General features: G+C 40.1%; 5 protein-coding genes and 2 pseudogenes across 6 annotated transcripts; 1 reads left to right on the top strand and 6 right to left on the bottom strand.

The window, feature by feature from the left end:
- Nucleotides 1–1,998: 1,998 nt before the first annotated feature.
- On the bottom strand, nucleotides 1,999–2,946 carry LOC100355917 (olfactory receptor 10G9). The gene has a single exon (XM_002708351.4). The coding sequence runs from the start codon at nucleotides 2,944–2,946 to the stop codon at nucleotides 1,999–2,001; it is 948 nt and encodes a 315-aa protein (XP_002708397.2).
- Nucleotides 2,947–14,975: 12,029 nt separating this feature from the next.
- On the top strand, nucleotides 14,976–15,938 carry LOC127482931 (olfactory receptor 10S1-like). The gene has a single exon (XM_089306165.1). The coding sequence runs from the start codon at nucleotides 14,976–14,978 to the stop codon at nucleotides 15,936–15,938; it is 963 nt and encodes a 320-aa protein (XP_089162291.1).
- A 7,608-nt stretch (nucleotides 15,939–23,546) lies between these two features.
- Nucleotides 23,547–26,146, bottom strand: LOC100340459 (olfactory receptor 8B3-like). Of its 2 annotated transcripts, XM_089304119.1 has the most exons (2): nucleotides 26,139–26,146; nucleotides 23,547–24,480 (listed from the first exon to the last, which is right to left on the bottom strand). In XM_089304119.1, the coding sequence occupies exons 1-2, from the start codon at nucleotides 26,144–26,146 to the stop codon at nucleotides 23,547–23,549; spliced, it is 942 nt and encodes a 313-aa protein (XP_089160245.1). The 2 variants fall into 2 exon arrangements, with proteins under 2 accessions (XP_089160245.1, XP_069918947.1); XM_070062846.2 differs by lacking the exon at nucleotides 26,139–26,146 and having other exon boundaries at nucleotides 23,547–24,494.
- Nucleotides 26,147–42,744: 16,598 nt separating this feature from the next.
- Nucleotides 42,745–43,686, bottom strand: LOC138846138 (olfactory receptor 8B3-like; annotated as a pseudogene).
- A 3,105-nt stretch (nucleotides 43,687–46,791) lies between these two features.
- On the bottom strand, nucleotides 46,792–54,434 carry LOC100356683 (olfactory receptor 8B3-like). The gene is made up of 3 exons (XM_002708352.5): nucleotides 53,519–54,434; nucleotides 50,965–51,011; nucleotides 46,792–46,869 (listed from the first exon to the last, which is right to left on the bottom strand). The coding sequence occupies exons 1-3, from the start codon at nucleotides 54,432–54,434 to the stop codon at nucleotides 46,792–46,794; spliced, it is 1,041 nt and encodes a 346-aa protein (XP_002708398.5).
- A 6,390-nt stretch (nucleotides 54,435–60,824) lies between these two features.
- LOC100356942 (olfactory receptor 8B3-like) lies at nucleotides 60,825–61,775 on the bottom strand. Its single transcript, XM_070047776.2, has one exon. The coding sequence runs from the start codon at nucleotides 61,773–61,775 to the stop codon at nucleotides 60,825–60,827; it is 951 nt and encodes a 316-aa protein (XP_069903877.1).
- Nucleotides 61,776–68,392: 6,617 nt separating this feature from the next.
- On the bottom strand, nucleotides 68,393–71,063 carry LOC127483482 (olfactory receptor 8B3-like; annotated as a pseudogene).
- Nucleotides 71,064–72,089: the final 1,026 nt, after the last annotated feature.

Here is a 72,089-nt window from a genome sequence, read left to right as displayed (position 1 = left end):
AGTATTATTGTCAATATACAGAAAAAGAAATGTGGTACATATATACAATAAATTTTTTTCAGGGTTAAAAAAAGAATTAAACTCTGTCATTTGTGACAACCTGGATGAACCTGGAGGACATTATATTTAGTGAAATACATCAGTCACAGAAAGACAAATACTGTAATATGGAACTAAAAAGGAAAAGTTGAGCTGAACTCTTAGTAAGAAAATTGAACATTGGTTACCAGGAAATGAGGGTTGAGAGGAAAGAGGACATATGGGTCAGAAGATGCAAACTTGCAGTTATAAGGTGAATATGATCTGGAGAATTAATGTACAGGATGGCAATTGTGGTTCATAATAATATACGTGTAGTGGACATTTGCTAAGAGCATAGATCCAAGTGAGAACACACAATCAACAAAGGTAATCTGTGAGGCAATTAAGGCAATTGATTTAATTAGCTTTATTACCAAAATCATTTCAAATGTTTATTTTAAAACAACATATTCTAATATATATATACACATTCATTTCTCAAACATATGTCAAAAGTTGGAAAAATCAGTACAATTACTATGTTAGTGGTGAGGAAATTATTGAAATAACCTGTCAACATGTGACTCTCAAAATCAGACTCCCTGGAAGGTGGTAACAGATTTGAATTTTAAAACTGTTAATTAGAATTTGTTATAAATTAACCCTTCTCAGTGCACTTTTACTTCTAATAACTCATTTAATCCCAATAACAGTATTTTGAGAAAGACTTTCACAGGTGGGAAATTCACATACAGAACATAAAATTGCTTCTAAACTGATTTGAACTTGTGTTTGTTTTATGTGAAGTCCAAGCACTTCTATTCCATTACTTGGAGGTGCCCACAAGATGTACAGCACCTGGGTTACAGAACTATGCATTAGGATTTTTAGAGTGCTTTGTTTGTGCCAGACTGTCTGTTCTATACAATAAATACACTGAAATCCCATGATAACAAGTTGTCTATCTACATGAATTGTCTTCAAAAGTTCTTGGAAAATGTGTACTGTAAAAAAACTAGATATAGCTTTCAACTTTGTGCAGCTAATTCAACTCATATTCTAACTTCATTTTCAAGAGACTGTTTGAAGAACACTCATTTTCTTTTCTACCTTCTAAATGAAAAGTACCATTGGTCCTGGTCTATAATGTTGTTTGTTCCTGCTCTGGACAGGTTGTAGCTTGGTATAGGTGAATTCCATGACTCCAAGATGATGGCAGAAGGAACTATCTGGACAGCATGGCCAGCCACTACCATCTATAGAAAGCAGAACCACCATAAGCCTGCTCTGAACTATAAATGGACTTCTTTCTTGTTAGGTAGAATAGAAAACCCCAGATCAGAATATATTATCTACTGATAACGTTGTCTGGGACCCAATCTCATTTACCAACATAAAAACCTGCAGGGTTCTCGTAAGGTGGTTGTTGTTTCCAGTAACAAAAGGATCAAAACACTGCAAGAGTTTGGCAAAGAAGCCCTGTGAAGAGAGACAAAAGTCTACTCAGAAAATTAGGGGGTAGCTATTATAAAGGAGGAATTTCCACCCTGGTGTGCTTACACACAAGGAAACTGTACAACTGATAGAACAGTTAAAAGTATTCACGCCTGTATGCCAGAAAGAAATGATCTCTAATATTTATTAATACCCCTAAAGCATTTTTCCATGACTGTAGGTTCCCAATATTGTATGCAAAACTAATCAACAAAAAAAGCATATTCCCTATGTAATTATATAAACAAGTGAACCCTCTGTATCAAAATCAAATCCCAATGTTTTTATTATTAAAAAAGTAACAAGAATTCTATTGCAGGAAAATAGAAAAATAAAATATGATATGTTCAACATAAATAAAAAATTCATGAGGAAATTGTTGAAAGACACATTACTGAATGGTCAATTTTGAATAATTTCAAACATGGAGAACATGGATAACTAATTATGTCACTTTTTTAATGAGCATGTGTGTTTCTCTGTTTATTCACTCGGAACAAGTGATATTTTGTCTTTTAGCTTCAGGAGAGCTTTCTTCACCTCCTTGTTCCTCAGGGTGTACACAACTGGGTTGAGCAGTGGGGTCAGCACAGTGTAGAAAACAGCCACAACCCCATCCATGACATCCTTGGAGCCTGGCCTCAGGTAAATGAAAACACAAGGAACAAAGAAACACAGGACCACGATGCAGTGGGAGGCACAGGTCTGAAAGGCTCGGTGCCTCCCCTCTGAGGTGCGGATCTTCAGGATGGAGCAGACGATGGACACGTAGGACAGCACTATCAGGAGAAAGCAGCCCGAGGCCACCACCCCAATGGTGACAAAGATGACCACCTCATTGGCTGAAGTGTCTGCACAGGCCAGCTTGAGGATGGGTGGTGCATCACAGAAGTAATGCTGGATCTTGTTGGACCCACAGTAGGGCAAGCGGAATGTCAAGGTGGTCTGGACAGCAGAGTGCAGGGAGCCACTGAGCCAGGTGCCAGCGGCCAGCAGGGCGCACGTCCTGCCACTCATCATGCTGGTGTACCTGAGCGGGTAACTGATGGCCAGGTAGCGGTCATAGGACATGACTGTGTAGAGGAAACACTCGGTGCTCCCCAGGAAGTGGAAAGAATAGAGCTGCGCCACACAGCTGTGGAAGGAGAGGGCCCCGCCGTCTGGGGACACCAAGGCCATCAGCATTTTGGGCACCGTGACAGTGGAGAACCACACGTCGATGAAGGACAGGTTGGTGAGGAAGCAGTACATGGGGGTGTGGAGGCGAGAGTCCACGCTGATCACCAGCAGGATGAGGAGGTTCCCCAGCACGGTGAGGACGTAGACCACCAGGAAGACGCCAAAGAGTGTGGAGCCCAGGGCTGGTGTGTGGGGAAGGCCCGTGAGGAAGAACGTTGTCACAAGGCTCACGTTCGTCACTGCTGCTTCCATTGGCCTCTCTCCTAGAGATGAGGTATAAAGACAGTTAGCACTTAACTGAGACAGAGATTTCTTTCTCTATGTGGCAACTGTGATAACTTTGGTCGATAATTATAGGGTTATACTTAATTTTGCTTGTTAATTTTGCTTGGCAAAATTGATGAAATAACTTCAGCATCTTATTGTGTGTCTCTTTCACAAGCACATTCATACACACGCAAATATGCTAAGATGCAGGGTTTTCCAAATGTGCATTAAAAATGTTTATTATGAAAAAAATCTAGCTTGGATTACAAAACATTTATGTTCTAGGATAAAATTGTTTTTATTCCATATACCGTGAGGATTTTACAGTGCTGTGATACACATACGCTGACATACACAAACCTCTGGAGATGCATACAAATGTATGCAGAAAAAGCATAGGAGAAACCTGTACTTTTAGCTTTTTATTGCTGTATTTTAAATTACTGAAAATTTAGTGTCATTAAGCGTTCAAATTTATTGTTCTCACTTTTCTGTGGACAAGGTAGCTGGGCCCTCTGCTCATGGTGTCATCATGTTTTAATGACAGTGGCAACTGAGGCAACAGTTTCTTCTTACACTCTGAATCCTCATCCATGGTAACAAGATTGTTGGCAGAATTCATTACATTGGGAATGAAGACACTGCTATCTGCCTAGTTGTGGACAGATTGTATCACTCTCAGCCCTGAGAAGTCACCCCAAGACCCAGAAAGCCCTAGTCCCTAAGGTTCTCCTAACACAGCCCTGTCCTTCAGACACAGCAGAGTGTTTCCACTTTTAAGACAAAGTGTCACATAGCATAAAACCTCAAGGGAGTGATGACCTCATGTTCAGTGGTCAAACCTACACTCAGGCAGAGCTGACTGTACAAGGAGAGTACACTAAGCAGTGGTGACATTGGAGGCTATTTGAGATTCTACTCAGCACATTCTACTTCCTCTTCAGGGTTCATAGGGAACCTTAAACAGCCAAGAACTTAGCAGCTGTTGATAGTAATGATTACTTGAAAATTCCACAGTTCCCAAAAATCATTCTCCTTGTTTGCTGCCTGGCATTGTTAACATCACTACTGACTGGGTAGTTAAAAGTATGAGATAAGGTAACACAAATCAAGTACTCAGTATAGTACCTGGCTTGTGATAACTGCTCAGTATGTGATGGTGAATCACACAACACTGTGTCTTGCAGTTCTGACCTCAGAAAGACGGAATTCATAAATTCTGTTAGTGTTTCCAGAGGCTTCTTCTCAACTTCAAAGCTAGGTTTGTGAAACCTTCATCTCTGCCATGGTTACTGGTGCTTGCTTTGAAAAGGGCATCTCTTTGCTCTCTCAGAACCAGTGAGCATGTCAGTTGAACTCCATGGTGGTATTCCCCATATCCTCTCATATGGTCTTGTGAACAACCGGTCTCAGACAGTGCAAGTCCCCTGATTCTCCTCCATTTGACCATGTATTATGAAGTTCTAAGGATATAAACTTTATATGTTCTCTCCCAATCACAGTCTTTCAGGTAGAGACCACTTAACTGTTTGAGCCTTCTATCCTAGACATGTAAAATCTGCCCAATATTGACTTCATTAGGGGTCATATTTTGCTCACATCCTCCTCTCTGCCCCACATATTTGTAAATCTGGAAACATTCATATACAAGAGGACAGTTCGGCCAAGTCTATGTTTCTTGTTTATAATCTAGCGCCTGAAAATAAAATAATCCAATGTTAGAGGACTTCTGTCAATGTCAAGAAAAATCAGTATTGTGTATAATTTAAATTGAGGCAGAAATGAATTTTTGGCTTATTTTCCAGAATTCAGGATTGTTTTTAATTTTCCCATGGGAAAAGGTTATGTAACAGGTTCTCCACTAAGAAAGAAACCAGGAACTGCTTGCTCTGAGTGTAAACTGGATAGACTATATCTTATCTCTAGGGAATGTGGCTTACTTTGCATTAAAATATTTTTTCCAAATACGAAAATAAGTAACAGAAACAGAATGACTATAATTACCAAGATGGATATCTAGAACTCCAAAACTGGAACAATATAATTTTGAAATTTCTACTACATGATAAGCAATTCCAAATCACCAGGATAACTTCATGTACATTTCTCATAAAATATGAAAAATTTCATAAGGAAAAGTCCAAGGGAGCCTGAAACAGGAATCTCAATCATCCTAGTCAAGGTTTGACATGTTTATCTGCTATTGCAAGTTTATTAATGTTGTAGCCACTGGGTTACTCTGCCTGTATATATCCATTCTATCTATCTATCTATCTATCTATCTATCTATCTATCTATAATACTCATCTGTCTATCATTCATCTCTCATCTATCTATTCATCCACCTCTCTGAGAGATTACATAACAGATATTAGGATGAGATCCAAGTAACATTTCTCTGCAAGGAAGTTTAAGATAAAGGAAGGAAGGAAAACATTGAACTATAAGCTATATCTTCCTTTCTTATAACTTACCTTACAGTATATACTGAATTTCAACAGTAAAACTTGTCTGACATTTCTACACAATATTTTTCATTCTATCTGCTATGTGCAGGTATTAGTTCCCAAGATGTCACTTGAGGAACAGATACACTCTGTTGAGGAAGAGTAATTCATTTCTATTCAAGAACCAACCCCGGTGAAGTACAGGCAATAAAAACTAAGATGACTGGATGAGTAGGAGCTTAACTTGACTTGATGTCTCCAGGGAAGAGGCTGCTCTTGAGTTTTCAGGTTCCCTGGATGAGCACAAAGAGACCAATGAAAGGTTTCCCCTGAATGTGGCATGTTTGTCCATGCATTTCTTAACTGAACACTCCTGGGGTAGCTGATGTCTTTTGAGGACTATTATTTATACCTAAGGGGAAAACAACTCCCAAATATTGTTGTTGTTGTCTAGAATTTTAGAGTGGCTTTTTCCCAAAGAAATACCTACAGGTATTTCACAACTGTATAAATAATAATTAAATTTTATTGCTCTTATAATTTTATTTTTATATAGATAAATGAATTTATTTTAAAAATAATCAAATTAAACATTTACTAAAAATTTTCCAAAGTATTTACTTTTCTTTGCTTCTAATCTCAGCCAATATTTAATTATTCAGGAGATGAGCATTTGTATGAAATTGAGTTCTGTACTGCTTTCTTCATGTCCACTTGATGATTTTATTGTGTATCAGTCCTTCTTCCATTAGAAAGGTCATGAAAGCGAAACTGAGGTAAGCTGAAACAATTAGTTAAAAGCTGGCTTTACTCTGAGTGTGCAGTTCCCTGCCCATGGATATATGCTAGTGCTTGCAGGGCAAGTTCTTTTTTTTTTTTTCCCTCCGTGTCCATTGGTTTTTATTTTTATTTTTTTTAACTTTTATTTAGTAAATATAAATTTCCAAAGTACAGCTTATGGATTACAATGGCTTTTCCCCCCCATAACTTCCCTCCCACTTGCACCCCTCCCATCTCCCACTCCCTCTCCCATTCCATTCACATCAAGATTCATTTTCAATTCTCTTTATATACAGAAGATTGGTTTAGTATATATTAAGTAAAGATTTCATCAGTTTGCACCCACACAGAAACACACAGTGTAAAATACTGTTTCAGTACTAGTCATAGCATTACTTCACATTGGACAACACATTAAGGACAGAGATCCCACATGAGGAGTAAGTACACAGTGACTCTTGTTGTTGACTTAACAATTTGACACTCTTGTTTATGGCATCAGTAATCTCCCTAGGCTCTAGTCATGAGTTGCCAAGGCTATGGAAGCCTTTTGAGTTCGCTGACTTTGATCTTATTCCAACAGGGTCATAGTCAAAGTGGTCATAGTCAAAGAGATAGAGATAGAAAGAGAGAGAGAGAGAGAGAGGTCTTCCATCCACCGCTTCTCTCCCCAAATAGCAGCAATGGGTGGCGCTAAGTTTGTCCAAAGGTGCTAAGTTTGTCCAAAGGCCATTACTGTACCTTCAGAGAAAGGTACCTCCTTCTTTGATGGCCCTGTTCTTTCCACTGGGATCTCACTCGCAGAGATCTTTCATTTAGATGGTTTTGTTTTTGTTTTTGTTTTTCTGTGTGTGTGTGTGTGTGTGTGTGTTTGCCAGAGTGTATATTTAACAGGGATCACTTTTCAGTTAAATTTAAACACCTAAGAATCATAATTTTATTTTTAAATGGGTTTTATTTCTTTTCAATTTATTTGACAAGTGGTATGGTGGGAGAAGAGATTTCTGCATCTGTTGCTTGATTCTCAACTGTCAGAAAAGTGCCAGCCCAAAGTTGATGTTGGAATTCCATCTAGGTCACCCATGTGTGTGCCAGGGGTTCAGCCATCATCTGCTGTCTCACCAAGATCTCATTAGCAGGAAGCTGGATTGAAAACAGGAGCTGGAATTCAAACACATACCCTTTAATGGGATGCAGGTGTTCCAAATGGTGGCTTAACCTGCTGGGCCACTTTACCCACTCTTCTCACATAATTTTAATTGCCTTTATTAGTCAGCACTCATATTTCATAAGTGTGTCTTATTTTGTGAATCAGCTTTTCAAGAATTTATGCATTTTCTTTCCTTTGAGTTAACATTCATTTCCTTTTTGATATATGTAAGTCAAGACTACTAATGCATTGTTTTATCATAATGTAAAATATGATTTGAAATTTGTCTTTGTTTAAATATTTTTGTTTCTACGGAGTTTTAAAGTCTTGGGAAATTGTATACATGCCAGCTTTCCATATGAGCACCAGTTCATGTCCCAGTTGCTCCTATTCTGATCCAGCTCTCTGTTTATGGCCTGGGAAAGCATTGAAAGATGGCTCAAGTGCTTGGGCCCCTATACACCCATGGGAGACCCAGAAGAAGCTCCTGGATCCTGGTTTTGAATTGGCCGAGCTCCAGCCATTGCAGCCATTTGGGTAGTGAACCAACGGACAGAAGACCTTTCTCTCTGTCTCTCCCGCTCTCTGTCTATAATTTACCTCTCAAAATTTTTTGAAAAAAAGAATATGGATCAAGAGAGCACATCCAAATAGCCTTGAAAGAATGTGGTTTTTTAAAAGATTTATTTATTTACTTGAAGGTCAGAGTTACAGAGATGCAGAAGCAGAGTAAGGGAGAGAGAGAGAGGTCTTCCATCCATTGGTTCACTCCCCAGATGGCCACAATGGCCAGAGCTGTGATGACCCAAAGCCAGGAGCCAGGAGCTTCTTTCAGGTTTGCCACATGGGTTCATGGGCCCAAGGACTTGGGCCATCTTCCACTGCTTTCCCAGGCCACAGCAGAGAGCTGGATTGGAAGAGGAGAAGCCGGGACTTGAACCAGCAAGAATGCTTTAACTCATTATTAGTCAGTGAGATGCAAAATAATGTAACAAGCTGCCAATTCATACTCAAGAAAAATACTATTAAAAGCCATTTATTGCTGATATGAATGAATGAAGTGTTACCTTATATTGTTGGGTACATATATGAAGAGTTATAGCAGTTTTTTTTTTTTTGAGAAAGATAATGAAAATAAAGGAAACAGCATAGAGGAATTGAAACTCCTTACTAGTAAAGGGGGCTGTTAAGAGGTAGGGTTAATGAATGCTGTTCAGCCTGCTAACTCCTGTCCTCATGGAAATATTATTGCCATTGAATTTTATTATGTGGCATTTCTTTGTTACTTACACTGTAAAGTTGTGTTCTTTATGAACATAGCTATTTTTTTTTTATTTTTTATTTTTTTGACAGGCAGAGTGGACAGTGAGAGAGAGAGACAGAGAGAAAGGTCTTCCTTTGCCGTTGGTTCACCCTCCAATGGCCGCCGCGGCCGGCGCGCTGCGGCCGGCGCACCGCGCTGATCCGATGGCAGGAGCCAGGAGCCAGGTGCTTTTCCTGGTCTCCCATGGGGTGCAGGGCCCAAGCACCTGGGCCATCCTCCACTGCACTCCCTGGCCACAGCAGAGGGCTGGCCTGGAAGAGGGGCAACCGGGACAGAATCCGGCGCCCCGACCAGGACTAGAACCCGGTGTGCCGGCGCCGCTAGGCGGAGGATTAGCCTACTGAGCCGCGGCGCCGGCCATGAACATAGCTATTTTGAGGAGAAGGTGAAGGGAATAAGGCAGTGCTCTTGTTAAAAGAACTTTGATGTTTGTCTGTTGTAGAGTTCGGATGATGGTGGAATATTTTAGAAACCCCTTTTAACCCATGCACTATTCAGTAAACATAAAAGCCACATTTCTCCTAATGTTATTTGAAATTTGAAAATAAATATATTGTCTAAAAACAAAAAAAAAAGAGTTATAGCAGTTTTTTGAGAAAGTAATATGAAAATAATTAATGAGGCTTATAATACAGATACTGAGATCCAGTTACTCTCTTCTAAACATCTATTCTATTAAAATAAAAAGGCCAATACATAGAAATATTTATTCAAGTGTTTGATTTGATGCATGGCTTATATTAGCAAAGCAGTAGAAAACCAAGTGAAAATCCCTAACAATGAATCTGAATGAATACCCTCTTATATGAGTTTTTATTGTCCCTTACTTCAGATTCAAAGTATTGTTGAAACACTTTGTTGGCCTAGCTCTCACAGTCATGTTCCGTAAAAAAAAAAAAAAAAAAAAAAACTATCTGAAAGTCAAAGTTCCAGAGATGGAGAGAGACACAGTCCATCCTCTGGTTCACTCCCCAGATGGCCACAATAGCCAGGGTTGGGCCAGGCTGAAGCAAGGAAACAGAAGTTTCATCTGGGTCTTCCACATGAGTGCAGGGGGCCAAACACTTGATCCATCTTCTACTGCTCTCCCAGGCAACCAGCAGGGAACGGATCAGAAGTAGAGCAACCAGGACATGAACTGGTAACCCACATGGAATGCCAGAGTCACAGGCAACTTTACCTGCTATACCACAATGCTGGCTTCTAAATAAATATTTTTTAAAAACTAGGCCATTACTGTTTGAATATTTTTCTCTCCTGCCTTAAGATAGTGCTTTTTTCAAGAAGTTTAACTACCCCTTACCATGTCTCCATCAAATAGAAAATGAAGTAGAGAAGAAAGGGAGGTCTAAGATGAAGAAGAGAAGAGAAGAGAAGAGAAGAGAAGAGAAGAGAAGAGAAGAGAAGAGAAGAGAAGAGAAGAGGAGAAGAATGAAAGAAAATGACTTTTAAACTCCCTAGTAGAAATGAAAGGTGTGGCTTACCCTCCTAAGCAAAGGATCTACTTTGGAACTGGAAACCAAGGCCCTAGTCTGTAAATCACATACTCCTCTAACTCCTACTCTATGTATGTATGTGTTCCCATCAGGGATGGCTCAGAATAAAGAGCTTCTTGTGACGTGATTAGAAGTTAGTCTTAAGTCACTTTCATCTTCTTTCTTTATACTTGGAATTCTCTGTAAGTAAAACCCCAAATGTTTAAATTCAGTATCATGAAAAACTGGAAATCATGCTCTGCAATGGGAAAACATACTAATAGCAACAAAACACTTGATGTTTATTTTATATGATTTCTTAAATGGATCAGGGTTCATTCAAAAAACCAAGAACAACATAGTGTTTCACAATATACTTATTTTTATATAGATTTATTTACTTATTTGAAAGGCAGAGTTACAAAGAGAGAGAAGGAGATAGAGATAGAGATAGAGAGAGAGAGAGAGAGAGAGAGAGAGAAAGGGAGAGAAAGAGAGAGGTCTTCCATCCACTGGTTCTCTCCCCAAATAGCAGCAATGGGTGGCGCTAAGTTTGTCCAAAGCCAGCAGCCAGAAGATTCTTCTGAGTCTCCCACGTGGGTGCAGGGGCCCATGGACTTGGATCATCTTCCACTGCTTTCCCAGGCACATTATCAGGGAACGGGATTGGAAGTGGAGCAGCCAAGACTCAAAATGACACCCATATGGGACACCAGCACCATAGGACGTGGCTTTATCTGCTATGTCACATGCCAGTCCCACAATAGATTTCTTAAAAATTGCACACACAGCCGGCGCCGTGGCTCAATAGGCTAATCCTCCACCTTGCGGCGCCGGCACACCGGGTTCTAGTCCCGGTCGGGGCGCCGGATTCTGTCCCGGTTGCCCCTCTTCCAGGCCAGCTCTCTGCTATGGCCAGGGAGTGCAGTGGAGGATGGCCCAGGTGCTTGGGCCCTGCACCCCATGGGAGACCAGGAAAAGCACCTGGCTCCTGGCTCCTGCCAGGATCAGCGCGGTGCGCCGGCTGCAGCGGCGGCCATTGGAGGGTGAACCAACGGCAAAAGGAAGACCTTTCTCTCTCTGTCTCTCTCTCTCACTGTCCACTCTGCCTGTCCAAAAAAAAAAAAAAAAAAAAAAAAAAAAAAAAAAAATTGCACACACACTAAATAAGCATTTTTTAAATAAATAGGAATTTTTAAGTTGCATAACAGAATGGCTCAAAGTAAGTATTTGAAGCATATTAATATTAGAAAAAGGGGCTTTTTACATTTTTATTTTATTTTTTTAAAGATTTATTTTATTTATTTGAAAGACAGAGAGAGGTAGAGACAGAGAAAGAGGTCTTTCATCTGATGGTTCACTCCCCAGATGGCTGCAATGGCCAGAGCTGCGCCGATCCAAAGCCAGGAACCAGGAGCTTCCTCCAAGTTTCCCACGTAGGTTCAGGGGCCCGAGGACTTGGGTCATCTTCCACTGCTTTCCCAGGCCATAGCAGAGAGCTGGATTGGAAGAGGAGCAGCCAGGACTAGAACCAGCGCCCATATGGGATGCCTGAGCTTCAGGCCACTTTAACCCACTGGTTCTCTGGTATAAATTCCACTTGGTCCAGGTAGATGGTCTTTTAAAGTGTTGTTGGATTCAGTTAGCTAGTATCTGAGGATTTTTACATCAATGTTCATCAGAGATATAGGTCTATATTTCTCTTTTCTTGTTGTGTCTTTTTCTGGTTTTGGAATTTAGGTAATGCTGCCATCATAAAAAGAATTTGGAAGGATTTTCTCACTTCCAATTGCTTTGAATAGATTGAAGGGGTTTGAAATTAGTTCTTTAAAAGTTTGGTGGAATTCAGCAGTGAAGCCATATGGTCCTGATATTTTATTTGTTGGAAAGATCTTTATTACTGACTTAATCTCTGTCTTGGTTATTAGTCTATTTAGATTTTCTGTGTCTTCATGACTCAATTTTGGTAGGATGTATGTGTGCAGAAATACATTCTTTTCTTCTAGATTTTCCAACTTGTTGGCATAAAGCTACTTGTTGTAATTCTTGATGATTCTTTTTATTTTTGTGGTATCCTATTGTAACATCTCCTTTCTTTTTCATCTCTGATTTTATTCAATTGGGTCTTTTTAATTTTTTTTTGGTTAGTTGGGCCAGTGGTGTTCAATTTTGTTTATTTTTTTAAAGTCTTAATTTCACTGTTCTTTGTATGTTTTTTTATTGTTTCAGTTTTTTTAATTTTTCTAATTTGTATTATTACTTTCTTCTGCTAATTTTAGGCTTGATTTCTTCTTTTTTTCTAGGTTGTTGAGATACACTGTTGGATAATTTATTTGCTATATTTCCAATTTCTTGATGTTGATAATAATTGCTATAAACTTTCCTCTTACCAATGATTTTGCTGTACCCCTTAAGTTTTAATATGTTGTGTCATCTTCATTTTTTTAAATTTTCCCTCTTCTATGATGCATTCTTCATTCAGAAGTGTGTTATTCAGCCTCCTTGTGTTTGTATATTTTCTAGAGTTTTTAATTTAATTAATTTCCAACATCATTCACTTGTCAGAAAATACACATTATATGATTTCAATTTTGGGGGGATTTGTTAAAATTTGCTTTATGGCCCAGAAAATGGTATATCTTAGAGAGTGTTCCAGGCACTGATGAAAATAATGTGTATTCAACTGTGAAATGAAATGTACTGTAGATAACAATTAGATGAATTTGGTTGATGGCATAGCTGGAGATTTCCCAGAAATCTGAAAATAGATATACCACATGACCTAGTCACCCCTCTCCTGGGAATTTACCCAAACAATTTAAAATCAACATATGAAAGAATTATTTGTGCTCCCTTGTTTATTGCTTCTCAACACAATAGCTAAGATATAGAATCAACCCAGATGTCCATCAGCTGATGACTGGATATGTAAACACAATGGAATAGTATTCAATCATAAAAATGAATGAAATCATCTTTTGCAACAAAATGGACACAACTGGAGACCTTTATGCATAGTTATATTAGCCAGACCCAAAAAGACAAATATCATGTTTTCTCTGATATATGGTAGTTAATATAGAATACAAAAAAGTGCAAGAATGAAACTGACATCTTACAATTTCATTATTATTTTTAGCACTTGCCTATATTCCTGTAGAAAAGTGCTCTTTCTACTTTTTACTTGTTGAACATTGTGGTTAATAGTACACCAAGCCTGCTATTATAAAGCAAATTGAAATTATCTTACTGCAAAAACTAAGATTCAAAAAAGGAAGGAGGGGGGATCGCAAAAGGGAGGGAGGAAGTATGGGAAGTATTATTATATTCTTAGAATTTTATCTTTGAACTACATGAATTCTGTGTTCTTTATATTAATAAAAATTTTGAAAGCAGATTAAAAAAAGAAAATACACAGTTTGAAAAAATATGCATGGATTGTGTGATTTTTTGCCTCAAAATAAACTGATCCTTTATGTCTATTTTCAAAAAAAAAATATCCACAAGACAAAATCTCAAAATTATAGCATTCATAGGCAAGATACAATAATAAGATACAAAATCATAAAATTTATGGGAAAATTACGAGATACATAATATACCACAGATTGAAATTGTGTTTCCCCCGAAACTTTTGTCATACCCTGTATGAAGAAATACTGGCATCATGCATTCACTAATATGGTGCCTTGAACAGTGTACAACATTGATTTTCTGATAATGTTACTAAAAAGCACATCTTTTTGGTCTACTCAAGAAAGAAAGTCATGCACACCCAAATTTAGAAATATTATACAAAATTATTGACTAGTGTGTAATAAAAGGAGTTATGAGCAATTAGGAAAGAATAAAGGAGAGTCATGGATGGGAGATGAAGGAGACTTAATGAATAAATGCAATGCAAGTTCCTCACTATGTCCTGGAAGCTTAAAAAGAAAGATGCTGAGAAAATAGTGAAATTGAAATATTGTCAGTAGCCCTGTAAGAGATGGGATATAAAATGGCTTGTGAAAGTCTAAATATAAAGCATGCAGAAGCAAGATCCAACAGAAAGAAAGGAGTTGAAAGAAAAGTTTCATGTAATTCAATATCTAATTAGGTTTAGGAGATAAAGGATATGAAAACCCAGGGAGAACTCGCATTTCAATGTGGCCCAAGAGAAAAAGCTCAATGAGAAAGGTACCTATAAACAATTCCCAAAAGTTTGAACAAAGCTTTACAGGAAGAGCATAAATACACTAAACAAATTGTCCTGTTAATTGTTCAGTCTATTCTTCAGGGCTTCACTGTCAGACACTTGAGGGTTGTGGGGAATTGAAATTCCAAAGAACTCCCTCTGGGTGAGGGAAGTGGGGGTGGGGGAGCTGTTTTGTTCCTGGCTGATGTAACAGCACCAAAACATTAACCAAGATGCTCCAAGTTGGACTGCAACTCCCTGATGACACACAGCAATGATAATGTGCCTGTGACATCTGCACATGACAGACTTAATGAGGAGGACAGAGACATCACAAAGTTGGAATATAGGCAATAAATATAAACGCAAAGCAAGCAGGGATTACCATGCATGTATACATTCCATTATTTACAAAGTGCATTTCTGCTAATAATTCTTAATGTGCCTCAGAGAAACTGTGGATCTCATTTTGTAAATTTCATCATCAAGAAACAGGCAGCAAGAAAACATGAAAACTGACCAAAACTGTGAATCACTTGAGGGGCAAGACCAAGATGGTATGGCCCAATGGATAATCTTATTTCAGGAAAAGGAAGCAGCTGTTTATTCTCTCTGCTGAAGTCAGTTTAGCTGCAAAGGGGATTAGTAATCAATAATTGGCATGGAGACAGAGTATTCCAACCAGACCATGGTCAGCTACTTTTACCTCGAAGGTCTGATGTACACTGCTGACCATCCCAGCCTCTTTTTTCTCCTCTTCCTCCTCATCTATACCATCACAGTAACTGGAAATCTCCTTATTCTCATCATTGTGGGCTCTGACACTTACCTGCAGTCTCCCATGTACCACTTCCTGGGGCACCTCTCCTTCCTGGATGCGTGTTTGTCTACAGTGACAGTGCCCAAGGTCATGGCAGGCTTGCTGACTCTGGATGGAAAGGTGATCTCCTTTGAGAGCTGTGCCATGCAGCTGTACTGCTTCCACTTCCTGGCCAGCACTGAGTGCTTCCTGTATACAGTCATGGCCTATGACCGTTACCTGGCTATTTGCCAGCCCCTGCACTACCCAGTGGCCATGAACAGGCAGGTGTGTGCCAGGCTGGCTGGCATCACTTGGGCCATAGGGGCCACACACTCTGCAATCCATACCTCTCTGACCTTCCACCTGCTCTACTGTGGTCCTCACCACATTACTTACTTCTTCTGTGATATCCCCCCGGTGTTGAAGCTGGCCTGTGCAGACACCACCACCAATGAGCTTGTCATGCTTGCCAACATTGGCATTGTGGCTGCCGGCTGCCTGATCTTCATTGTCATATCGTACGTCTTCATCGTGGCCGCTGTGCTGCGCATCCGCACAGCAGAGGGCCGGCAGCGGGCCTTCTCCACCTGCACTGCCCACCTCACAGTGGTGCTGCTCTACTACGTGCCCCCTGTCTGTATCTACCTGCAGCCAAGCTCTGGTGGGGCAGGAGCTGGGGCTCCTGCTGTCTTCTACACAATCATCACTCCAATGCTCAACCCTTTCATTTACACGCTAAGGAACAAAGAGGTGAAGCAGGCCCTGGGAAGGCTGTTGTGCCAAGTCCCTGGAGATCGCCCAGCAGGTGGCCAACCCCCATAACCTGAGCTGTAAGTCTCTTACTTTGCCAGCAAAGAAGGCAAGAATCAATTGTATCTTTAACTGAGTAGAGAAACGAGTTCAAGTATAAGTCAGAATGACTGAGTTTCATCTCAGCCACTAAATCGTACCTCTATTTGGTCAAATGACCTGTGTTAATGTCTCTGTTACAAACTCTTCATCCACAAATGAGAGAACTGGATGAGGTGATGTCTAGAATATCCAAAATATAACTACTTTGCCTGAGGTATGGAAAAAGTTATTGATATGCTATTTGTTTTATACTTGATTTTTTAAAAATTTATGTAATAATTTTATTAAATATATAATATACACTAAAGATCACTGAAAAGAAAAATGCCAGATATATACAATAAAATAAGTCTTCAACCTGCTAAAGAGAAGAAACCACATCTTTTACAAAACTATGATAGATTTACAAGGGGGAAAAGTGACTGACTTAAGGTTACTTAGAAAGTATCATTATCTTTATTTTCACCCTCAAAGTCATACGTAACTAAGGCTGTTCTGAGTGGTAGATATACATGGATTTCAAATCAGTTGGCCCTAGGACTGGTCCAACCTTGAGTCCACAAAATACAATTTTGTGCAAACATTATCTTACTTGGTCTTCAATAAGATTAAAAATAGCTAATTTTAGAATTTTCTGAGGGCTAAGGGGGAAAGTTATGTTAAATATCTAATATAAAATAGGTGTTCCAGTTTCTTACCAATCAAGCTATAGAAATCTAAGAGATCTTATCATATAAGCCCAGATTCAAGCTGTCTCTGAATCAATAGCAAAGTTTTGGTCTCTTGATTAAACAAGCATTTAAATAGAGTGATCATAAAAAATATAAAGTAATTTCCACACTACAAGATAACAGATAAGTCAAATTTCTATTAAATAAGTTAGCCAAGTAAGTGGGAGGAATTGTACTATGTTCAGAAAAATGAATGAATGGCCCTAAACTACTCTATAATCATTATAGAATCTAGAATGTCTTACTAAAGAATTTAGATTATGAGTAAATTTCATTTCTACTTCTTTATTTCTCCTCTTTTTCATCATATATAGAATTCTTTCATCCTCATAATCATTTTTAAATACTAAATCAGAGAATAAATCAGAGAAGGGAAGAGGCAGTCGGTAAAATGACCAGTTGATAACATAAAAGATAATAAATAACACCCTAAATGTAGGAGAAGAAAACAATGCCAATTTGGGTGATTATACTAGAGAAATGAGATTTTTGGAGAAGTAGGTTGGACAGAGCTGTTCAAAGTGTGAACAACCCAAAGACTGTTAGAATGAGAGGAGTAACGCTAGTCATTTTTGATGTACACATATGTAAAACATTGTGCTAGGTGTTTTATCTATACAGAGAACTATATTTCAAGAGAATGCTTTTATTTTTATTTATGTTACACAAGTAGGATAACCAACACCAAGGGGATTTGTGTAAAGTAAGTTTTACAAAGCTGAGCAGAGAACAGTGGAAGCCAGGATTTCTACTCAAATCTGTATGGTTTCAAAGGCTACATATTTCAGTTGAACAATCATACCTTGGAGATAATCAAACTCTATGCTCACAGTTTACCCAGTTATATCAGAGGTATCAAAATCATTTAAGGTCCACAAAGAAGGGAAATGTTCTTTAAGGTAAGATTTAGTTGATCCTTGAATGGTGTCTTGTCCTCTTTAAATGAAGACTTTAAACATAGCATTGCTGGAAATGAAAAACACAGAGAAAAAAAATGACAACACAATGAAGATGCAGCATTCATCCATAATTCAGTTCTAGTGCTTCCACGGTATCAATATAACTGCAGGAAGGCCAGAACTGACTCGGGCAACTCATCATTCCTATCAGAATAGACTTAAAACACAGGTGAAAATACAGAGAGTCAAATACACAATGACAGATGACACTAAAACCAGCTCCAGTCCTGTCCTGCACCATTCCTCAATCTTGTCAAATGCCTGCCTTTCAGATATTAGTGGATACATTATGGAAGGTTTGACTATGCAATTCCAGTCTTATACTCTTCTCAACTTTAGCCATAACATTACTAAATCTGTCTATCCAGTAATTACTCTTTACTCTCTTGATTTTTGCTTCTCCACATCTGTAGTATGGATTCTCCAGCACAATGGCCTATATTATACACTTCCACAATGGCATTAACTGATACCCTGACTGACACTGTTATTAAAAGTTTTATCTGTATAACTGGAATATAAGAGTTTATGCAAAGACCCTTTATATCTATAAAGTATTGCAACCAAAATAACTCAGTAAAAAGAATGTACTACTTCAGTCTATAAAGTCTGTGAATAATGTGAAACTCTGTAAGATGTATAATTGTGCCATCCCTTCATTGGCAGTAACGGAATTTAATAAAATAGCATTAAAATATCCTGTAGTGTAGAGTTTTTGTTTTATGGTAACTTTACACTTATCTCCCATTTTAATTATTATTAAAATTCTGGCATGTAAAATACAGTGACTATCTGAAAACACTGAAGTCAGGAGGGCACAGACTGAAGAGGACCTACGGTGAACACCAATTTTCCCAGGAATGTTGCAGAAATACTTGAGCTTTGGATCTGGTGCCCCACTTGGGACCGTTCAGAACCTCGCCGTAAGCATTGCCTCCATCTGCTGTTCCTGAGTTTTGTCCCAGTATAACAAACATGCATTAACAGATAAAGGGCCTTCCTGAGTTCCATGAGCCACTCTGGCAAATGATGGTACATGAGGAGGAAATGTTGGAAACTGATTCACAGCCATTCAGTCAGTTAACCACCTGGACTGCACTTGTGTCTGAGGTTGGGTCAGTCTTGCAGAATTGACCCTTCAATGTTTGAGATCTCCAGGTACACAGTGTCAGAATGGACTTAAACTGTAAGATACCCAGCTGATGTTAGAGAATTGTTTATTGGAAAAATAGCACAGACACCTCACAGAAACATTCTGTGTTGAGTGTGAGTACAAGGAAAAACAGTTGGAGTGGACTATGTTAGAATGGTGAGCACTCTGGACTCTGAATCTGGAGAAAAACATTGGTTTTCCAATACACAATATTGATGATAAAATATATTCATATACTCAGGGAGACTCTCAAGAACAAGAGATTTTATTTGGAAATACCAGAAGTGTTGCAATCTGGGATGGGCATGTTATCAAATGCATAGGAACATCTGAGGAAATCTGGACAACAGCACCCTCTAACAACAGACTTCTCTGTACATGCAAACTGTGTTGAACAAAGATGATTGAGGAATGGAACTCAGTACAGGAGTTGACATGTATTCATTGATGGAGATGTTTATTGATAGGCAACTGTCCTCATGCCAGGGGCTCATCTGAAATACTGGGTGCCAGAGGAATTTCCTCTGATAAATTCTGGAGGAGGGAAACCTGCAGATATTTCAGGAATACACCCATAACAGCCTCTTCTTTTTCACTTAAAAGTTTATTTTTTATCTTGTTTATTTAAAAGACAAGGAGAGAGAGAGAGAGAGAGAGAATCTCCCATCCACTGGTTCAGGTTCAGTCCACAAGAGCTGAACCAGTTACCAGAAACTATCCTGGTCTCTCACACAGTTGGCAGAAACTCAAGTACTTGGGCCATCATCTGCTGTCTCCCAGTTGCATTAGCAGGAAGCTGAGTTGAAGGAACTCACTCCTTTGCAATCTCATTGAGATGCATGCATCTCAAGCAGTGACTTAAGCCACTGTGCAACAACACTTACCCAAGAGCCACTTTCCTAGGTGCACTCCCCACTCCATTTGGTTAGGGTTCAAACAAATGATTCTTTTTATTTTGAGTAATTTCCACTATAATCATCAGAAAAATGCAGAAAAGAGATATAATGGGCTGGCACCGTGGCTCACTAGGCTAATCCTCAGCCTTGCGGCGCCAGCACACCGGGTTCTAGTCCCAGTCGGGGCGTCGGATTCTGTCCCAGTTGCCCCTCTTCCAGGCCAGCTCTCTGCTGTGGCCCGGGAGTGCAGTGGAGGATGGCCCAAGTGCTTGGGCCCTGCACCCCATGGGAGACCAGGAGAAGCACCTGGCTCCTGTCATCGGATCAGCGCAGTGCGCCGGCCGCAGCGCGCTGGCCATGGTGGCCATTGGAGGGTGAACCAACGGCAAAGGAAGACCTTTCTCTCTGTGTCTCTCTCTCTCACTGTCTCTCTCTCTCTCACTGTCTACTCTGCCTGGCAAAAAAAAAAAAAAAAAGAGAGAGAGAGAGAGAGAGAGATAATGAAATATGACTCCACTACTTAAGATGACTATGGAAAAAAACATATTGACAAGGATATGGGGATATGGAGAAAGAGAATCCAACTACATTATTGATACAATTATAAATTAGTACATTCATTATGAATAACAGTATGGAGTTTGCTCAAAAAAATTAAAAATATAGTTACCATTTGAAAAATCACTCCCATTTCTGGGTATATACCTGAAAGAATTGAAACAATATTACAAAGAGATATCTGCATGCTCATGTTCATTACAGCACTAATCACAAAAAAAAAAAAAAAAACATAGAAGTAACTTAAATGTCTTTTGGTGGATGCATGTATTCTTTTAAAAATGTGGTACAGATTATGGCATTGTAGTACAGCAGGTTAGGCCATTCCCTGCAATACTACATTCCATTGAGTTCCAGCTGCTCTGCTTCTGATCCAGCTCCCTGTTAACATGCCTGAGAAAGTAGTAGAAGATGGCTCAATCTTTGGGCCCCTGTACCTACAGGGGAGACCTGGATGGAGTTTCAGACTCCTAGCTTCGGCCTGGTCTAGCTCCAGCCGTTGCAGCTATTTGAGGGCTGAACTAGTGCATGGAAGATTTCTCTCTCATTCTGACTTTCCTTCCCTCCCTGTAACTCTACCCTCAAATAAATAAATAAATCTTTTTAAAAAATCCATAATTAGTGATATAGGATAAAGATAACATTGAATTTCACTGAAACAGAAAAGGCTGCCAAGCATATACAACTTGATTGCCACTTGCAATTTCTATCTTATACTTGGTGAAAGTATGCTTTGGTTTTTCATTTTTATAATTTTCTTCATTTGAAGGCAGAGAGCCCGTGAAAGACATGCACAAACACAGATGTCAAGGGATGTCTTAACCATTGATTCACACGCCAAGTATCCACAAAGTTCAGGGCTGAAACAGGCAGAAGGCAAGAATTAGGAGTTGAATCCAGGTATCCCACAGGGTAGCAGAGACCCACCTACTTGAACCATCACGCGCTGCCTCCTTAGATATACATTATCAGGAAGCTGTAATGGAAAACAGAGCCAGCACTCAAACCTAGGCACTAAGATATGGGTTAAGGGCATCCCTAATGTCAGCTAAACCACGGCATAAAATGTCTACCCTAAAAGCACTCTTCTTGAACTATCTACACATTGCCATATTACAGAGAATTCAACAATTCACCTGTATTCTGCTATATTCTTTTTCATGTGTAAGCCTATTATCTGTCAGGATCCAGCTTCATTGATTTATGGATATATTGATTCTTAGTACTTCTTTATCATTATTTTGAAATAGATATATCGGGGCCTGTGTTGCAGTGTAGCAGGTAAAGCCATGGCCTGTGGTGCAGGCATCCCATATGGGTGCCAGTTGAAATTTCAGCTGCTCTACTTCCAACCCAACTTCCTGCTAATGCACCTCAGAAAGCAGTGTAGGATGGTCCATGTGCTTGGGCTCCTGCACCCATGTGGGAGACCTGGAAGAAGCTCCTGGATTCTGGCTTTGGCCTGCCCAAGGCCTGGCCATTATAGCCATTTGGGGAATGAACCAGAGAATGAAAGATCTCTCTGTATCTCCTGTATCTCTGTAATTCTGCCTTTCAAATAAATAAAACATTTTTTAAAAGAAGCATATATATATATATACACACACATACACACACACACAAACATACATTTGTGATAATTTAATCAGTGAAGTACTTTTACTTAAAGGTCTTCAAATTCAAACCCACCAGTCTTATTTCAATATATTTCTATAAATGTGATAGCTTTTTACTTCAGTGCTGTGTTAAAAATACAAGCAAAGATACAGTTATAAGAATGGCATAATTAAATTTTATATAGAATATATGATAAAAATTAAATAATTTTAACAGCAGTTAACCCAATCCATATATGTGTCTCTGCACAATTCTTATAAAAGACAAAAACATGAACAGCTATGATTAAGTAAGCACATGCAATGACAGCTACAGCAAAACCATCCACAGGAAGACAATGATGGGGAAGCATCACTGGTTAAAGGTGCACATTGATGTAACAGACACTATGTGAAAAGAAGAGTGCATCTAAAAATGACTGGATGTGATTTTTAAATCACTATATAGAACTTTCCAAACATGTATTCTTTCATTAATTTACATAATATCTTTGAAATGAGAAAAGAAAAGAAAATCTCTTGTGCAGGGTAGGGCAATTTGATTTTGTTTAATGGTTTTATTTATTATTTCATGGATTTCACTAGACCTCATCCATGGAACCCTTACCATATGCCCAGGGTTGTTTAAAAATGAACATAGACAGGACTTCAAAACAAATCCCTGTGTAACTCTTTTACGACATATATATACATATCTGCTCACTCATCATGCCCTCTCCTGAACACCTGCACCCAGCTACAGCTAGCTGTAAACAGCTAGCCCTCTGAGAGCACAGACATTTCTGTCTCAGATCTTTTATTGTTAAAAAGAGCTTCATACAGTATAGATTCTGAGTTAGGTTTTGCTGATTAAATATATTACATTGGTCAACACGGTGGCATAGCCGGTTAAACTTCCATTTGCAATGTGGCAATACCACATCAGAACATTTGTTCAAATCCCAGCTGCTCCACTTTTGTCCAACTATCTGCTAAAGCAGTGCATGACGCCCAAGTAATTGGATCCCTGCCTCCCACCTGGGAGACCCAGATGAAGTTCCAGGTTACTGGCTTTGACCTGACCCAGCCCCAGACTTTGTGTCCATAATGGGATGAACAAGTAAATGAAAGGTCCTTCTATCATCCCCTCTCTCTATCACTCTGCCTTTCAGATAAGTAAATAAATACAAGGGGTCTTTCCAAAAGGCACACTACACTATTTTTTTCTATATAAACTTCAGAGACAAAAGGAAGAATAGAAATAATAAATAGAATAATTACTGAAGATTGAAAATCTTTTTGATGAAAGGAAAAATATTACCCATGATTTTTAAACATTAGTTATAAAATTCTTTCCAACAAAGATATTTGATGTCCCAGTAACCACATTCCTACCCTGAAGTCCCACCAGTTAGTCAGCTTTTTATCCTTACAACATTAGTTTAAGTGCTACAATGAAGCTGGAGTACAATAGAATAAACTATTCTCCATATACTCTCTAAAAGGATGAAGCCTGATACTCCAATTCTTACATTGTTTTGACTTGTGAGAGGATTTATGTACCAGATTGATTTTCCCTATTATAAATCATTTGAATTTCTATTGTCAGTCTTAACTATTACTTCCCTAGATTTATGTATTGTGCACCCATAGCGGGATCAGCATCCATAACCAATCCAATTCTATTTAGGAGAGGACACTTTTCTTCAAAGTCTTACTCAGTGCAACATGGACATCTTTGTTCCTCAAACTGTAGATGAAAGGATTCATCATTGGCCCCACAATGGTATAAAAAATAGTAGATATTTTATCTTGAGGCAGAGACTCAGCATGAGAAGGCTTAAGGTACATAAAAGCTGCAGATCCAAAGAAAAGACAAACAGCAATTATGTGGGAGCTGCAGGTACTGAAGGCTTTGGATCTGCCATGGGCAGAATGGATGCGGAGGATGTTGGAGAGGATCCTGGTATAAGAAACAAAAGGAGTGAAACTGGGCACTGTTACATTGATGCCCACCACAATGAAAACCACCAGCTCATTGATGTAGGTCCTTGTGCAGGAGAGCTGGAGGAGTGGAGATACATCACACACAAAATGATTGATGATGTTGCTGTCACAGAAGGTGAGTCTCAGCATGCACATAGTGTGGGCCATGGCACCTGCAAACCCCATTGAATATGTCCATACTGTTAACATGAGGCAGACCTGAAGGGACATGTTGATCTTGTACAGCAGGGGCTTACAGATGGCCACATATCGGTCATAGGCCATCAATGTCAAGATACACCACTCATCAATAATGAAGAAGGCAAAGAAAAAGAGCTGAGCCATGCACTCAGCATAGGAGATGATGTTCTGTTTCACAAAACTCACCAGCATTCTGGGACTTATGACACAGGAGTAGCAGAGATCAATGAAGGACAGATTGAAGAGGAAGTAGTACATGGGGGTGCGCAGGTGAGGGTTCAGACCAATCAGAGCAATCAAGCCCAGGTTCCCCACCACAGTGACTACATAGATTGTCAGGAAGAGGAAGAAGAGAGGCAGCTGCAGTTCTGGCTGTTGTGTCAAGCCCTGCAGGATAAACTGGGTCACTGTGGAATCATTTTCTGAGGTCATTCTTCTCTCAAATATATCTGTGAATGGAAGAAAAATAGAAACAGTAACAGATGAGACTCCAGCTTTCTTCACTCAACCCCTCTCTCATTAGACAAGACTAAGAACAGGAGAATAAACTCAAGCCCGCCCTGCTGTGCACTTTCATCTCCTCCATTTTACAAAACTGAGAGAATGTTAAAGCTGATGGTCAAGAAGACTTAGAACATTTCTGGAAGAAGGAGATTCAGGAGCTGTCTGGCAGCTCTTGACTCTACAGCATCTCCAGTCCACGACTCCCACCTCAGGGTCAATGGTGGTCTCAGATGAAAGGTGCTGAGGCATTTCAAGAACTCCTGGGCATCTATAGATGAGGTATAGAAGGAAACTAGCAGGGCAGATGCAATCAACACTCACCCTTCTGCATCAAGAATCAGAGGAAGATCTTGTAAACTCTTCCCCCTGTTCTCACTGATGTGCAGGTGGCTTCGATGAATTTCAGGGGTGAACAGCCCAGAAAAGAGATTCTCTCTTGTTTCATGCAAATTTGGGACTAAGGATGCCAGAGCAGTCTTCAATCTCCCAGGATGTAGAGAGCCATGAGTCACAAATCATGGTTTCTCACAGTGCTCTTCTCAAGGTGTCTTAGCCAACACAGGTGGGGTTAAATAGCATTTGCCAGTGCCAGTAGAGCCACTTGCCAATATTATTCAGAGAATCCTTTTAGCAAAGCACAGTTTCCTAGACTGCCTTTACTGTCAAGTTCATTTTAATGGCACTGACTTTTTTTTTTTTTTTTTGACAGGCAGAGTGGACAGTGAGAGAGACAGACAGAGAGAAAGGTCTTCCTTTGCCGTTGGTTCACCCTCCAATGTCCGCCGCCACTGGTGCGCTGCGGCCTGCGCACTGCGCTGATCCAAGGCCAGGAGCCAGGTGCTTATCCTGGTCTCCCATGGGGTGCAGGGCCCAAGCACTTGGGCCATCCTCCACTGCACTCCCAGGCCATAGCAGAGAGCTGGCCTGAAAGAAGAGCAACCGGGACAGAATCTGGTGCCCCGACCGGGACTAGAACCCGGTGTACCGGCACCGCAAGGTGGAGGATTAGCCTAGTGAGCCGCGGCGCCAGCCAGGCATTAACTTTTTAGAACAATTCCAGTGTGCATATATTTTGGTGTTCTACTAAATGAGTCATATCCCCAAAACGAAAGGCAGGATGACCACTCATGCAACCACATCAAAATTCATATATGAAATACTATACATTTATTTGTTTTTCTTCTCACAACACATTAAGCCCCCACAATCATTTGACTTCAAGCTCTTAAAGAATCGGGTTACTATTCATTTTCTACAATGTCATTTCTGCAGCAACTTAGAGAAATACTTGGCACATATATCAGGTAGTTGATTTAAAAAATTAATGATTGAATGATAATCTCTTCTCCATCTGTCTTGTTACCTATACTTGATCTTTAAATAAAATCTTGTCCATTCGAAAATGGTTTATGTAGTTTTCATGTTATATTTGTAGACCTGAATGTGGCACAAGATAAAACATGAGTAGGGCATGTATACTCAGAGGTCATCAAAGAGAACTTCAGAGAAAGGCTCACATTTCCCTCCTGCCTGAAAACATGGAGAACTTGCATAGGCTCTCCAGGAGGTCTCTCCCCAAAGGACTACAAGAGCATAAACTCAGATCAAAGGTAGGTTTGAATCAGTACAGAAAGCTCTCAAGAGCAAACCTTAAAGATCTGCTCAATATAGAAGATCATCAGAAGCCACTCATTATTTTTATTTATTTATTGGCACAGAATTGAAAGGGTGAAAGTGCAAATGTAGGAAGCTTTGTATGGTGGCAACCTAAAGGAATGAGCTTCAGGAAGCAAATATACCTATAATTCATCAGCCTACCAATGATTTTCAACAAAATTCTCTGAGTTACACTTTTACTGTGAATGTTTCTTAGAAACCAACATGTGGAAAAGGTGTTACAAAGGAAGAATCACCAGAACTTCTCATAATTGAGGATAAAAATAGAAAGAAACTTATAGATGTTAATCTATATATTTATGAAAAGTCTTCTATATGCTGATTCACTCCCCAAATGGCCTCAACAGCTGGTGCTGGGCCAGATTGAAGCCAGAATCAAGGAGCTTCTTCTGGGTCTCCCACATGGGTGTAGGGGCCCAAGAACTTGAACCATCTTCTACTGCTTTCCTAAGTGCACTAGCAGAGAGGTAGATCGGAAGTGGAGCTGCTAGCACTCAAACTGCCACCTATACCTGCTATGCCACAGCACTGGCCCCAGTTTCTTTTTATGTAACTCAAGCCCCATATGATCTAATTTAAGATTGATATTACACTACACAATGAAGATACATAAAAAAAAGTGTTCTACATAAATGGATGTTTGATTTGCAGGATTATATCAGACTAAGCTAACCTGTTTAAATACCCAGAAATCATGGCCAATTGGCCAATGTCTAAAATGATTTATGTAGTTTTCATGTAGTTTTTTTTTTTTTTGACAGGCAGAGTGGACAGTGAGAGAGAGAGAGACAGAGAGAAAGGTCCTCCTTCTGCCACTGGTTCACCCTCCAATGGCCGCCCCGGCTGGCATGCTGCGGCAGGCACACTGTGCTTATCTGAAGCCAGGAGCCAGGTGCTTCTTCTGGTCTCCCATGCAGGTGCAGGGCTCAAGCACTTGGGCCATCCTCCACTGCACTGCCAGGCCATAGCAGAGAGCTGGCCTGGAAGAGGGGCAACTGGGGCAGAATCCGGTGCCCCTACCGGGACTAGAACCCAGTGTGCCAGCGCCGCAAGGTGGAGGATTAGCCTATTGAGCCATGGCACCAGCTTTATATAGTTTCAATGTCTAAAATATAATAACCTAGATTCTATACTGTAAAGGAGAATTTTTCAAGTAAAATTAAATTGTCAGATGCTCACAGATAGTTATTGCTAATTAAATGAAAACCACAACTTATTATCACTGATTCAGTCAAATACAAAATATTTTCATCACCACAGAATCCTCCATGTTGCCCTTTCAAACCCAAGGTTTTATTCCTGCATCCAGTCCCCCATTACTTCCGGGCAACCACTAATGTTTCCTCTAATTGTGTAACTTTATTATTGAAAATGGTTATACACAACCACATCTTATGGCCAGTGAAATGCCGGGGTTCAAATCCCAACTCCACTTCAAATCTGGATTCTTATTAATGCACACCCTGGGAAACAGCTGCTGGTGATTCAAATAATTTGTTTTGTGGTTTCCACATGGAAAACTAGGCTTGAATTCTCAGGCTTCAGCCTGGCCTAGTCACAGTTGTGAGCATTTGAAGAAAGGATCAGAGGATGGGAGACCTTTTTCTGTGTCTCCTCTCTGTTTCTCTCTCTCTCCCCCCCTCCCCCCCACCTATCTCACTGATTTTCCAATGGATAAGCAAAAAAAGTGTAAGTATAAATATGTACAATGAAAAGTTATTGCACAGTAAATGTCAAGAAAATGAAAATAAAACCAGAGAATATGAGAAAATATTTCCAAGCAATATATTTGATAAAGACCTCTTGCCCCTAATAAACAGAAAACTCCTAAACTCAATGGAAAAATTTTTAAAACAATAATCTATTTCAAAAACATTTAAAGGAACTGAATAGACATTCCATAAAAAAGATGTAGATGGTATATAAGAAGGTACTCAATGCCCCTCTGCAATTGTGATTTATTATGAAGAGAGCACATTTGTCCTTTGTCACAGAACTTGGCAAGGATACATGTCTCTCTATGCCAATGAGACTACAGGAAGCGTTAGGCTCCTGAATACCCAAAGGATGGGGACTTGTTGCCAAGGAAACCTACCATGTGATTGGAATTATCAGGCCTATCCACAGTCACAATCCTTGATCTCCAAGTAGGAAGGAGAGGCCAAAGATTGATGGATCACCAGTGGCCCACAACTTAATCAGGCATGTCTATTCAATGATGCCTCCAATAAAATCCAAAAGGATGGAGTTCAGAGAGCTTCTTGATTGGTGAAAAAGAATGCATGCATTTGCCATGTGGTATACCCCAATTCCACAGGCACTATACCTGCACTGGGGACTCTTTGGAACCTCCCTCTAAGCATTGTTTCCATGTGTTGTTCCTGAGGTGTACTCTTGTATAATAAAAATGTCACAGTAAAAAAAAAAAAAAGGTCTGTTCAAAGTCTTGTGAGCAATTCTGCAAATGTTAAATATGAGCAGAGGATATGCAAAAGTGAATTGCAGCAAGTCAGTTAGCAGTACAGTTAACAGCTTGTACTTGCAACGGTGTCTGTGATTGGATCAGTCTTGTGGGACCGACCCCTCAACCTATGAGATCTGTCACTATCTAAAGGTAGATAGTTTCAGAATGGAGGAAAACTGTAGGGTCCCCAGCTGATATTAGAAAATTGGTTGGTGGGGAAATATCTCACACAACACATGAAAATATTTTGTGCTGAGTGTAAGTGTAGGAGAAAACATCTAGCGAGAGTAGTGACATCAGAGGAAATCAAAACAAGAGGATAACCTTTAGATACAAAAGAACACAGAAACTGCTTTGGCCAATTCCCATTGGTCAAAGCAGCCCAGGTCAGGAATTGGCATTTGTTCTTTGTGGAGACAGCTCTTCTAGGCAACTCTTTGGTGACAGGAGCTTTTCTAAATATTGCTAACCAGAGAAATTTCTTGTGATAACCCTCACAAGCTATTAACTAGAGGAGTGAATTATTCAGTATTCCAGGAATGTACCCACAAAACTCTAATTTTTATATGAAAGTTTATTTTTGCATCTATTTAAAAAGGCACAACACAGAGAAAGATAGAGATGATAAAGCTTGATTGATATAGATGAAGGTGATAGAAATAGAAATAGAGATGGAGATAGGAATAGAAATAGAGATAAGGATATATATATATAGAGAGAGAGAGAGAAAGGGGGGGGAGGGAGAGAGATGAGAGAAAGAGAGACCTCTGGTTATCTAGTTCACTGCCCAAATATGTGCAACAGTCAGAGATTGGCCAGGCTGAATGCAGTAGCCAGAAACTCCATTGCATTTCCCACCAGGGTGGCAAGGACCCAAGTACCTGAGCCATTGCTTCCTGCCTCCCAGGTTGTACCTTAAGGAAGCTGGTTCAGAAGAAGAGGAGCCAGGACTCCAGCCAAGCAACTCTGTTGTTGGATACCAGCATCCCAATGAGAAACCATACTATGCCCAATGCTGGCCCCAGGTTTTGTGATTTCTTTCATTTTTATTTCTTTTCATTTCTTATTTGGAAGCCAAAGTTTTAACTTACTATTGATAACAAAATAAGGTGGGAGAATCTTTTGGAGGTGATGGATATGTTTATGGTCTTGAATGTAATCATGATAACATGAGTGTTTGTTTATTTTTCAATTCATCAAAATATGTACATGAAATATGCCAAGATCGTTGAATGTCAATTATACCAAAATAATGCACTTTATTTTTTTTTATTTGACAGGTAGAGTTATAGACAGAGAGAGAGAGAGAGAAAGGTCTTCCGTCCATTGGTTCACTCCCCAAATGGCTGCCACGGCCAGTGCTGCACCAATCCGAAGCCAGGAGCCAAGTGCTTCTCCTGGTCTCCCATGTAGGTACAAGCGCCCAAGCACTTGGGCCATCCTCCACTGCCTTCCTGGGCCACAGCAGAGAGCTGCACTGGAAAAGGAACAACCAGGACTAGAACCCAGAGCCCATATGGGATGTAGGCGCCACAGGAGGAGGATTAACCAAGTGAGCCAGGCGCCGGCCCCCGAAATAATGCACATTTAAAAATGAGAAATCCTTCAATGTGCAATTGAAAATCAACACATTTTAAGGGAAAAAAATCAGTGAGCTTCAAGATAGGTTCAAAGAAACTGCTTAATTCCAATTCAAAAGGAAAATGAGAAACTGTAGCAAATCGAATAAATTTGGCGCAACTTCAACAGTGTTAATAGAGGCATAAGAGGCATAACTAGAATTGAAATACTTTCTGCAGATGTATCCAGTTGTCTAGATATATTCTAATATTTTTCAGCCCTGTTGATAAACATTTGGAATCTTTCAATTGTTTTCTGTGCAGATAAGGCTGAAATAAATGTTTGTGTGCTAGTCTTTGCATTCTATGCATTCATATATCCTGAGTAAATATGTAGGGGTAGAATACCTGGGCCATATATTACTTCTACTTTTTTTTAGAATTATTTTATTTATTTGAAAGACAGAGTTACAGAGAGAGGTAGAGCCATAGAGAGAGAGATCTTCCATTCCACTGGTTCACTCCTCAAATGACCACAATAGCCAGAGCTGAGCTGATTCAAAGCCAGGAGGTTCTTCCAGGTCTCCCACGTGAGTGCAGGGGCCCAAAGACTTGGGTCATCTTGTATAGCTTTCCCAGACCATAACTGAGAACTGGATTGGAAGAGGAGCAGCCAGGACTTGAACAGGTGCCCATATGGGATGCCGGCACTACTGACTGGGGCTTTAACCCACTGCATCACAGTGCTGGCCCCATATTACTTCTACTTTTTAACATGTATGTATGTGTGTATGTATTTCAAGTACCATTGCAGGGAAAGAGATAGAGAGGTCTTCAGTCTATTTGTTTATTACTGAAATGGCTGCAACAGCTGGGGCTGGGCCAGGCTGAAACCAGAAGCCAGAAACTCCATCCAGTTCTCCCTTTGGGTGGCAGGGGCCTAAGCACATGGGTCATCTCCCACTGCCTTCCCAGGAGCATTAGTGGGGACCATATTAGAAGCAAAGTAGCATAAACTCAAATCAGCACTCTCATAAGAGGTACAGCCATCACAGGCAACCACTTAACCTGCTGTGCCACGGTGCCAGCCCCTACTTCTATGTTTACCTTCTGAAAATTCTGCCAAAGTGTTTACTATTTCACATTCCTGTCTGTGGTGAATGAAAGGTCCAGGTCCTCCCAATCATCCTCATTTAGTCACAAATATGAAAATGGTCAGTCTTATAATTTCAAATATTCAAGTAAGTACATAGTATATCTCTATATAATTTGTATTTTCCCAATTACACAAATATCACACAGTACTTTTCATGTTCTAGCTAACCACCCTTGTAACTTCTTTGGTAAAGTGTTCAAATTTTTGTCAATTTTCAGTTGGACTGTTAATTTTCTCATTGTTGAGTTTTGATTTTTTTTAGGTTTTCTGAACACAAATTATATTAGATATTATTGTCAGATATCTTAGTCTGTCTTTACTTTTCATTCTCTTAATGGTATCTTTCAAAGAACAGAAAATCTTAATTTTGTTGAATTTTAATTTCTCAATTTCTTACTATGTTTATTATTTTGGGGTTCCATCTAAGAACTTCTTGCTAATCCCAAACTCCCAAGAATTTTCTCATATGTATTCTTTCAGGATTTTTAAGCCTTTAAGTTTCACACAGTATATTTTGAAATAATTTTTGCATACAGAAGCATTACTGATTTAAGTTCATTTTTTTCTCATATTCATCAAAGTATTTCAGCACCAATTATCAAAAAAAGGATTCAGGCTGCTGAAGTCAACAAAAATGTCTGGAAACAGAGATTAGTGACGGGTGGGTGGTGTGAAGAGCTGGTGCTGTTAGCCATTGCTGGATGCTTCACACTTTTGAGAAGAATGAGTTAGATGAAAGTGTGGAGAGTAAAATTACTAGGCTAAGTGGAAAGTTTAGGTCTAATTTTTTTAATCTGTTAATTTATTTTCAAAAGAAGCTTTACAGAGCCAGCGCCGCAGCTCACTAGGCTAATCCTCAGCCTTGCGGCACCGGCACACCGGGTTCTAGTCCCGGTCGGGGCGCCGGATTCTGTCCCGGTTGCCCCTCTTCCAGGCCAGCTCTCTGCTGTGGCCAGGGAGTGCAGTGGAGGATGGCCCAAGTGCTTGGGCCCTACACCCCATGGGAGACCAGGAGAAGCACCTGGCTCCTGCCTTCAGATAGGCACAGTGCGCCGGCCGCAGCACGCCAGCCGTGGTGGCCATTGGAGGGTGAACCAATGGCAAAGGAAGACCTTTCTCTCTCTGTCTCTCTCTCTCACTGTCCACTCTGCCTGTCCAAAAAAAAAAAAAAAAAAAAAAGAAGAAGAAGAAGAAGCTTTACTATGTTATATCCCCTACAGCAATATATGAGGGTGGGGTTTATTCCTATCATCACAGACATTTGGTATTATGATCTCTTTATAGCCAACTGAGGGGTATGTAGTGGTACTTGAATTAGATTTTACTTTATACATTCTTAATTCACACAAATATTGAGCTTTTTTCATATACTTATTAGCCATTTTCATGCCTTCATTTGTGAAATGTCAGTTTAAATGTGGTGCCTATTTCCTGATTTGGTAATTTCTCTCATTCATATTAAATTGCAAAAGACAAGCACATGGAAAGCCAAGCTGCAAATTGGGAGAATACATTGTCAAAATGCATATCTGGGCTGGTATTGTGGCACAGTGTGTTAAGCCACTGCCTGTAATGCCAACATGCTATATTGGAGAACTGGCTCCAATCCCAGATGCTCGGTTTCCCATCCAGCTCCCATCCAGTGTGCATGGGTAAGCAGTGGAAGGTGACTCAAGTACCTGAGCCCCTGCCACTTATGTGGGAGATCTTAATGGAATTCCAGTTTCCTAATTTTGACCAGACCCAGCCCCTGCTCCTATGACCATCTGAGGAATGAACCTGCAGATGGAAGATCTCTTTCTCACTTTGTTTCTCCCTGTCACTTTGCCTTGAATAAAAATCAAACATTAAAAAATTCTATGAGTATTATGATAAATGACTTATTCTAAGAAAATATAAACAAATCTTAAATATATTTGTGTAACATATCATTTATCATTCCTTTACTTTCAACCTACCTATGTGAGAGTAATTCAAAGGTTCATGAAAGATAAATGTATTACAAAAAAAAACTATGCATGCATTTCTAAAAATTTTTGTACCAAAATGACCTAATCTTTAAATCCATTTTCCACAAACATTATGCAGTACCCTCATATTATATTTGAGTGAGTTTCTTGTAGGCAACATGTGGTTACCTCATATGTCAATACACATTGACAACCTGCCTTTTAATTGGCCTTATAATTTAATTTACTCAGGCCATGTTGGTTTAGATGTCGGCAGAGGGAATCTACCATGGTAGTCATCAATGTCTATTTCTACCCTTTGTTTTTCAGTCTTTCTTTTGCTGTGTACTTGGCTTGCTAGGGGTTATTTGATATTTTGTCAGAATTAAATTTTGAGTCATCTGTGGTGACATGAATTTTATCTTTCTGTGTAAATGTTTAGTATTTACCTTAGGCATGCAATATTTAATCATATGGTCTACATCTGTAGACCATATGTCTACATTTTATTAACAATTTATGACATTGAGGAAAGTGTAGAAACTTTGCTTCTATTTGGAGGCCACTATTTCTTTATCTCTAATCTACACTTAAATTTATTCTGTGAAAGTTTTAATTTCACATATTACAAATTTTAGTTGTCTAAATTCTCTTTGGTTACTCTTTGAAAAAATTTAATGAGATTAAACTTCTGCAAATAAAAAATCTTAGCAAGTGCAAAATATTAATGGTATCAGATAAATTTTTTAGGTAACCTTGTTAATTGTTTTCAATATAATTTTGATACATTGCTGGAAGTAGTGCTTTCTTAGGAGTTTCTTTTAATTTGGTTATTGGAATGAGAGAGAGAGACACACACACACAGAAGGAGAATGTAACAAATAGCAAGAGATAAAGCTCCCATCTTCTGTTTCAGTCTCCAAATGCCCTCAATGGCCAAGACTGGATCAATGCAGAAACAGGAGCGAGGAATACAGTCAGGGGTTGGTGGGGCTGGGGGAGGTGGTAGGAACCAAATTACTTGACCATCATCACTGCCTCTTAGGGTCTATGTTAGTAAGAAGCTAGAGTCAGGAGTAAGAACCAGATATTGAACCAGATATTCAGACGGGTAATGCAAGCAAGCTAAACACTACTCTGAACACCCTCTCTATATCTGAATTAAAGTTTTGTTCTGATATATTTACATGCCCATGTGTGTAGTAAATAATGGAGATCTTATGGACCCTTTGCGTAGATTTTCCTCCTGGGAACACCTTGCATGACACTTGTACAATATCACAACCAGAATCTTAACAATGGTCTTCTATAGCCACATGCTCTTCTCTTCCAAGGCTGCCTCCTCCATGACACTTGGCCAAGACCAACTGGTTTATATTTCCATAATTTTGCATAAATTTTTTCACTTTGTATAAATGTCCTCTGAATATTCATACAGATTGTTGTATGTATCAATGGTTGACTTCTATTGTATGGTATGAAAGTACAATAGTTTGTCTAGCCATTAACACTTGGAAATATATCTCAGTTACTTCCAGTTTGGGGGTATGATGAGAAAAACTGGTATAACATTTGAGTACAGGGTGTTTTTTGTGCAATTATATGTCTAAGATAAATGCCCAGGAATACAGTGACTGCGTAATTGAAGTTTTATGTTTAGTGTTTTAAGAAAATGTCAAACTGTCTTCCAGAGTGGCTATGATACCATTTAGCATCTGCTCCAGCAATGCATGGGTGAACTAGTTTCTCCACATCTGTGCCAACGTTTATTGCGGTCACTATATTTTATTTTAGCCATCCAGACAGTTGTGGAGTAATATCTCATTCTGGTTGAATTTTTATTTCCATAATAACTAGTGATCTTGAACATTTCTGAATGTTTAATATTTTTGGTGCTATTTTCCAGGTGAATATCCTCTTCAGTGAACTTGCTCTTTAAAGTCTTTTTCTATTCTCTAATAAGATGCTTGGTATTTTTTTAAACTGCTGAGTTTTGAGAATTTTTATGCTTTCCAGATACACTCCAGGGTTCTACACCGAATGTAAAATTTCCAAATGTTTTCTCCCAACCTGTATCTGGTCTTATTGCCTCTAGGTCAAAAGCATCTAGAAACAATTTAGGATAATAATTTAAATTTCCAAATATTAGAGTTAATCCAAAGATCTGTTTTTCCTTTTAGAACATGTTCTGAACTCTTGAGAACATCCTATAGAATGCTTAATATATTGTTGCAAGATCACCAGGATAAGTTGTAAACAGCAATATTTGTCTATATTATCCTGAAAGCAACCATGAGACTCCTGGATCAAGGAACATTGCTGGTATTTTAGGCAACAGCTGCATCCATCTGCATTGCCCCAGTCCTTCCAGGATAACGTGATGAGATCCAGATGGCTTTTCCTGCCTGCATGGACATACATTGTTGCATTGGAGAGTGATTTGAGAGAATGAACCCTTCAGCGAACATAAGAGGCTTGCTCAGAAGCCTGCCTCCATCCGAGAGAGGGAGAAGCCAAGTCTCCCTGATGTGAACATATTTACCTAGTGTAGAGAAAGGTTAAATCTGGATTCTTGTCCTTTGAAAGTAAATAAATTTCTTCAAGGGGAGATAAGCAAGTGTCTCAGCATTTACCGCATCCATCATCACCACCAGTGTTGCCATGGTTCTGGTTGTACACTTTGAGATATAAACACATAAGACCAGTCCTATAACCTAGGTTCCCATAAAATTTACTAGAAAGAACTAACTGTGCACAGCACAAGAATATTCACTTCCTTATATTATGTTGAACATTATTTTTAATACACTTTAAATTTCAGGATAGTTTCGAGCTGGAGGCAAGATGGCGGAATAGGAAGGGAGCACACTGATAGTCCGGGGAGAGATAGTTTAATAAAAGTGGAGATACTGCAGGTTCAAGGAAGAGTAGGGGAGGAAACAGCAGAAGAAACTCTTCCAGAACGCGTGATTCACAGCGGACCTGTGTGGAGAGCGTGGGAGCCCACAGTTCGGGACACCAGCGGCAGACTCAACACACCAGCGCTGGAACGCAAGGTGAGCCGAACCTCAATAGCCTGAGACACCGGCAGGCAAGCAGAGAGAGGAGACTAGAGGGAACGACCCCCGGGGGGGAAAAGTTCACCAGGCTAACTGGAAGAGAGAGAGAGAGAGAGAGAGAGAAAAAAAAAGGTGACTGGTACGGACACGGGTTTCTCTCTCTCTGCTCACCTCTCAAGGGCGAGCAAGACAAAGAGCAGGCGCCATCTTGGACATACGTCATAAGCAGAGTGACCTCAGGTCTGCACCGGCCCTGAGCCTAGCAGAAAACCCTGACTCTGGGCGGGGCGAATTAACAGGAGATTAGGACCTAGTAAATTTGTGGTGCTACTGAACTGAGACTGTGAAAAAAGAGACGGTGGGGGAGAGAACTCACGGAATTCACCTGAGTACTCTCCAGAGACGCTACAATTCTGTAACCTTGGCAACCCAGTGGGAGACTGAAGGAGAATTTGAACCCACTCTGAGGGCCAAACAGATTCCCTGTGTGGTCCTTGGGAAAGAGCTTCCGATCTCTGGCTCCTGTGGGTATATCATTTGCCTGCTAACTACCTCCAACTTCGTTCAGCTGTGCGGAATTACTTCCCTTTTGAATCAAAAAAAGAAAGAGAGAGAAAGAGAGATTTACCACTCCTAACCTGGGAGTGTCACCTTTGGGACACCAAACAGAGCTCTCAGGCCACACCCATCTCAAGCCCTAAGGCTCCATCAAAAACAGATAGTCCACTTAATCTAGAGTCATAGTATAACAAGAAAAAGCACCACAGTGAAGAAACCAAATATCTCCAATATGCCAAATAACAAATGCAAAAACCGAGGTAATAAAAACAAGGAAGTCACCATGACGCCCTCAAATGAAAAAGACACCCCAATTCAAGATTATGAAGATGATGACATAGAAGAAATGCAAGAAGCAGATCTCAAAAAATTGATAAGAACATTAAGAAGTTCTCAAAAACAAATTCTTGAACTACATAAAGCCTTAATGGACAAGATAGAAAATCTCTCTCGTGAAAATGAAATATTAAGGAGGAATCAAAATGAAACGAAACAATTAGTACAACAGGAAACTGTGATAGTGACTGAAGTGAAGAATTCAATAGATCAAATGAAAAACACATTAGAGAGCCTTACAAACAGAATGGGTGAAGCAGAAGAGAGAATATCGGACTTAGAAGAGAGAGAACAGGAAAGGATACAGTCAGATCAAAGAAAAGAAGAGGAAATTAGAAATCTAAAACATATTGTCAGGAATCTTCAGGATACTATTAAAAAAACCAACATTCGGGTTCTAGGAGTTCCTGAAGGCATGGAGAGGGAGAAAGGATTAGAAGGCCTTTTTAGTGAGATATTAGCAGAAAATTTCCCAGGTTTGGAGAAGGACAGAGAAATCCTAGTACAGGAAGCTCACAGAACCCCTAATAAACACGACCAAAAGAGATCCTCACCACGACACGTTGTAATTAAACTCTCCACAGTGAAACATAAAGAAAAGATCCTAAAATGTGCAAGAGAGAAACGTCAGATTACTTTCAGAGGATCGCCAATCAGACTCACTGCTGACTTCTCATCAGAAACTCTACAAGCTAGAAGGGAATGGCGAGATATAGCCCAGGTACTAAGAGAGAAAAACTGCCAGCCCAGAATATTATATCCTGCAAAGCTATCATTTGTGAATGAAGGTGAAATAAAGACGTTTCATAACAAACAGAAATTGAAAGAATTTGTCGCCACTCGTCCAGCCCTGCAACAGATGCTTAAAGATGTGTTACACACAGAAACACAGAAACATGGTCATCAGTATGAAAGAAGATAAAGGAAGGAAACCTCACAGCAAAAGATCACAGGGAATTCAAAGCATATATTAGAACTTATCTTTGGCAAATGGCAGGGCAAAGTTACCACTTTTCATTAGTCACATTGAACGTTAATGGCCTGAACTGTCCAGTTAAAAGACACCGATTGGGATTTGCTTTTTAACCTGATGCAATTTTAAATGATGCTTAATTTTGTTTTTAAATTTCAAATCCTAGCTCTTACCCATACATGGAACAACAATTAAATTGTACATGTAATTCGCCACTTTGCTACACTAACATTGTTCCAGGGGTACTTATGATGTACTTTTGAATTTTCTATACATGCAATAATGACATTTGCTAGCAGTTTTATGTCTTCCTTCCCAATATGTATGCATTTTGTATCCTTTCTTTGTGTTACTGCACTGTCTAGTAATTCCACCATAATATTGAAAAGTAGTGGTGAGAAAAAGACACTTCCCCCTTTCCCCAACTTAAGGGAAAACTGTCCAATTTCACTATTAAAGTTGGTTTTGGTAGATATTCTTTATCTAGATGAGGAATTTCTCTTCTGTTTCTTGTTTGCTCAGTTTTTTTATGCCAAATATCTTTTACAAAAGTTGATGTAACCATTTAACATTTTTGCAGTTTGTGTAGTATGTCCAATTTATTGATTTTTTAAAATGCTGACAGCCTTGCTTACGTGGGATAAATACCACTTGCTTGTACTACATAAAATTGTTGGATTTTACCTATTATTTAAAAAAAGAGAGATTTCTAAAGGCAACCCAGAGGAATCCTTAATCCAGTTCTTCATTAGAAGAGATGTGCAATTCGGGACATGCTCAAGCTGACTTACCTCAAACGGTAGAGTTAGAAACATACCAGGGGATTCCAATTCAATCCCATCAAGGTGGCATGTACCAATGCCATCTCACTAGTCCCAGTGATCAATTTCTGTGCACAATTGATCATAATGATAGGACTAAGAACCAAAGGGATCACATAAACAAGAATAGTGTCTGCAAATACTAGCTGATAGAATCAAAAAGGGAGAGAATGATCCAACATGGGAAGTGAGATACACAGCAGACCCATAGAATGGCAGATGTCCTAAACAGCACTCTGGCCTCAGAATCAGCCCTTAAGGCATGCGGATCCAGCTGAAAAGCCCATGAGAGTATTTCAGGCATGGAAAGCCAAGACACTCTGGGGAAAAAAAAATGAAAGATCTCCACGAGTGAGATCCCAGTGGAAAGAACGGGTCATCAAAGAAGGAGGTACCTTTCTCTGAAGGGAGGAGAGAACTTCCACTTTGACCATGGCCTTGTCTAAATATTATCAGAGTCAGTGAACTCAGGGGGCTTCCATAGCCTTGGAAACTCATGACAAGAGCCTAGGGTGATTACTGATGCCATAAACAAGAGTGTCAATTTGTTAAGTCAACAACAGGAGTCACTGTGTACTTACTCCTCATGTAGGATCTTTGTCCTTAGTGGGCTGTACATTGAGATTTAATGCTATAACTAGTACTCAAATAGTATTTTTCACTTTATGTTTCTGTGTGGGAGCAAACTGTTGAAATCTTTACTTAATGATGCTAAACTGATCTTCTGTATATAAAGAGAATCGAAAATGAATCTTGATGTGAATGGAAGGGGAAAGGGAGTGGGAAAGGGGAGGGTTGCGGGTGGGAGGGACGTTATGGGGGGCAAGCCATTGTAATCCATAAGCTGTACTTTGGAAATTTATATTCATTAAATAAAAGTTTAAAAAAAAATCCAAATAAAAAAAAAAAAATTTTCAGGATAGTTTCAGAGTACAACTGGGGACCATTTTGCTTAGTGAAATAAGCCAGTCCCCAAAAGGTAATCATCATATGTTTTCCCTGATTGGTGATAACTAATATACAAAGTATGCAAAAAGTAATGTATAAGAGCAAAATTTTGAGATTTGATTAGTGTTTAGAGCCCTTACCTATACTCTTGTGGAACAGTGGTTTTTCCACTTACTACTTATTGAACTCTATATAGTAAAAAGGCTAATCTTGTGATTACAAAGTAAATGGAAATTATGTCATTGTAAAAATGAAAAGATAAATAAGAAAATAAGGAGAAGGGAAGTTGAGAGTGAGGAAAGGAGAGAAGTGTGGGAAGTGTCACACTCTTCAGACTGTTTGCATGAAAAATATGAAATTTGGGGCCAGCGCTGTGGCGTAGCAGGTGAAGTCTCCAACTGCAGTGTCATCCTGGTTTGAGACCGGTTGCTCCTCTTCCAATCCAGCTCTCTGCTATGGCCTGGGAAAGCAGTAAAAGATGGTCCAAGTCCCTGGGCTCCTGCACCCACGTGGGAGATCTGGAAGAAGCTCCGGGCTCCTGGCTTCAGATAGGCACAGCCCCAGCCGTTAAGGTCAGTTGGTGAGTGAACCAGAGGATGGAAGGCCTTGTTCTCTCTCTCTCTGCCTCTCCTTCTCTCTTTGTGTAACTCTGACTTTCAAATAAATAAATAAATTTTTTTAAATATTATTTATTTATTTATTTGGACAGGCAGAGTGGACAGTGAGAGAGAGAGAGAGAAAGGTCTTCCTTTACCGTTGGCTCACCCCACAATGGCCACTGCGGTTGGTGCACTGTGATTCGAAGCCAGGAGTCAGGTGCTTCTCCTGGTCTCCTATGTGGGTGCAGGGCCCAGGGACTTGGGCCATCCTCCACTGCCCTCCCGGGCCACAGAGGAGAGCTGGACAGGAAGAGGAGCAACCAGGACAGAATCTGGCTACCGGACCAGAACTAGAACCCGGTGTGCCAGCACCACAGGCAGAGGACTAGCCTATTGAGCCACGGCACCGGCCTAAATAAATAAATCTTTAAAAAAATATATGCAATTTGATCTCTTTGTACAGACAGTGAGAGGGAAAGACAGACAGAAAGGTCTCCCTTTGTTGGTTCACTCCCCAAATGGCTGCAACTACCAGAGCTGTGATGATCTGAAGCCAGGAGCCAGCTGCTTCTTCCTGGTGTGGGTGCAGGGGCCCAAGCACTTGGGCCATCTTCAACTGCTTTCCCAGGCCACAACAGAGAGTTGGATTGGAAAAGAAGCAGCCAGGACTAGAACCAGCACCCATATGGGATGCCAGCGCCACAGGTGGAGGATTAGCCTACTGTGCCATGGCACTGGCCTCTGTATAATTTTTAAAAAGAAAAAAATAGGTTTAAATTTACAAGCAAAAATTATGAAGTAGCATAGAGAATTCACTTATGTCCCATGCCTAGATTCCTCTAATATTAATATCTTGTATTAGTTTATTTGTCACAATTAATGAGCCACACCTAGTTTCTCCTATTTTTTTTTATCCAAACTCTGTCTATGCCTCCCACCATTTTCACCCTCTGTAAATCACATCCCATGTTCAAATTTAGGGATTTTCTTCAGCTCTCATATGTGAGTGAGATCATGGAATATTTGCCTTGCAGGGACTGGATTATTTCACTTAGCATGATGTTGTACAGTCCATTTTCCTGCAAATGGCATGATTTCATTAATTTTAATGGTTGAATGATATTCTACTGCTTCTATACCACACTTTCTTTATCCAGTCATCTGATGAGGATACCTTGACTTGTTCCAGTTGTTTCTTTTCCTGTATACCACATGCATATCCTAATAGGTACCTGCCCTCCACCATACCACTGCCACACTGCCCTCACTCTGCAGGGTGGTCACTGTCTCTGGGATTTTACCACAGATACTCGCACTGCCTAGAATGTTCCTTGTGCTTGGTTCCCTCTTGTAAGTCAGCTGTCACTGTAAATGTCACCTCCTCAAAAAAATTCCTGATGACCCAGTGTAAAGTAATCACACAATATTCTCTGTATCTTTGTATCCATGTGACTCTGCATAACACATTAAGGGTATCTCCTCTTATATCTGCTCACTCATCATGTCTCCTCCTAAAGAACACCTGCACTCCATCTCACCTTGCTATGAGCAGTAGCCCTGTAAGAGCACAGACACTTCGTGTTCACGCCCCCACAAGATCTTTGCATTTAAATAAAACCTAGTGCAGAGTAGATGCTCCATAATATTTGCTTATGAAAATACCACATTGTTTATATCATATAAAACTAATGAGAAAAAAAGAAAATAATAAAGATATGAATGATAATGAATTACCATTTTACATCAATCTAGTGAAAAGAAAAAATTCCTCCACCAATGATTCTAAATACTTGTAATAAAGTTCTTCCCAGTGAACACATAACATGCACAGGTAGTTGTATTTCTACTCTGAAGACCCAGCAGTTAGTCTCATCCAGCTCTTTAGCCTTACATAATTATAAGTCATAAAATGAAACTGTAGAACAATGGAATGTACGACTCTCAGACTCTCTGAAATGATGTTTAAATCTGTAACTAATTTTCCTTATTACTAAATCCTTGGCATTTTAATTATGAGTCCTTACTCTTATTCCCATGAATTTATATAACATGTGCCTTAACTAGGAATTGACTTCTATAACAAAGACAGCTTCGTTAGAAGAGGACATTTTTCTTCAAAGTCTTACTCAATGCAACGTGAATGTCTTTATTTCTCAACTGTAGATGAACAGATTCATCATTTGCCCCACAATGATATAAAAAATAGTGGACACTTTATCATGAGCCAGAGACCCAGCAGACGAAGGTTTAAGGAACATGAATGCTGCAGATCCAAAGAAAAAGCCAACAGCAATTATGTGGGAGCTGCAGTTACTGAAGGTTTTGGACCTGCAATGGGTAGAATGGATGTGGATGTTGGAGAGGATCCAGGTAAAAGAAACAAAGAGCGAGAGACTGGGCACTGTTACACTGATGCCCACCACAATGAAAGCCACCAGCTAGTTGACATAGGTGATTATGCAGAAGAGCTGAAGAAGTGGATGGATGTCACATGCAAAATGATTGATGGTGTTGCTGTCACAGAAGGTAAGTCTCAGCATGCATTCAGTGTGGGCCATAGCACCCACAAACCCCATTGCATACACACCCACCATTAGCATGAAGCAGACCTGAAGGGACATGGTGACCTTGTACAGCAGGGGCTTACAGATGGCCACATATCGGTCATAGACCATCGAAGTCAATATGTAGCACTCATCAATTACAAAGAAGGAGTAGAAAAAGAGCTGAGCCATGCACTCAGCATAGGAGATGATGTTCTGTTTCACAAAACTCACCAGCATTCTGGGACTTATGACACAGGAGTAGCAGAGATCAATGAAGGACAGGTTGCAGAGGAAGTAGTACATGGGGGTGTGCAGGTGAGGGTTCAGACCAATCAGAGCAATCAAGCCCAGGTTCCCCGCCACAGTGACCACATAGATCCCCAGGAAGAGGAAGAAGAGAGGCAGCTGCAGTTCTGGCTGTTGAGTTAATCCCAGCAGGATAAACTCTCACTGAGGAGTCATTTCCCGAAGCCATTCTTCCCTCAGACATATCTGTGAGAAGTGGAAAAATAGGAATATTAAAATGTTGATTCCACTCACTTAAGTCTAATGGGAATGCAACACAGAAGAGGTAGTGTACTCCAGCTGTACCCACAATAGAGAAGTTAACTCAAGCCCACCCTCTATGCAGCTTCATTTCCTACAATTTTTTAACTGAGTTAAAGTGTAAAGATTAATGTAAAGAAACCTATAGGCAATTTCTGTAGGAAGGAGATCCAGGGACTCTTTTTCACTCTTGACTCTGCAGCATTACAGTCCACCAGTGCCTTCTTCAGGGTCAATTGTGGTCTCACATGAAAGGGGATGGTGCATTTTGAGGACTCCTTGGTTCCCACAAACAACATTTTGGAGGCAAATAATGGGAAAGATACATCAGCACTCACCATTCTGCAACAGGAGTCAGGGGAGGGCCTTTTTAACTCTTCATGCTTAATACACAGGGGAAATTAGTTTTGATCGATTGTAGAAGCGAGCAGCCCAGAAAAGAGATTTCCATTTGCTTTGAGCAAGTTGGCAACTGAGATAGCCAAATCACACTCCTGTCTCCCAGGATCTGGGAAGCCATAAGACAAACAGATCAAGGATTCTCACAGTGGCTCTCCCTCGAGTGTCTTCACAGCTTTGGGGGTGTTAAATAGCATGTACCAGCACCAATAAAGCCACTTGCTAATATGACTCAAAGATGTTTATAAGTTAGGAAATCCAAGGGACCTAATTAAAAACTGGAAAATCAGTGTTTCTCCAGTGATAAATCCAGAGGTCAGGCTTTCTTTCAAAAAGAAAGGTTGGGTGACCTCTCCCGCTTCCACATTAACTCTTCATATATCAAATATTATAAATTCATCTGTTTATTTTTCTTATTCTTCTGATATCACATAAACACATATTCTACTCCCTAAATCATTTGATTTTAAGCTCCTAAAGAGCAGGAATATTACCCATTTTCTGCAATGTTACTTCTGCAGCAACTCAGAGAAATACTTGGAACATGTGTTAGGTACTCAATAAGTATCTGGCATATGCATTAGGTACTCACAAAGTAAAAGAATAATTGAATTATAATTTCCTCTACATCTTTCCTTTAACCTACAGTTGCTAAGAAGTATTGTTCCTCAAGCAGAAATTTAAGTAGTCTCTGTGTTTATACTTATAGACCTGAATGTAGCATAGGAAAAACATTGGGTAGGGCACGTATACACTTAGAGGCCACCAAAGAGAACGTCAGAGTAGAGGTAAAGAGCACAGTTAAAGACTCACATTTCTCTCCTTTCTGACCCTCATATTGAGAACTTGCACAGGCTCCCCAAGAGGTCCCATTGTCTCCCCACAGGACTACAAGAGCATTAACTCAGGGGCTGGCACCATGGCTCACTTGGTTAATCCTCCACCTGCGGCACCAGCATCCCATATGGGCACTGGGTTCTAGTCCCAGTTACTCCTCTTCCAGTCCAGCTCTCTGCTGTGGCCTGGAAGGGCAGTGGAGGATGGCTCAAGTGCTTGGGTGCCTGCACCCATGTTGGAGACCAGGAAGAAGTACCTGGCTTCTGGCTTCGGATCAGCGCAGTGCTGGCAATGGCGGCCATTTGGGGAGTGAACCAATGGAAGGAAGACCTTTCTCTCTGTCTCTCCCTCTCACTGTCTGTAACTCTACCTGTCAAATAAATTAAAAAAAAAAAAAAAAAAAAAAAAGAGCATGAACTCAGAACAAGACCAGAATTGGATCAATATAGAAACCTCTCAAGTGCAAAATCCAAGGATCTGTTCACCAGGAATCACTTAAGATTTTTATTTCTTTATTGGAAAAGAATTGAAATAGTGAAAATGTGAAGTAAGAAACTATTGTAGGCCGGCGCCGCGGCTCACTAGGCTAATCCTCCGCCTTGCAGTGCCAGCACACCGGGTTCTAGTCCCGGTCGGGGCGCCGGATTCTGTCCCGGTTGCCCCTCTTCCAGGCCAGCTCTCTGCTGTGGCCTGGGAGTGCAGTGGAGGATGGCCCAAGTGCTTGGGCCCTGCACCCCATGGGAGACCAGGAGAAGTACCTGGCTCCTGCCATTGGATCAGCACAATGCGCCGGCCACAGTGCGCTGGCCGCGCTGGCCATTGGAGGGTGAACCAACGGCAAAGGAAGACCTTTCTCTCTGTCTGTCTCTCTCTCTCACTGTCCACTCTGCCTGTCAAAAAAAAAAAAAAAAGAGAGAGAGAGAGAGAGAAACTATTGTAGGTGAAAACATAATGTAAAGAGCTTCAGGTAGCAATTATATTTTTAATTCATCAGCTTATGAATTATTTTCAACAAGATGTCCTGGATTAACAACGCCATTGTGAGTAGTTCTAAGAAACAGACATGTGCAATAAGTTTACAAGTGAATGTTCACCAGAACTTCTCATAATTTGAATTAAAAATAGACAAGAACTTCCCAAATATACTAACCCATATGTTTTAGTAAATGATGTTGTTGTTACAAACAAATTTAGAAAAAATAGGAATGTTGGTTAAAAAAACACAGTCAGTTTTGAATATGGTAGAATCCAGTTACCAACTAGACATCCACACAGAAATACATGACAGGTAAATGCAAAAATAAAGGGAGCTAGAAAGGTTAAAATGTGAAGAAAACATATGGAGATGATTGCCAGAGATACTATAGGACGAGGGTGGCATTTGGCCTACTTCTTAGACAGTTGAAATGCCTGTGTCCCACTCTGGAATCTCTTGACTCAACCCCAGACTCTGGTTCCTGATTCCAGCTACTGCTAATAATGGAACCTGAGAGGCAGTGGTGATCCCTAAAATGGTTGGACTCCTGCCATGTGTATGGTAGACCCAGATTGACTTCCTGGCTCCTGGTTTCAGGCCCCTGGCCATTAAAGTCATTTAGGGAGTAAACCAGTTGTTGGGGGCTCTTTGTCTCATTAACTTTCTCTCTTTTTGTTTCTGTCCCCTGCAGCAACTCTTAAATCAGTTAATTATTTTAGTAAACTCATGGGTTTAGGTGAGTAAAAAGAAAGAGCAGAGGCAAGAAAAAAAGTGAAACCCCTATTTTTAATTTTACTATTGGGATAATTTAAAACACCATCACTACTAAAATATATCTCAATTGCTATTTTCAGGATCTTCAAAATTCGTCAGGGAAAACTTGCCATGGAGCCCATGAGAGTGATATTCCTTAGTCTACAACAATGATGAGGACCTTAGTGATTAATTAAACTGTGTGCTCACTATGGAAATGTTAACAACTCTTAATTAGGTGACACAAGAGTCAGAAATATTCCCTGGAAGTTTATGCTACATCAAATCACATAGCAAGAAGTATTTTATCCAGGGTTCTAATGTAGAGCTTAGAATTAAAGTCATTATTTACCTGCAATGTAATCTTTTTTAGTCAAGTCTTTGCTGCTGCCTTCATTCCTACAATAACTCCTGGGAATCATTAATAATTTCTCCATTTCTATACATTTGTCATTTAAAACTGCTATATACACTCATATCTAATATGGAACAAAGTGTCAGGTATTGAGTCCCAACTCTACTTCCAATCTAGCTGCCTACCAATACACACTCAGGGACTCAAGTAATTGAGTCCCTATCTCCCACATGGGAGATACGGGCTTGTGTTCTTAGCTCCTGGTTTTAGCTTCAGCCAGCCACAATTGCAGTGATCATTTGAGTAATGAATCAAAGAATGGGAGATCTCACTCTGTGCCTCTTTTTTATCTGTCCCTGTCTTTGTTTCTGCCTTCCTTCCTGCCTGCCTTTCTCTTTCTCTCTCTCTCTCTCTCTCGACCTCCCTCCTTGACAAATAAATAATCAATAAAAATGTAAAAATAAGTGCAGAAATTGTCAACAAAAAAGAAAACAAGAAAGCTAAAAAAAGTTGTTCAAAAAATATATCTGATAAAGGCTTAATATCCACAACATAAGAGGGACTCCTAAAACTCAATAGTAAAAGTAAAATGAAATAATCTAATTTAATAATATTTATATAAGTTTAATAGACATTTCCATAAGGTAGATACATGTATAACGCACATATTATATACATAAAAGTGCTTCAATATCACTGTGAAATTATAACTGACAATAAGAAAACATTTTTGTTCTTCATCCAGGTATTTGTCAAGCATACATGTCTTTTATGCTAATGAGACTGCAGATGGCTAGGGCTCCTGGATACTGACAGGATGGGGACTGGCTGCATGGGAAACACTCATGTGAGTACAGTTATCAGCCCTATTCTCAGTCCCACTCTTTGGTCCCTAGGGAGAAAGGAGATGTGGAATATTGAGTGGGTCACTAATGGCTAATGACTTAATTAATCTTGTCTATTTAATGATACCTCCAAAGAAAACCAAAAGGAAGGAATTCAGGGAGCTTCTGAGTTGGTGAACAAGAACACATCTGCTTGCCTCATGATGCTCCCCAGCCCTACAGGAACAAAGCACATGTACTGAGGACCCTTCCAAACCTCTCCTTAGCATCACTTTCATCTGCTGTTCCTCAGCTGTATAACCCGTGTGTAAATAAAGAGCTTTCCTGAGTCCTCTGAGCCATGATGACTCTCATGATCATGCTGATTATGATCACCTTCATGATGGAACATGAGAATTGAAAGTGCAACTGATTTAGAGCCAGTCAGTCAGAAGCACAGCTAACAGCCTGCCCTTGCACAGGCTGTGCTTAGGTTGTTCTTGTGAAACTCACCCGCAACCTGAGATTTAACACTAACTTCTGATAGACAGGGTCAGAATGGAGGTAAATTATAGGAAACCCAGGTGTGAGAGAATTGGTTGGTAGGGAAATACCTCACACACCTCACAGAAATGTTTCATGTTTGCCGGAGACCAGCTCCAGCCAGTCCAGGGGCCCCAAGGTGTGAGAGGTGTTGGCGCTCGAAGAAATGAGAGACACTCACAGCAGTGCTGGTGGCATGGCTCTGGCTCTCGAGCCCCAGACTTTATTTTTATATCATAAGCCACATAATGATTTTTTCTTCTTACAATGAAAAGCCTGTTGTCCATTTTTTCTAATTACAGTTTTTTTGATTTTCAAGGACTTATTAGAGCATGGGTAACAATCACAGACAGGTGCAAGATAACAGGCTGCCCCCACAAGCCAGGGCCTCAAGTGCTGCTGAACTATGCAGAAATTGGCTACATAAGCTAGAATAGTACCTTTCTAATCTAATCTTTACTAGAAGCCCCAAGTTCAAAGTAGACCCTTTTTAAAATGTATTCCCTCTTTGCAATTCTTTCTGTAATTTTTTAATTTCTTTATTGTACTTATTTAAAGGTTCACTTAGCTCTCTTCTACAGTTTTGACATCCTAACCATTGTAGTATTTGTAGCATATAGTGAATTAAAGCTTTATTAACATCTATCTTTATTCTAGTGGGAAGTATATACCAGAGAGCCTGTTGCCTTTTAATTCTTTTCTACAAGCAGCTCAACCTTGCATAAGGCATTAACCCTCTCTTCTACACTAACATTCTGCTTGATTAAACTTCTATAAGGCAATGGACATATTGGAGGTTATGAGACTAAGTGCTCTTCTATAAAATTAGGAATACAGCAACCATTAGCAGGACCACCAGGAAGCTCCAGCTTGTAGTTCCCATCAAACCTAAAACCACCAAGAGGACCGCAGCTGTCCTTCTCATGCCTTGCTGAGACAGACCTTCTGCTGTGACCTTGTCAGCCAGCTGAAGTTGCCTTGGCCTCGTCACATGTTGAGTGTGAGTATAGAGAAAAACAACTGGAGTTGTCCTATTATAGAATGGTGAGCACTCGGGACTCTGAATCCAGAGAAAAACTGTTGGTTTTATGCAGTATTAGTATTATGCAATACTAGTGTCAAAATTATTTAAAAAATCATATATAGGTCCAAAAGAACATGAGATTTTATTTTGCAATAGCAGAAGTGTTGTAATACAGCTTGGGCATGCTGTCAAATTCCTGGATACATCTGAGGAAATCAGGACAAAGGAGTAACTTTCAGAGAGAGAGTAAAGTATATGCAAGCTCTTTTCAATAAAGCTCACTGGGCAAAAGAACATAGTGCAGGAGTGAGTGTTTTTCCCTTCTCAGAGTCAGTTCTTCTAGGCAACTTTCCTGATACCAGGACCTTGTCTAAAATACTGCAGGCCAGAGAAATTTCCTATGATAATATCTGGTTCAAGGAGAAGTGCAATACACAGGTGTTTCTGGAGTGAACATAAAAGTTTATTTATTTGAAATGGAGAAGGGAAAAGAGAAAGAGAGACAGAATTTCCACACACTGGCTGATTCTCCAATCCAGGGCTGGACAGGCTGAAGTCAGGAACCAGGAGCTCTATCCTGGTCTCTCATGTAGGTGGCACAAACCCAAGTACTTGGACCATCATCTGTTGTCTCCCAGGTGCATAAGCAGGAGCTGAAGTGGAAGAGGAGGAGAGATTCGATCCCATGCACTCCCATATAGGAAGCAAGCATCTCACACAGCAGCTCAATTCACTTATCACAATGCCTCTTCCTTAGGTACACCTGTCATTTGATTTTGATCAGGGTTTTAACACAAATGGCTCCAATTTGTTATTGGTCATTTCCACACTAATCTTCAGGGAAATGCTACCAAAATCAAAATGATATATCAATTTCTACCTTAATATGGCTTTTATCATAAAACATAAAGTAATTCACTTTGAAAAGAATGGTGGGGGTGGGGGGAGAAATCATACGTTAGAATGCACTTAAAAAATTGGAATTCCTGGGGAAGGCATTGTGGCAGAGCAGGTTAAGCTGCACCCTGGGATGCCAGCATCCTTCGTAAGTGCTGAATCAGTTCCAGGCCTGGCTGCTCCACTTCCAATCTAGCTCCCTGCTGACACACAACACAAGGTGACCCAAGGGTTAGGAACCTGCCACCCATGTGGGAGACAAGAATGGAGTTACTGGCTCCTAGATTCCAACCCAGGCCCAGGCCTTGCGGTTATCTTCAGAGTGAAACAAAGGATGAACAATCTCTCTCTCTGTGTGTGTCTGTCTTTTCCTCTCTCTCTGACTTTCAAATAAATAAAAAAAAATTTTTTAAAGCGCATTCTGTGGCAAATGCCCTGAACAGCACTCTGGCCTCAGAATCAGCCCTTAGTGCATTCAGATCCAGCTAAAAAGCCCAAGAGAGTATTTCAGGCATGGAAAGACAAAATACTCTGGCAAAAAAAAATGACCTAAATGAAAGATCTCCACAAGTGAGATCCCAGCAGAAAGAACCGGCCATCACAGAAGGAGGTACCTTTCTCTGAAGGGAGGAGAGAACTTCCACTTTGACTATGGCCTTGTCTAAATAAGATCAGAGTTACTGAACTCAAGAGGCTTCCATAGCCTTGGCAGCTCATGATGAGAGCCTTGAGTGACTACTGACATCATAAATAAGAGTGTCGATTGTTAAATCAACAGCGGGAGTCACTGTGCACTTACTCCCCATGTAGGACCTCTGTCCTTAATGTGTTGTACTATGAGAATTAACAGTAAAACTACTACCCAAACAGTACTTTATACTTTGTGTATCTGTGTGGGTGCAAACTGTTGAAATCTTTACTTAGTATATATCTGAATATAAAGATAATTGAAAATGAATCTTGATGAAGAATGGGATGGGAGAGGGAGCAGGAGATGGGAGGGGTGTGAGTGGTAGGGAAATTATGGGGGGGGGAGCCACTGTAATCCATTAACTGTACTTTGAAAATTTATATTTACTAAATAAAAAATTTAAAAAAAAAACCTGTTGAAAAAAATAAAAATGCAAAAAAAAAAAAAAAACAGGTTCAGACAGAGAGAGGTCTCTCACTCTCAGTGAGAGAGAGAGAGAGAGACAGAGATAAAGGTCTTCCTTTTGGTTCACCCCCCCAAAATGGCCGCAAAGGCCACCGCGCTGCGGCCGGTGCACTGTGTTGATCCGAAGCCAGGAGCCAGGTGCTTCCTCCTAGTCTCCCATGCAGGTGCAGGGCTCAAGCACTTGGGCCATCCTCCACTGCCTTCCCGCGCCACAGCAGAGAGCTGGACTGGAAGAGGAGCAACTGGGACAGAATCTGATGCCCCAACCGGGACTAGAACCCGGGGTGCTGGTACCACAGGCGGAGGATTAGCCAAGTGAACCGCGGCACCAGCCGAGTTCTGCTTTCTTAATTCTATTTTTTCAAGTCAATTCATGAACTATACAATAGTGATTTCACAAATACCTTATCTCACTCAGAGTAAAAGCCATTTAATGGATTAAACTTTTGAATAAGGACACACAATGAGTGACCAGATACATGTGTACGTATCCTAGAAGTGTCATATAGAGTCTTATACTAAAGCAATGATACAGAGAGTACTTGTATGATGTCTTTGAACTGGTGGCCAGGGAGGGCTTTTTGAGGAGGTGAAATTTACACTGAGAACTTATTGACAGGAGGGAGCCAAGCACATGGAGCATTCCAGTCAGACAGAGTGGCTGAGGCAAAGTCGCAGACCATCCTGATGAGTGTGACAAGCAGCGTGACAGTGGTGTGGTTAGGAGGGATATATAATAGGATATTATGTGTGCAGGCAAAGATTTAGGAAATAAACTTTAGGGATCAAGGCTTTGCAACCTTTGAAAAGTGGTTGTTATTTTCACCCAAAAATAACTTATTTGATACTAATCACATAAAAACATTAACTCTTCTTTCTCCTCCCATCTTATCTAATTTGTAACATATCCTGGAGTTATGCCAACGGTTCTATGGTGATCTGTAGTGAAATCCACTACACATTATCTTTTAAATAACACTAAATAGCTCTGAATTTTTAAAAAGATTTATTTATTTTATTTGAAAGGCAGAATTACAGAGACAAGAGAGGTCTTCCATCCACTGGTTTACTCCCCAAAATGGCCACAACATCTGGGGATGAGCCAGGCCAAAACTGGGATCTAAGAGTTTCATCCAGTTGTCCTGCATGGCTGCAGGAGCCAATCTTCTGCTGCTTTCCCAGGCACATCAACAGGGAGCTGGATCAGAACTGGAGCAGCTTGCTATTTGTGTACAACAGCTAAGCTGCTGCTTGGAATGCCTACATTTCATACTGTAATCTAGCTTCCAGTTTATGTACAACCTGGGAGATGGCAGGTGATGCCTCCAATAGCTGGGTCCCAGTCACATTCATAGGAGACCTGGGTTGAGGTCCTGGTCTCTGGTTTCAGCTTGGTCCAGCTCTGCCTTTTCAGTCATTTGGGGAGTATGAAGCAGCGAATAGAAGATTTATCTCTCTCTCTCTCTTTCTCTCACTCTCACTCTCACTCTCACTCTCACTCTCACTCTCACTCTGTATTTCAAATAAACAATAATAATACAGAGAAAATATGACTGATGGTGAATTAAGATTTTAAAATCTATTTGGTGAAAGGGAAAAATTTCTCCACAATGCATCATAAAACACTTGTAGGAATATTGTTCCAGTTAATGTATAGCATGACCCAGCATCTATATTCCAACCCTGAGGCCCTAGAAGTTAGTGTCATCCAGCTTTTCCTCCTAATAACACCATAATTACTTAAAGGAAGCTGGAGAATAATAGGAGGAACTGTTCTACAAATTCTCTCTGAATGATTGAAGGTCTAATACTCCTTTTACATTCATTTTCTTGAGTTGTGAATGATACCTACAACTAATTATTTTTCATATCATTAAATCATTTGCATTTTTATTTGGATTGTTTACTCTTCTCTCTCTGAATTTATATGTAATGTGCCCTTATTAGGAATTGGAATCTGTAACAAAAACACAGCTATGATTTAAAAAGGATGCTTTTCTTCAAAGTCTTACTCAGTGCAACATGGACATCTTTGTTCCGCAAGCTATAGATGAAAGGATTCATCATTGGCCCCACAATGGTATAAAAAATAGGGGGTACTTTATCTTGAGGCAGAGACTCAGCATGAGAAGGCTTTAGGAACATGAATGCTGCAGATCCAAAGAAGAGACAAACAGCAATTATGTGTGAACTGCAAGTACTGAAGGCTTTGGACCTGCCATGGGTAGAATGGATGCGGAGGATGTTGGAGAGGATCTGAGTATAAGAAACAAAGAGGGTGAGACTGGGCACTGTTACATTGATTCCCACCACAATGAAAGCCACCAGCTCATTGATGTAGGTGCTTGTGCAGGAGAGCTGGAGAAGTGGATGGATGTCACATGCAAAATGATTGATGATGTTGCTGTCACAGAAAGTGAGTCTCAGCATGCATGCAGTGTGGGCCACAGCACCTGCAAACCCCATTACAAATGTCCATACTGTTAGCATGAGGCAGACCTGAAGGGACATGGTGACTTTGTACAGCAGGGGCTTGCAGATGGCCACATACCGATCATAGGCCATTGATGTCAAGATACAGCACTCATCAATTACAAAAAAGGAGTAGAAAAAGAGCTGAGTCATGCACTCAGCATAGGAGATGATGTTCTGTTTCACAAAACTCACCAGCATTCTGGGACTTATGACACAGGAGTAGCAGAGATCAATGAAGGACAGATTGAAGAGGAAGTAGTACATGGGAGTGTGCAGGTGAGGGTTCAGACCAATCAGAACAATCAAACCCAGGTTCCCCACCACAGTGACCACATAGATTCCCAGGAAGAGGAAGAAGAGAGGCAGCTGCAGTTCTGTCTGTTGAGTTAATCCCAGCAGGATAAACTCAGTCACTGAGGAGTCATTTCCTGAGGCTATTCTTCCGTTGGACATATCTGTGGAAAGAGAAAAAAATAGGAATTTAAAAATATGAGAACCCAGATCTTTTCACCCATCCCTACTCTAATGACATTGAAACCCAGAATGGGGAAGAGAACTCCAGCCTATCCTCTGTGCATCTTCATTTTTTGCAGTTTATACAATGGAGAGAATGTGTAAAGATTAGTGTCGAGTACATCTGGGAAGGCAATTTCTGCAGGAAAGAGATGCAGGGTCTCTAAGACAACTCTTCCTCTATAGCATCTCCAGTCCATGTCTGCCTACCTCAGGGTCAATAGAGTTCTCAGCAAAGAAAAGATAAGACATTACAAGGATTCCCAGGCTCCCACAAATAGGATTTGGAAGGAGTTAGCAGAACAGACACAATCAACACTCACCCTCTTGTCTTGAGATCCAAGGGAGGACCTTGTTAATACTTCTCCCCTATTTTCACGAAGGAGCAAGTGATGCTGATGAATTTTACCAATGAACAGACCAGAAAGGAGATACTTTTTGTTTGAGGCTAGTTTGGGAATGAGGGACTAGAACACATTCCTCAGTTATCCAGACTCTAGGACGCCATGAATAACAGGTCATTGTTTTGGGTGATGGCTTTGACCGGAGTTTTCTTGCCAGCCTAGTGTATGATAAGTAGTGTTTTCCAGTACCAGAAATGCCAACTACTAATATGGCCCAAGGGTTTTTATGGTTGAGAAAATCAAGGGATCTCATTAAAAGTTGGAAGACCTATGTTCTTCATCTGCTTCCCCAGAGATCAGAATTTGCAGCTGACAGAGATTACTTACCCTGCATCTACAGCCTGGTTTAAGATAATGACATTCATTTTTTGGAACAACATTCTACATACACTTGGTTTCCTACCAAATGAATCACATCCACATTCCCAAATAGAAAAGCAGTATGATCACTGCAGAATTCACATCATTTGTCCATAGTTATACATTTATCTGTTTCTTGCTCTTATTCTTCCCACAGCATATAAACACACATTCTGAACCCACAAATAATTGAATCTGAGCTGTAAAAAACAGGAATGCTATGTACTTTTTTTTCAATATTATTTTTGCACCTTCTTTGAGAAATGCCTGGCATATATGTTAGGTATTCTTCTCCTATTCTTTTACTTTCAATCTACTTATATGAGGACAGTTCACAAAATTCATGGAAAATGCATACATTTAAATTTTTTGAAGATTTATTTATCTATTTGAAAGGCAGAGTTACTGAAAGAGACAGAGACAGAGATCTTCCATCTGCTGGTTCACTTCTCAGATGTCCACAATGGCCAGTATTGGGCCAGATCAAAGCCAGGAGCCAGGAGTTTCTTCCTGGTCTCCCACATGGATGCAGAGGTCAAAGTACTTTGGTTGTATTTCACTGCTTTTCCCAGGCCATTATAAAGGAGCTGGATCAAAAGTGGAGCAGGGGCCAGTGCTGTGGTGTAGTGGGTTAAGGCCCCAGCCTGTAGAGCAGCATCCTACATGGCCACCAGGTTCGAGTCCCAGCTGCTCCACTTCCAATACAACTCTCTGCTATGGCCTGGGAAAGCAGTACAAAATTGCCCAAATTCTTGGGCCCCCTGCACCCTCCTGGGAGACCCAGAAGAAGCTCCTAGCTCCTGGCTTCAGATTAGCTCAGCTCTGGCCGTTGCGGCCATTTGGGGAGTGAACCAGAGGAATGGAATACCTCTCTCTGTAACTCTGCCTTTCAAATAAATAAAATAATTCTTAAAAAAAGAAAAGAAAAGAAAGTGGAGCAGCCAGGACATGAACAAGTGCTCATATGGGATGCCAGAATACCAGATGGGTGCCTTTAGCTGCTATGCCACAAGGCTGTTTTCACATTTAAAAATTTTTGTACCAAAATAGCCTGATATTTTAATTCAATTTTTCAGAAATATTTTGAAGTAGCTTCATACTGTTATACTTGAAGTTACAGACAGTATATAAATTGATCACTTTTAAATGCACTTGATAATCTTTCCTTTAGTTGAGCCTTCCATTTAATTTATTTAAATAATTTATTGACTTATTTATGTCTTAGGAACTACTCTATATTTGTATTCTGTTTCTCTTGTTGCTTTTTCTCATTCTTTTGTTTCCCACTTTATTTTTTAAGATGTATTTATGTAATTATTTGAAAGGGAGAGTTACGGAGTGGCAGTAATAGAGAGACAGGTCTTCCATTGACTGGCTCACTCCCCAAAGGGCTGCAACAGAACCGTTCTGAAGCCAGGAGCCAGGAGTTTCTTCAGGATTTCCCATGCAGGTGCAGGGATCCAAAGAATTGATCATCTTCTGCTGCTTTCCTAGAATCATTAACAGGGAGCTGGATCGGAAATGGAGCAGCCAGGAAATGAACAGGTGCCCATATGGGATTCTGGCACTGCAGGCACCACTAGTCACCACCAGGTCATAGTGTCAGTACCCTCATTTTTTTAAGATTTATTTATTTGGGGCAGGCTCTGTGGCATAGTGAGTAAAGCCACTGCCTGCAGCTGGAGCAAAATATATATATATATATATATATATATATATATATATATATCATTTGATATTGCACTCAATGTACATAGAGGAAATACTTAAGATAATTTTTCAAAATAGGAAAAGGTAAAACTAATTAAATAGAAGTAAGATTTTCATAGTTTTCTTAAAGTACTAAAATGTCAACTGCGTAAGTTACATGTTGTGATATCTATGGTAAACACTAAACATATAGAGAGAGATAAAATTCAGAGCACTATAGATGAATCAAATTTGAATTCTGAAAAAATATCAAATAACCCATGTGAAAGCAAGAAAATGGGAAACAAGGGGTAGGCATTGTGGCACAGTGGGTTACAACTGCTTCGGATATCTGCTTCTTATATCAGAGTGCTGGTTCAAGTCCTGGCTGTTGCACTTCTTGCCAAGCTTCCTTATAATGCAGGAACTTGAGTTCCTGCCACCCATAGAGGAGACCCAGATGGGGTTGCATACTCTTGTCTTCAGTTTAGCCCTGCTTCCAATATGTAGGATATTTGGGGAGTGAATCAGTAGATGGAAGACCTTTCACCCTCCCCTCTCTCCTCAGTGCCTCTCCTCTCTCTATGAGAGAAAGGAAGCTTCCATCTGATGGTTCACTCCCCAGTTGGCTGCAGTGGCTGGAGCTGCACCAGTCTGAAGCCAATTCAGCTCTCTGCTATGGCCTGGGAAAGCAGTGGAGGATGGCCCAAGACCTTGGACCCCTGCACCCATGTGGTAGACCTGGAGGAAGCTCCTGGCTCCTGGCTTTGGAGCGGCACAGCTCCAGTCATTGCAACCATCTGGGGAGTGACACAGCAGATAAACGACCTCTCTCTGTAACTCTGTCTTTTAAATAAATAAAATGAATCTTTTAAAAAAGATTTATGGGAAAAATAATTAATTAATTATTCGATCAATCAATTAAAAATAAAAATGCACTAGATTTGTTTGTGTGATCCCTTTGACTCTTAGACCTATCAGTGTGATCAATTGTGAACTGAAATTGATCACTTGGACTAGTGAGGTGGGATTGGTACATGCCACCTTGAAGGGATTGTATTGGGATCCCCCGGCATGATTCTAACTCCACCATTTGGGGCAAGTCCGATTGGGCATGTCCCAAATTGTACATCTCCTCCCTCTCTTATTCCCACTCTTATATTTAATAGGGATAATTTTTCAGTTAAAATTTAAACACCTAAGAATAATTGTGTGTTAATCACAGAGTTCAACCAATAGTACTAGAACAAAACAAAGAGAAAATACTAAAATGGCTAAAATATTACATTGTACATCAACAGTCAGGACAAGAGCTGATCAAGTCACTGTTTCTCATAGTGTCCATTTTACTTCAACAGGTTTCCCCTTTGCTGCTCAGTTAGTTGTCGCCGATCAGGGAGAACATATGATATTTGTCCCTTACTCACTGCTAATACTAGCTGATAGAATCAAAAAGGGAGAGAACGATCCATCATGGGAAGCAGGATCCACAGTAGACTCATAGAATGGCAGATGTCCTAAATAGCACTCTGGCCTCAGAATCAGCCCTTAAGGCATTCAGATATGGCTGAAGAGCCCATGAGAGTATTTTAGGCATGGAAAGCCAAGACACCCTGGAAAAAAAAAAAAAAAAGGAAGACCTAAATGGAAGATCTCTGCAAGTGAGATCCCAGTGGAAAGAATGGGGCCATCAAAGAAGGAGGTACCTTTCTCTGAAGGGAGGAGAGAACTTCTACGTTGACTATGACCCTGTCTGAATAAGATCGCAGTTGGCGAACTCAAAAGGCTTCCATAGCCTTGGCAACTCATGACTAAAGCCTAGGGAAATTACTGATGCCATAAACAAGAGTGTCAAATTGTTAAGTCAACAACAGGAGTCACTGTGTACCTATTTCTCATGTGGGATCTGTCCTTAGTGTGTTGTCCAATGTGAAGTAATGCTATAACCAGTACTGAAACAGTATTTTACACTTTGTGTTTCTGTGTGGGTGCAAACTGATGAAATCTTTCCTTAATATATACTGAATCGATCTTCTGTATATAAAGAGAATTGAAAATGAATCTTGATGTGAATGGAATGGGAGAGGGAATGGGAGATGGGAGGTGTGTGAGTGGGAGGGAAATTATGGGGGAGGAAGCCACTGTAATCCATTAACTGTACTTTGAAAATTTATATTTACTAAATAAAAAATTTTTAAAAATAAACCTGTTAAAAAAATAAAAATGCAAAAAAAAAAAAAAAAGGTTCAGACAGAGAGAGGTCTCTCACTCTCAGTGGTTTACTCTCACTGATTTACTCCCCAAATCTAAACAATACAAAATGGTTTGAAGTTATAGTTATACAAACTGTAGAAATAAGCTTTCTAAGAAATATTTATTAAAAACTAAATAATTTCAAAGGAAATAAAATCCACACATATTGATGAGTAATTCTTCTCAACTACAGAACATGAATAGCTACAAACAAGTTTGTCCATGCAAAAGCAATGGCAACTACAGTACAACTGCCAGCAGGCAGATATGAGTGTAAAATGTCACTGATTATAAGATACATGTTGATTTTGGGACATTAGGTAAAAAGAAAAGTGCATAGAATTACTGTAATGTGACTTTTAAATCAGTCAACATGCACCCCTCCTCCACCACACCACTGTCACACTGACTGTTGTACCCGCCGGGATGGTCACTGCCTCTGAGCCTTTGCCCCCGCTACTCCCTCTGCCTAGAGTACTCCATGTGCTTAGTTCCTTCTTGTCTGTCAGCACTCAGAGGACATATCACCTCCTCAGAAAAGCCCTTCCTGACCACTCTGTCTAAAGTACAACTTGCAGGTACTCTGTCATCACCTTAATATATCATTCTGCATAACATTTCCATGATATGTCTGCATGTATCTGCTCACTCATCATGTCTTAGAACGCCAACCCATCTACACCTTGCTGTAAACAATCAGCCCTCTGACAGCTCAGTCATCTCCTGTCTTTATCACCAGCAGATGTCTGAATTTTAAAAACATCTGGGTAGAGGGTACATAAACATTATGTATCTACTTATTAAAATACTACATTATTTATATTACATAAACCACTGAGAAAAAAAGGAAGAATGAAAATAATGAGAAAATTATGAGTGATAATGATTTAAGATTTTGAAATCTATTTAGAGAGAGGAAAAGTATTCCTCTACCAATAATTGGTAAGCGTTTATGGTAAAATTCTTCCCAATAAACACATACCATGCTTCAGTACCTACACTCTTACCCTGAAATCCAACCAGTAAAACCCTTTTATCTGGCTGCTCTATAAGGTTATTTGTATTTCTTCTTCTTAACCAGGCCCATAAGAAAATCCTTGGTCTCCATATCTCACCCTCTCCTAAGATGACAATGAGAACACACCAGAGACCAGAGGGAGAAAAGCATCCCTTGAAGTTCTGCATTCATGAAAACAAAGAAATCCCCCAAAACAAAATCCCCTATAACTTTCAATGGAGAGTTGCTAAATTAATAAATTAATAAATGAATTTAAGTCCACCAAATGTGATATTGCCATGAATAAAAAAAAGCTGCACAATTTCCTAGTCAAAAAGCTCACAGTCTTACCATTTCTGGTGTAATCATCATGCAACTTTTTTTTATTTAAAACACACATTATAATTCCTGAAACTTAAGAACAGAATGAACTCTTCTTCAGACTTCCTCTGAAAGGCTGAAGGTCTGACACTCCACTTCTTTATATTTTCTTCACTTCTTATCTATATAACTAAATTTTCCCTATTTTCTAAATTATTCACATTTTTATTTTGATTTCTTACTCTTCTTTCCATGAATATACATATCTTTATTAAGAAATGGCATTGATAACTAATACAGTTATATTTAGGAAAAGAACTTTGTCTTCTGCAAAGTCTTACTCAGTGCAACATGAACATCTTTGTTCCTCAAGCTATAGATGAAAGGATTCACCATTGGTCCCACAATGGTGTAAAAAATAGTGGATACTTTATCTTGAGCCAGAGATCCAGCAGGAGAAGGCTTAAAATATATAAAAGATGCAGATCCAAAGAAAAGACAAACAGTGATTATGTGGGAGCTGCAGGTTCTCAAAGCTTTCGACCTGGCATGGGCTGAATGGATGTGCAGGATGCTGGAGAGGATCCTGGTATAAGAAACAAAGAGAGTAAGACTGGGCACTGCTATGTTGATGAGCAACACAATGAAAACCACCAGCTCACTGATGTAGGTGCTTGTGCAAGAGAGTTGGAGGAGAGGAGGTGTTTCACACATGAAATGACTGATGACGTTGCCATCACAGAAGGTGAGTCTCAGTATGCATCCAGTGTGGGCCATAGCACCTGCAATTCCCATTGTATATGTACACACCATCAGCATGAGGCAGATCTGAGGAGACATGATGACCTTGTACAGCAGGGGCTTGCAAATGGCCACATATCTATCATAGGCCATCGATGTTAAGACATAACACTCATCAATAGCAAAGAAGCAGAAGAAAAAGAGCTGAGTTATGCACTCAGCATAGGAGATGGTGTTCTGTTTCACAAAACTCACCAGCATTCTGGGGGTTATGGCACAGGAGTAGCAGAGATCAACAAAGGACAAGTTGAAGAGGAAGTAGTACATGGGGGTGTGTAGGTGAGGATTCACAAAAATGAGAACAATCAAGCCCAGGTTCCCCACCATAGCAACCACATAGATTCCTAAGAAAAGAAAGAAGAGAGGCAGCTGCAGTTCTGGCTGTTGAGTTAATCCCAGCAGGATAAACTGGGTCACTGAAGACTCATTTCCTGAGGCCATTCTTCCTTCACACATACCTGTGATTAGAGGTACAATAGAAACATTAAAATATGGGAACCTTGTTCTCTTCACCCAATCCAACACTAATGAATTACGACCCAGAATGAAGGAATGAACCCAAGCCCACCCTTCTGAGCACTTAATGTCAAGAAGACCTGGAAGCAACTTCTATAGGGAGAAGCTCCTGGGATTCTTCAACCACTCTAGACTGTACAGCCCCTCCAGGCCATGTTTTGACCTCTTCAGGGTCAATGGTGGCATCAGCAGAGAAGGTGAGCCATTTTGAGTATTTCTGGGCTCCCACAGATGAGGTTTGTGAGTACTTAGCAGGACAGATACAGTCAACACTCACCCTTTTCCCTCAGGGCTCAAAGAGGACTTTGTTAACTCCGCTCCCCTATTCTTACACAGGGGCAAGTGGCGCTGATAAGTTTGGGCAGTGAGCAGCAGTTCAGAATGATTTTCTTGTGTTCTGATCAAGTTTGGGATTGAGGGAACCAGAACACATTGTTCAGTACCCCAGGCTCTGGGAAGCCAGGAGTCACAGATTATGGTTTCTCATCGTGGCTTTGACCAGAGTTTTCTTGTCAGAATATGTTGTGATAAAAGGGATTTGCCAATACCAGAAGAGCCACCTCTTAGAATGACCCAAGGGTTTTTTATGAGTTAGGAAATCCAAGGGACCTCATTAAAAATCTGAAAACTTATGTTTGTCATCTGTTTCCCCAGAGATCATGCTTTGGAGCTAACATTAATTGCCTCCACTGGATTTACAGACTAGTTCATGATAATGACATTCCTTTTTCCAACAGCAACTTTATACACACTTGCTTTCCTACCAAATGAGTCCTATCCCAAAACAGAAACCAGGATGACCTCTCCTACACCTGCATCTCTCTATATATGAAATACTGTAAATTATCTGTTTGTTTCATGTTCTTATTTTTTTAAAGATTTATTTATTTATTGGAAAGTCAGAGTTACCCAGAGAGAGGAGAGGCAGAGAGAGAGAGAGAGTGGTTTTCCATCCTATGGTTCACTCCCCAGATGGCCGCAATGGCCGGAGCTGTGACGATCTGAAGCCAGGAGCCAAGAGCTTCTTCTGGGTCTCCCTCATGGGTGCAGGAGCCCAAGGACTTGGGCTATCTTCTACTGCTATCCCAGGCCATGGTAGAGAGCTGGATCAGAAGAGGAGCAGCCGGGACTAGAACCAGCGCCCATATGGGATGCTGGTGCGTCCGGCCAAGACATTAACCAATTGTGCCACAGCGCTGGCCCCATCATGTTCTTCTTTCTACAACACATAAACACATATTCGGAACTCACAAATATTTGAATATAAGCACAAAAATATCAGGTACATTATCTATTTCCTTCAATGCTATTTCTGTAGCACCTTTGAGAAATACCTGGTACACATATTAATTACTCAATAAATATTTTATAGTAAAGGAATGAAAGAATGATAATCCCCTCTCCATTACTCATGAAACCCATAACAAATTTCTAGCCCCAAAGAACAGGCATATGTAGTCTCAATGTTTCTTGTAGACTTGAATTTAGCACAAAATAACATAGGAGGAGCATGTAAAAGGCCATTTCTGAACTCTCAGAGGTCATGCAGGAGAACTTCAAATTAGTGGTGATGAGTGCAGGAAAAGACTATATAATTTCCATCCTCCCTGAACATTACACTGAGAATTTTTAGTCTCTCAAAAGTTCTCAATGTTCCCCCTACAGGACTGCCAGAACAAAACTGCAGGTCAAAGGCACATTTAGATCAGTAGAGGAAGTTCTCAAGTGCAAAAACCAAGGAGCCATTCACTACAGAAGGTTTTTATCTTTATTTTCATTTTTTTGGCACAGAATTGAAATAGTAATGGTGCAGATGTAGGAAGATTAATATGGTGGGTATATGAAGGAATGAACCTCAGCTGACAATTAACATTTATAATTCATCAGCCCATGAATGATTTTCAACAAAAAAACCCTGAATTAGCAGTGCTACTGTGAGTAGTTCTAAAAATACACTTGTGGAAGAAGTGTTACAATGGAAGATTCGATTTCTCATATTTATAGTTAAAATAGAAAAAAACTTCCCAAAGATTGTAACCTATATGTTTGAGTAAATGATGTCATTGCTACAAACAGAAAGAATGCACAAAAAGTAGGAACATTGGTTAAATTTGTACATTCAGTTTTGAAGTTGGTGGGCTTGTGTTGCCAAATGGACATCCAAGTAGAAGTATACAGTAGTCTATGCTCAGGTAAAGGTTAGAACATGGAGGAAATGTATGGGGATGATTTCCATAGATATTAAAGTTATGGGACTGGTGCAGAGGAGACGTTTGCTTAGAGTGTCGGCAACCATAAGAACATCTGCTTCTGAATTAGAGTATCTAGGTTAGACTCTAGGCTCTGGTTTCTTATTCCAGATTCCTGCTAATATGGACCCTGGGAGGCAACAGTGATGTCTCAAGTGGTTGTATTTCTGCCACACATATGGGATACTTGGATTGAATTCCTGGCTCCAGGCATCAGTCCTCAGGCCATTGAAGCAATTTAGGGAGTAAACCAGTGGATGGGCACACTTTCTCTCCCTCTGTCTCTCCCTATTGCTTTCTCTTCTGACCCCAACTCTTGAATTAATTAACTAATCATTTTTTTAAATAAAGTCATGGAAAAAGTGTTAAAGAGAAAAGTAGAAAAAAAGCAGAGGCAAGAAAAATGTAAAACACCTATTTTTATTTCACTATTATGATAATTTGAAACTCAATAATTACTAAAATGCATCCCAATTATTATTTTCAGACTCTTAAAAATTGTTAGGAGACCAAAAATCCTTAAGGGAAAACTTGAGAATTATCCCATGAGATTGATATTTCTTTATCTATGGAAATGATCAAGACCTTAGTTATTCATTAAAATGTGTATTTTCTATGGAAATATTAAGATCTCTTATTTAAGTAAAAAAGAAGAGTCAGAAACATTCCATGGAAGTTCATGTTACATCAAATCACATTGCAATAAGAGTTTTATTCCAGTAATTTAAGCTAGAGCTTAGAATGAAAGTCATTATTTCATCTGCAATATAGCCAGGGCACCTGGAAGCAGATACAGAATGAATGTAGAGAAATTCTGGGCTTTCTTTGCATTGCAAAAATATCTCATTCCCTTCCTTTTTTCATGATGGCCACATGAGAGTAACTCAGTTATAACAAAGTATGGCAAATGATTCATCTTTTTCACTGAGATACATCGTAACATTAAGCACTCATTTCTGACTTCTTTTAGGTAATGGAAGCCCATATGTTCTAACTTGCCAAATCAGTGGTAATTTAAGCTTTATATTACACTATATCATGCAGAAAAGAAAAAAGGTGTTTAACTAAGAGGACTTATGGTTTGCAGGATCATGTCAAACTAAATTAACCTTCTAGAACATGCAGTACCACTGGCCAATATATTTTAATGTCATGACCAAAGTTCTATGATGTAAAGGAATTGTTTATAAATAAAAATAAACTATCAGGTGCTCATTTCTACAGAAAGTATTTCTAATTTAAAGAAAATTGCAGCTTATTTTCATAGGTTCAAACAAAATATAGAGTATTTTCATTACAAGAAATTTTCATGTTGCCCTTTTAGACTCAGTTCTTTCCTGCCTCCATTTCTCCCTTAATACATGGAAACCACTAACATTTTTCCATTCTTATACATTTATCATGGAAAACTACTATGTGTATACATCCACATCTCCTATCAGATTGCCTGAGTGTAATCCCAACTCCACTTCTAAACTAGCTTCCTGCTAATGCACTGCCTTGGAGGCAGCTGGAATGGTCCAAGAAATTGGGTATCTACCACTCATGTAGGAGATCCAGAGTTGAGTTACCAGCTCCTGGTTTCAGCTTGAACTAGCCCCAATGTTGCAAACATTGGGGGAAAAAAATCAGCAAGCAGGACATCTCTGTCCATGTGTCTCTCTCTGTATCTCTCTTATCCAACCCAACCATTCCCTATCCCACCTTTGCTTTTAAAATAAACATGAAATGATAACATGATCAACTGTCTAATTGGTATCTGAATCACACAGAAAAAGCCTTCCATATAACATTTCAAAAGGGCCAAGTTTAAGAACTGATTTAGTAGCCGTTCTTATTTTCAAGATGGCATTAGGAAATAAGTTTAACTATTTCTGAGGTTTCTTGTCATAGTTGACCTTGAAAACTGATTTACCTTTTCTAGTTTTCATAGATATTGTGGCATGTAGGAAGAATGTGTCTTGCAAGTAATTCCTAAGGCTTTAGATATTTGTTGAATTATCATAGCAGTGAAGGGAGGGTGCTCTGGGAACCCAAAGCATGGAATAATATGCTTTAGTAAGAATTCAGCCACTCCTGTTGCTTTTTCTGTGTTACTTGGGAAGGCTTCTAATCATCCAGTGAAGCTATCTATAAAGACCTAGATGTGCTTAAACTGTCCAGTAGAGTGTGTTTGAGTAAAGTCCGCTTGCCAGTCTTCCCCTGGATGAGTGTGTTGATGTTGCATGGCTCAGGTGGAAGTAGGAAAAATTGAGGATGACCTGGCACATTTTGGAAGCATAGTTCACAAGCCCTCATTTGCTTCTTTAACAGTATTGCTAAGGTCTTCTTTCCTACAAATTGCTATGCCACACTACAGTCATGGAATCTCTTCCCATGTGAAGGGCATTATTTAAATATTAGTAATTTCCTGCTTGAGGCAAAAAATTCTTGACATCATGTTTTAATCATCCACCAGCATCCTTGTTAAGTCCCTTTTCATTTGCCTATGTCTCCTCTTCTGAAGAGTATTGTGAACTTATAGGTAAGTCTCCTGAGACAGCTTGAGTCTCTATGGCCTGGAAGGCTGACATCTTAGCAGCTCTATCAGCTAAGTTATTTCCTTTAATGATCTGAGTATCCTCTTTTGATGTCCCTGACAGTGAGTTACCACAGTCTCCCCAGGCATCAATACTGCCTAAGGTAGTTTTAATATTCCATCATGATATTTAGTTGGGAAGCTCTTTGCATTAGGCAGACCTCTTTCCTTCCTGATAGCACCATGGGTGTGTAAGATTAGAATAGTGTTTTTGGAGTCTCCTACATATTTCATCTCAATCCCTTCCCTGGATGTGGAGCCCAAATATGAGCAGCAAGTTCAACATTTTGGGCAAAGAAATTGGGTGGCAGGGTTTTTCCCTCTACAACTTCCTGTAGGCTAACAATGTCCTTTCAGCTTCTTTATATGTGTAACTGTTTCTACCAGTAAAACATTCAGCATCAGAATTGAGTAATTGCTCATCCTCTAGACCTGGTTTGTTAAAGTATGTCTATTCCATAGTTTCTGTGCAAGAGTGTGCTAATTCCCTACCATCTGTTTCAGGCAAAATGTTGACTGGGAGTTAAGGTTTGGCAGGTTTTGAGGATTTGAGGACTCAGAGGAGTCCTACAACATGGCCTGATAGCTTAAGAATTGACCTCAAGAAGACAGTATTGTGTGCAGGTTATTAAGCCTCTGCTTCGGATGTCAATATCCAAATCAGGGTGTCAGAGTCCTAGTTTCTCCACTTTTAATCCAGCTTCCTAATAATGCAACTGGGAAAGCAGCAAAAGATGGCCCAAAATCTTGGGCCCCTGCCACCCATGTGAGAGACCCAGACGGAGTTCCTGGTTCCTCAATTTGGCCTGGCTGTTGCAGCCATTTGGAAAATAAACCAGTGGGTAGAAGTGCTTGCACTGTGTGTATGTGTGTGTGTGTGTCCCTCCCTCCCCCCGTCACTCTTCCTTTCAAATGCATAAACAAATAAATCTTAAGAGAAGAAGAGTTAACCTCTAGTTAGCCATTGATAACATTTAGCATCAAGGACCCCCTGTACTTGATGAGGGATAGTTCCTCAAGAGTTGATTTGGATATTGCTTCAACCACTATAACTGTAGCAGCTACAGTCCTCAGGCATTCTGGATATCCTGCTGCCACATAATCTGGCTGTTTACAGTAGGCCACTGGCTAAGGCATCGCCCCAATTTTTGACTATGGGTACCTAAGGCTAGTCCCTTCCTTTCCTCTATGTACAGAGAAAATGGCTTTTCTACACTGGGGAGCTGTAGGGCAAGAGCAGTTTTAGTTCTTACTTAAGTTCTAGAATGTTCTCTGGAGCCCCCCAGTCCATTCCAGGGGCTCCTATTCTGTTCATTTAAGGTTCATATAAGAGCTTCACTATGTCCTCAAATCTAGGAATCCACATTTTCACAGAATTCACATTTCCGTGAATCTAGATTCACAGAAGTTGATATCTCCATGACAAAGTTGCACAGAAATCCTAGATGTGTCAGAGTCTAAAAATTCAGTCTTACCATTTATGGAGTTAACATCATTCAACTTTTCCCTCTTACAGTAATATCTCTACTACATTTTTTCCTGAGAATAACAGAATGAAAAGTTCTCCAGGCTCTCTGAAAGGTTGAAGGTCTGATACTCCACCTGCATCCATTGTCTTGAATCATGAAGTGATCTATGTAATTAAATTAATTTCCCTCTTATCCAAATATTACCATTTTATCTTGATTTCTTACCCTTCTTTCCATGGATTTACATATCATGTGCTTTTACTAGGAATTGGCATCTATAACAAAGACAGCTTCAAGTCGGGAAAGTATGCTATTCTTCAAAGTCTTAATGCAACATGAACATCTTTATTTCTCAGACTATAGATGAAAGGATTCATCATTGGCCCCACAATGGTGTTAAAAATAGTGGATACTTTATCTTGAGCCAGAGACCCAGCAGGAGAAGGTTTAAAATATATAAAAGATGCAGATCCAAAGAAAAGACAAACAGTGATCATGTGGGAGCTGCAGGTACTGAAGGCTTTGGACCTGGCATTGGTAGAACGGATACGCAAAATGCTGGAGAGGATCTGGGTATAAGAAATGAAGAGAGTAAGACTGGGCACTGTTATGTTGATGAGCAACACAATAAAAATAACCAATTCATTGATAAAAGTGCTTGTGCAGGAGAGCTGGAGGAGAGGAGATACATCACACATGAAATGATTGATGATGTTGCCATCACAGAAGTTGAGTCTCAGCATGCATCCAGTGTGAGCCATGGCACCCACAAAACCCATGACATATGCACACACCGTCAGCATGAGGCAGACCTGAGGAGACATGGTGATCTTGTACAGCAGGGGCTTACAGATGGCTACATATCTGACATAGGCCATCAATGTCAAGATACAGTACTCATCAATAACAAAGAAAGAGAAGGAAAAGAGCTGAGCCATGCACTCAACATAGGAGATGATGTTCTCTTTCACAAAACTCACCAGCATTCTGGGACTTATGACACAGGAGTAGCAGAGATCAATGAAGGACAGGTTGAAGAGGAAGTAGTACATGGGGGTGTGCAGGTGAGGGTTCAGACCAATCAGAGCAATCAAGCCCAGGTTCCCCACCACAGTGACCACATAGATCCCCAAGAACAGGAAGAAGAGAGTCAGCTGCAGTTCTGGCTGTTGAGTTAATCCCAGCAGGATAAACTCAGTCACTGAGAAGTCTTTTCCTGAGGCCTTTCTTCCTTGAAATATATCTAGGAGAAGAGAAGAAACAGTTACATTAAAACTAAAGCCCAGTTGTGGGCATTTTGCCTAGGAGTTAAGATGCCACTTCCAACATCCAAATCCCTTATTTTTACCAGAGTTCCTAGGACAGAGTCCCATTTAGTTCTACATTACAGCTTCCTGTGAACATGCATCCTAGGAAGCAGCTGGTGAGAGCCCAAGTACTTGAATCCCTGCCATCCACTTAGGATACCCAGACTGACTTCCTCACTCCTGGCTTTAGCTGTCACCTGCTGCTATTTGGATATTTGGGGAGTGAACCAGTGGTGAGGTGGGGGAATCTCTCTTTCTGCTTATCTGTTTTGCTCTCTGCCCTTCAATTAGTAAAATAATTTATAAAATAACATATTAAAACATGAGACTCCAACTCCTTCCACCCAACCCTTTTCTAAAGAGATTGAGACTCAGACTGGAGGAGTGAACTCACGCCCACGCTTCTGAGAACCTTCATTTCTCCATTTCACTTTATAAAATGTGTAAAGATGAGTAACAGGAATGGCTAGAAGGCAACCTCTGTAGGAAAATACATTTTCCAAATTTGTTTAGGGAATCCTTTCAAGGATGGCAGGCATAAAGCAAGCATTCTTTATATAGCAGTACCAGTCTGAGTCTACGCAAGCAGGAGATGTAAGAAACATTGTTATCTATTTTTAAATTGCTCAACCAATTTCTAATTCAATCCACTATTATCAGATAATAGATATACAGGATTTATCCATGTTCTCAGTTTTCTAGTGCCAAGGAGTTAGGGCCTTGGAGAAAAGTATCTGTCACTCACCTGGGCCTCTGTGTCATCTCAGGGAACTAGCAACTGCTGAGATCTTCTTATTGCTCTCTGGTGCTGGGGAGCCAGTCTATACAGATGCCAATGAAACATCGCTCCCTCAAATCCAGTGTGTCACTGAGAGCACTCTTACTAAGCTGATCCATGTTGAGGAACAAGAAACTGGGAGTAAACAGGGCCCATCTGTCTCAGATGTGTCTTTGGGTGGGGTCTTCTGTGAAGCCTCCATGTGCATACCATTCAAGAAATTGGATTCATGTCCCATAATCCTAACAAGCCTGCTATTTTCCTTGAATTTTTCACCTAAATCCTTATGCCTCAGATATTGTTAGCTTCACTAGAGATTCAATTATTTTTAATATTTATTTATTTTGAAAATTAGATTACAGAGAGGAAGGGAGACAGAGAGATAGACAGAGATACAGAGAGAGATCTTTCATCTGTTGGTTCACTCCCTATATGGCTTCAATAGCCACGGTTGGGCCAGGCCAAAGCCATGAGCTTCATCTGGGACTCCCAAGTGGGTGGAAGAGGCCCAAACACTTGGGTCCTCTTCTGCTGCTTTTACCAGGCCATTAACAGGTAGCTGGATCAGAAGTGGAGCACCCATGACACAAACCATTGCCAATGTGGGATGCTGGCATTGAACAATGCCAGTTCCAGGAGACTCAATTTTTTAAACACAAGCAACATAGAGTTCTTCTTTCCTAATATTTTCGCTGTAAATTCTCTTCCAGAAGTAACGACCTAGACATTTATTGGGAGAAAGTGGAAACAAAGAATATCTGAGGGGGAAATGCCTATTATTATTTCAAAGTTATTTTCCACCACTCTTAGATTTACCTTTAGAAAATGCTAATAAAGAATTTGACATTGGGGTAGGCATTTGGGGCAGTGGTTAAGTCATATGCCTGGAGCCCATATGGGAATGCCTGGTTTAACTCCCAGCTATTCTACTTCCAATACAGCTTGCCGCGAGTGCACACCCTTGGAGAAAGCAGATGAAGCAGATGACAGTTCAGGCACTTGGGTCCTTGGCACCCATGAAGGAGAACCTAACAGACTTCTGGGATCCTAGAAAATGAAGTGTTTAAAGTGGGTGAATAAAGGGATGAGTGAGGTGATGATGCTGCCTTGAGTTTGGATTATGTGTCTCATACTAGGGTAATAACCCTCAATAAAATGAATGCCCCTTGTCTTGGAACATTGTAGTTTGTCGTGTGGCCCCTTGTGTAGTCCTGTCCTCCAGTGGATCGGGGCCTTGACCACATGCCACTGGACTTTGACTGATGGGGGACTAGCAAACATGAAGCAAACAGAGGTTTGAGAAGTGTTTGGCATCTCTTCCTGCTACACATGCAGGAGGCAGAGCTTCCCTTTAGAAGACATGGAAGTCAAAAAAGAGCCAGCATAAATCCAAAGACCCTAAAGTAGCCCCAGTGGCACTGTCAGTTGACTGCAAGCCTTTGAGTGACTCAGGTGAGACCAGAAGGACTATCCAGCTGAGCTTGTAGCAAATCTCTAATTATGGGAAAATAAAATGGTCACCAAAGCCAGTAAGTGATAAAGTAATTTTATTGTATTCATAAGAAAAATAAACAATAGAATAAAATAATTTAATAGAATGAAAGATACAAACAATCCTTAAAAGAGTGTGAAAGAAAATTGAGCTTATGCTCTGTACCTTTCAGTATTGTGCAATACTGAAATTTCCTATATATCAAACTATCAGACTTTTAAAAAGTCATTTGATTCAATTAGTTTTAAAGTGGGATTTGTCAAAATGTATTTTTTATACATTCATTCTTATAATATTTAATTACTTTGGATGTAGCAAAGATATTTATGGTATATTGAAAGTCATCAAAAGAATCTCCATGGAATTTAAAAAAGGATCTCC

Source organism: Oryctolagus cuniculus, chromosome 1 (assembly GCF_051225735.1).
Source record: "Oryctolagus cuniculus isolate XC-2025 breed Fujian yellow rabbit chromosome 1, ASM5122573v1, whole genome shotgun sequence".
In the NCBI taxonomy this organism is placed as follows: domain Eukaryota; kingdom Metazoa; phylum Chordata; class Mammalia; order Lagomorpha; family Leporidae; genus Oryctolagus; species Oryctolagus cuniculus.
This window is presented reverse-complemented; position numbering and strand designations above follow the sequence as displayed.

Excerpts from the sequence above, each read along its gene's own strand:
- LOC100355917 (XM_002708351.4), bottom strand. The coding sequence starts at position 2,946 with ATGGAAGCAGCAGTGACGAACGTGAGCCTTGTGACAACGTTCTTCCTC.
- LOC127482931 (XM_089306165.1), top strand. The coding sequence starts at position 14,976 with ATGGAGACAGAGTATTCCAACCAGACCATGGTCAGCTACTTTTACCTC.
- LOC100356683 (XM_002708352.5), bottom strand. The coding sequence starts at position 54,434 with ATGTCCAACGGAAGAATAGCCTCAGGAAATGACTCCTCAGTGACTGAG. Across the intron at positions 51,012-53,518 it reads AGATGTCCATGTTGCACTGA|ACAAGGCCATAGTCAAAGTG; the intron begins GTAAGACTTTGA and ends GATCTTATTTAG. Across the intron at positions 46,870-50,964 it reads TCTCCTCCCTTCAGAGAAAG|ACTAAGGAATATCACTCTCA; the intron begins GTACCTCCTTCT and ends TCATTGTTGTAG.
- LOC100356942 (XM_070047776.2), bottom strand. The coding sequence starts at position 61,775 with ATGTGTGAAGGAAGAATGGCCTCAGGAAATGAGTCTTCAGTGACCCAG.